At 39.4% G+C, this 72,089-nt stretch overlaps 3 protein-coding genes and 1 pseudogene across 3 annotated transcripts; all 4 read left to right on the forward strand.

Moving 5' to 3' along the window:
- Window positions 1-11,620: 11,620 nt before the first annotated feature.
- LOC119520221 (olfactory receptor 7A10-like) lies at window positions 11,621-12,451 on the forward strand. The gene is made up of 2 exons (XM_037817917.1): window positions 11,621-11,975; window positions 12,261-12,451. Exons 1-2 carry the CDS (start codon window positions 11,621-11,623, stop codon window positions 12,449-12,451), a joined length of 546 nt encoding a protein of 181 aa, XP_037673845.1.
- Window positions 12,452-24,169: 11,718 nt separating this feature from the next.
- LOC119520222 lies at window positions 24,170-26,685 on the forward strand (annotated as a pseudogene).
- Window positions 26,686-36,876: 10,191 nt separating this feature from the next.
- On the forward strand, window positions 36,877-37,806 carry LOC119520386 (olfactory receptor 7A17-like). Its single transcript, XM_037818186.1, has one exon. It carries the CDS (start codon window positions 36,877-36,879, stop codon window positions 37,804-37,806), a length of 930 nt encoding a protein of 309 aa, XP_037674114.1.
- A 6,154-nt stretch (window positions 37,807-43,960) lies between these two features.
- LOC119520223 (olfactory receptor 19-like) lies at window positions 43,961-44,791 on the forward strand. The gene is made up of 2 exons (XM_037817918.1): window positions 43,961-44,315; window positions 44,601-44,791. Exons 1-2 carry the CDS (start codon window positions 43,961-43,963, stop codon window positions 44,789-44,791), a joined length of 546 nt encoding a protein of 181 aa, XP_037673846.1.
- The last annotated feature ends 27,298 nt before the right edge of the window (window positions 44,792-72,089 follow it).

A 72,089-nucleotide genomic window follows, 5' to 3' on the forward strand; every position in this document is an offset into this window, starting at 1 on the left:
CGCCGTGGAGAAGAGGAGTCTGATCAATTCAGGAGAAACATGTAGTACAGAATCAGTGACAATACACACTCAATTTTAGTTCTTAGAGGTTTTTTTTTGCTTTTTTTATTTGACGATTTTAATATTTTAATATTCTGTTAACTGGTTGAGACTCCACTGTGACTCAATTATTTAATTAATCAAATACTTTTCAGGTAAGTCTGTAAATTCAGTGTTTTACATGATGAAAAGCAGTGTTGGTTGATCTAAGGAGGGACCAGAAATAATTTCTACTGTTCAAAATACTGAATGAAAAAAATAATTGATTTATACTGTGTTTTTAAAAGAAGTATTGATATGTCCCCTGGACATTTGATCTTAAAATTATTTTAGTATCTTCTTTTATTATTATAAGGGAAATATAAATGGCTGATAAATATCAGAGAAGATTCAAAACCAGCTTAACTTAAAAAGCACAAAGAGATTCTGGCTTCAAATGCCAAAATCTCTATGTTTTTGTAGTTGGTGAGCTAAATAATGTGATCCTCGAGTTTACAGATTTAAAATTTTTCACTGCAACATTAAAGTATCCACTGTTTTCTGAAGGCAAATTTATGCTGCCTCAGAAATCCCTTGGTACTGAAATGGAATTCTGGAAGTAAAGAGGACATTTGGAAATATCAGTGAGTCACATAAATTAGGTCAGTTTGCAGATAGTCAAAAATGAAAAGGTTATTGAAATAGATACTCAAGAGTGCATTTAATTTCTAAAAAGTAATCACATATGGGTTATATTTTTGAGACTAGATTATCATCATTTTGATGCTTGGTCATAATTTAATGCCTTAGAGCCAGATTTTATGTCATGTGGCTTTACCTTTACTACAGATATACGGTACTGTAACCAAATATATTGTCATCTAAAAAGTTATTTTACTCTTCTTGATGGCAAAATACCATTCTATAAACAAAACTCTAGCTATAAAATGTTAATTTTATTTCAGGAGTTTGGAGATAATAGCATTTAATTTAACATTGGAGTTTATATTGGACAAATAAGCACTATGTTTTTCAAATTATTTGAAAATCACTTTTATTTGACTTTATTTTGATGTTGGTTTGAGGATTTTTTTAAAGAATATCACAAAACTTGTGCAATGGTAGCATGGAAATTATTTGAAGTCTTGTATGATTCTGCTTTAGCTAGGATGAACATAGTTTTAATTATGCAAATTAAAGATTAAAGTCCAGGGAAATGTAAATTCATGCTGCCTAATTCTAAGAGAAACTTTGTTTGATGTAACTACCTCATATTATAATGCCACTGATTCATAAAGGGTTTAAATTAATTTTGTGAGGTAAAGCACCAGAATTATTAGTCTTCCTATTTCTCTAAGATCTTTATTTCTCAAATTCTCTTGGTCCTATTGGAGGTTTTGGTACAAACCAATGCTGTCATGTTAATACTGAAGAGAAAAGCCATCACAAGGCATGTGTTGGTTGTCACCACCAGGATGGAGCAGTTTTAAAAAATAAAAAGTTCATGCCCTTCAAAAAAAAAAGGAAAGCAAATGAAAAACCAGGGAAAACAATTAAAACAGACTGTATAGTAAGAAGTGTATTGATGTAGAAGTGAAAAGTAGCATTAAAACATATTTTAGGGGGAGGGGGAAGATGGCAGCATAGAGAGGAATGGAATTTAGTTAGTCCCCTGGAGCAACTAATAAACAACCAGGAACAGCTAGTAAATAATCTGGAATAACTGCTAGGAGACAACCATGATTGTCCCCACATTGTACACCAACCTGGATTGGGTAGAATGCTGACATCACGGCATAAATCTGTAAGTAAAAACCATGGAACTGTGTCAGGAGCCCACTCCCCCCACAGCAGGCTGAACTGCAGGACCTCACTGTGGGAGAAAGCAGCAGTCCTGGAGCAAGTGAATATAGCTCAGCCCAGCTCCAACTGGGGTTTTAATTAACAAATGTGGACTGCTGGATACAAGCTACAAACCTAGACAAACCCCTAACCAAGAGACAGAAGCTTTTAGAGATGACTGACCTTAAAGAGCCAGAAAACACCTGGGCCCCAGGAAAGGGAGCCCAGAAGACCAGGTGCTGTCTCTGACCAATGGGTGAAACTGGGGGGCTGTGGACAGGCTCTGAAAGGATGCCTTCTTTCCCTTTTTCCCTCTCTCAACCTCAGTGGCTCAGTGGAGAGAGCCTCAGCTATTTTCAGTTTGCAGTGCTTTGACCTAGGGTGGAGATAATACAGTCAGAGAGACAAAGGAACAATTCAAATGCAGAAGATAACACCCTAGGGGGTGTATCTCCCCTAAGAGAAAAGAGGTGGGGCCCAGCTATAGTGCCAGCCTTCCCTTGGGAAGTCAGAACCCAGAACCTGGGGGAAAACAGCCAAAACAGAAACTAAAGGAGCCACAGCTCCTTACGCCAGTCGGGAGTGACAGGCTGACAGGCACCACCTGATGGACAGGTTAGGAAAAGCACAGTGGCTAGAGAACTCACAGGAAAGTCTGTCAATCTTCTAAGATACACCCTTAGGGAAACTTGAAACTAACTATAACCCCATTCTGAGACCTGAACCTGTTCTGGTCTGGGAAAATCTGATTCAGATAACCAAGGAAACCAGATGCCTAGACAACAGAAAAATACAAAATATACTAGGAAAAATGAAGATATGGTCCAGTCAAAGGAACAAATGTACAATTCAATTAAGATACAGTTGAGCTATTGTTTCAGTTTAATGAAACAATCAATTAAAGATTTTCACAGAAATATGCTAAACCAATTTAAAAACCAAATCAATGAGTTCAGGGAAGATATGGCAAAAGAGATGAAGGATATAAAGAAAACACTGGGTGAACATGAGGTAGAAATTGAATGTTTGTAAAAACAACTGGCAGAATTCATGGAAATGAAAGGAACAACAGAAGAGATGAAAAATGCAATGGAGATACATAACAGCAGATTTCAAGAGGTAGAAGATAACACTCAGGAACTGGAGAACAAGACAACTGAAATCCTACACACAAAAGAACAGATAGGGAAAAGAATGGAAAAATATGAGCAACATCTCGGAATTGAATGACAACATGAAGTGCATGACTGTACATTTCATGGGTGTCCCAGAGGGAGAAGAGAAGGGAAAGGGGGCAGAAGCAATAATAGAGGAAATTATCAATGAAATTTTCCATCTCTTATGAAAGACATAAAATTACAGATCCAAGAAGTGCACCATACCCCAAACAGAATAGATCTGAATAGACCTATGCCAAGACACTTAATTATCAGATTATCAAATGTCAAAGAAAAGAGAGAATCCTGAAAGCAGCAAGAGAAAAGCAATCCATCACATACATAGGAAGCTTGAGAAGACTATGTGTGGAATTCTCAGTAGAAACCATGGAGGCAAAAAGGAAATGGTGTGATATATTTAAGACACTGAAAGAGAAAAACCACCAACCAAGAATCCTGTATCTGGCGAAACTGTCCTTCAAATATGAGGGAGAGTTTAAAATATTCTCTGACAAATAGACAATGACAGTTTGTGAACAAGATACCCACTGTACAGGAAATACTAAAGGGAGTCTAGAGACAGATAGGAGAAGACAGGAGTGAGAGGTTTGGAACACAATTTTGGGTGATGGTACACAGCAATGTAAGTACACTGGAAAAGCTGACTGTGAGTATGGTTGAAAGAGGAAGGTTAGGAGTGTGTGGGACACCAGAAGGAAAGAGGAAAGATTAAGACTGGGATGTATAACTCAGTGAAGCCTAGGGTGCTCAACAACTGTGATATAATGTACAATGTTTTTACATGAGGGAGAACAAATGAATGTCAACCTTGCAAGGTGTTAAAAATAGGGTGGTATTGGGGAAAAATACAATCAATGCAAACTAGAGACCATGGTTAACACAAACATTGTATTATGCTTCCTTTAATGTAACAAAGTCAATATACCAAAGCTAAATGCCTTTAAGAGGGGGACATAAGGGAGGGGTAAGGGACTCTTGGCATTGGTGATGTTGTCTGACTCTTTTATTCTACTTTAGGTTAATTCTAACTTTTGTTGCTTTTTAGCGGTCTTTTTTTTCTCTTTCTTTTTCTTTTTCTTCTGTCTCTCCACCTTCTTTGACTCTTCCTCCTTCTTTGTGGAAGAAATGGAGATGTCCTTTATAGATAGTGGTGATGGTGGTGAATACATAAATATGTGACTATACAGGGAACCATCTATTGTTTACTTAGGATGGAAAGTACGGTGGGTGAACAAAACTGTCTTAAAAAAATGGGTTGATGAAGAAACCATGAGGGCACTACACTGAGTGAAATAAGTCAGACACATAAGGACAAATATTGCAGGGTCTCACTGATAGGAAATAATTATAAAATGTAAACTCATAGACATGAAATACAAGTTATTTAGGGAATTCTGCACAGTGAATGTCACAACTGGGCTTCTGTTTCTCCACACTCAGAGGGACTGAGGCAGGCATTGGCTAAGGGTCATTGGGCCCCAGTGTCTTCAGTCAGAGATGTGGAGATGCCACCTGAACACACCCAGCCTCACCTGGAACACCCAGGAGCATCTTGCCACTATCACTAAGACCTCTTGAGTGTGGCACCAAACAAGGGAAAACACTGCAGGTGAGAGAGGTAAAGAGAAAAGCTGAATGGCCAGTTTCAACCCAGACCTCATGGGTCTGTCTCCCACTTCACTTCTGACCCCCTCCAGGACCTGGTCATAATGTACTTAGGTTACAAATTTTATGGAGGGGAGAGTTTTGTTATCCAACACATATATGACTGCTGCTTACAAATCACATTTTGCCCTGGAAATTCACACAGGTAAATGCTTACAACAATTTCATCTTCAAATCGAAGCAGGATCAGATGGTGACTCTACCAGTTTGTATATGTTATGTTCCCCAGACAAAGCCATGTTCTTTGATGCAATCTTGTGGGGCAGACAAGTTAGTGGGGATTAAGTTAGAACGTTTGGATTAGGTTGTTTCCATGGAAATGCACCCCATCCAGCAGTAGGTGATAACTCTGATTAGATAACTTCCATTGAGGTGTGGCCCTGCACATTCAGCATGAGCCTTGATTAGTTTACTGGAGCACTATATAAGCTCAGACAGAAGGAGCGAGCTTGCCACAGCCAAGAGGGACACTTTGAAGAATGTACAAAAGCTGAGAGAGTAGCTGCAGATGAGAGACAGTTTGAAGATGGAAGTTGAAAGCAGACTCTTGCTCTGGAGAAGCTAAGAGAGGACAAACACCCCAAGAGCAACTAAGAGTGACATTTTTGAGGAACTGCAGCCTAGTGAGGAACATCCTGGGAGAAAGCCATTTTGAAACCAGAACTTTGGAGCAGACGCCAGCCCCATGCCTTCCCAGCTAACGCAGGTTTTCTGGATACCATTGGCCCTCCTCCAGTGCAGGTACCCTTTGTTGATGGACACCTTATGGCCTTAAGACTGTAACTTTGCAACCAAATAAACCCCCTTTTATAAAGGCCAATCCATTTCTGGTGTTTTGCATTCTGGCAGCATTAGCAAACTAGAACAGTGACTTCTTAATTGGAGACACCAAAATCAAGTTGATAATAGATGAAACTGTCCCCAAGTTATGGCAGTTCAGTTCTCATGTCTTCACTACCAGGGAGTCAGAAGGCTCTTGTCGCTGTGTTGAATGATGTACTTTTACCCTGGTCATAGTTTCCTGCTGATTTATGCAGAATTCTTGGATGTCACAGCCATGATACAATGTTCTGGGCCCCTGCCCCCTAGAAAGGCAGTTCCTGTGGATGAGGTCTTCAGTGCACAGTTAGAAACAGTTCAGGAACATTGAAATTTGTGATGGGGTTTCATTAAGTTAATGGGCTGAAGACATTGCTCGTTACATCACATCACATCTCTTGAAAAGTGTGCCCTTTCTTATGCATTAACATGTCTTTTTTATGCATTAACATATGGAAGGTTCATGCTTCTATGAATAAAGTGGCTTGTTTTAATGTTTTGGATACTGTGAAAATTGTAATCAATACTTGTGCCAGCAGTGATTACAAATATACCTATTTTACTCTTCCTAATTAACTCTCTCTTCTCCCTCTGTTACCAGGAAGACACTGTTAATGAAAGCTTCCCTTCACACAGGACTTACTGGAAAACCTGGCTTCTCCCAACAGCATCACTGGATGGACTTAGCTCTACTGGAATGTCCTTCTCTGGACAAAGTGGTATGAAAGGCAGGGAGAGAGGTGGTGTGCAGTGCTGGCTCCTGCAGTGGAAGGACAATTTGCAGAGCCTCGGTGAGGATGCTCTTAGCCTGTACCTGGGGCTCTGCAGAGGGGAGAATTTACCATCTCTGGGGATGCAGAGGCTGAATTCTCAGAGCTACTCATTAAAATTATTTTTTTCTGTTTACAATTTTGTTCAGCAATTGTGTTTCCTGAGGACCCAGGGGCCATAAATAAAAGTAAGCACTTATGCCTGCTTTCTCCCCATGGGTTCAGCTTTGGGGCCAGAGGCATATTCCTTCCCTGCCAATGGAGCCATTAATCCTGGGAAAGACTTCCCCTGCTGATGTGCTCTGTCCTGTAGGAGATGCCTCGAGGACCACTCACAATCCTCTAAGCTGTTGTAACAGACACCAAGTCCCCATGGCTGTCTCAGAGATGTGGGGATGTCCTCTGACCACACCCAACCCCCCAAGGATCCTCCCTGAACCTTCAGCCTGTTATCCAGTGTTAACCCTGCAGGCAGACCTAGAGTAAATGGATGGTATTGCATTTGATTTTTGACGGTGTTAAAGCACTCTTATTTTTAGTTAAAATGGATAACTTTCATGGCACACTTTCCCCAGGTCCAGATCTGCACTTTTTGAATCTGGGATCGTCACATACACATTTCAAACTCACATGAATTTTTTTTCAGGTTATAAACCTAGGTAGAATATTCAAAGTATTTTTTTATCTTGTTGGAGAACAGGTCAGCAGCTGTTTTGTGAAAGGGCTAGATAGTAAATATTTCAGGCTTTAGAAACATGTATTCTGGTGTATGTGAACACAGCTATAGACAACAGTAAAGTGTGAGCTGGTTGTGTGGATTAGTGTCCTGTGTCTGCTGTAACAAATAATCACAAATTGGGTGGCTTAGAACAACAGTAATTTATTATTTCATGGTTTTGGAGGCCAAAATTCCAAAATCAAGGTGTCTGCAGGGTCATGTTCCCTCTGAAACCTGATGGACTGAATCCTTCTTCACTTCCTCTGAATTCTGCTGACTGATGGTGTTCTTGGACTTTTCCCTGCATCACTCATTCTCTGCTTCTCTCTTCACCTGGCCTTCTCCTCCTTCTGACTCCACCATGTTTCCTTTAGAAGGGCACCTGATGTTGGATTTAGGACCCACTTGGATAAGGTGGACTGATTGTATCAAGAGATTATGTCAAGATTATATGAAGAGAGCATTCTCTTTGTACATGCAAAGATCCTTTTTACAAATGAGTTCAATTGTTGGTACCCATAAGGGCATTAGATGTGATCTTTGAGGGTCCCTTGAGAAGCACTGCAGTACATTTGAACAAATCTTTGTACAAAAACAGGCAGGGAATAGGAGTCGGGACAGGAAGAAGTCAGTGGACATGGAGAGTTGGGACGTGAGCTCATGGTCAGGGTGATGGGCAAGTTCCCATCATGGTGATCGGGTACATGGACAGGAACAGCCCAAGGAGAATGGATAGGCTCTCTGGCTTCCCAGAAAGTCCCAGTTGGAGAAATATGGAAGCCCTGTTGGTTTCCTGATTCCAAGTTTCAAAGAAGCATATGCCAAGAGAGAAGTAGAAGCAGTACAAAATAAAACACCAATGGCCAAGGTGACCCATGTTGTAGCAAGTATCAGAAATTTATTCCTTTTTTGTTCTATGTAGTAATCTATTGTGTGGATGCACCACATTTCATTAATCCATTCATCATTGGTTAGGCTCTTGACTGGTTTCCATCTCTGGACTTTAAACACATTAATAGAAACAGAAAGTAAATAAGATGATGGGACTGGGGAGACAGAGAATGGGGAGTTGTTGTTTAATAAATAAGAGTTTTGGTTTTAACTGAAGAAGAAGTTATAGTACTGGAAGTTGACAATGGTGGCACAACATTGTAAAAGCAATTGATGACACAGAATTGCACTCTTAAGCTTGGTCAAAAAATTAAATTTATATGATATATATATGATATATATTAAAGTTACTAACTAAATAATTAAATTAATAAACTAAATAAAATAAAACTAACAATCATAGATTTTGCCTGAACCCAATATTTTGTTGAGATAAGTGTAGGCTGTTTAACAGCATCCCTGTTCTCCATCCAATGGATGTTATTGGTATCCTTCTCACCTGTTGATAGAGCTCAAACATCTATGGGAAATATCATATAGCTACAGGGGCCAGATTCCCCATGGTTGAGAACTACTGGCTGAGAGATTGAGAACTGGAAAATCTTTGGTATTTCTAACAATGTTCCAGTCCTTTCTGGGTTTACAAAGTGAAGCAGTTACCTAACCCTTTGAATGCCATCCATTTCTGCAAATGTAGAATTGGCTTTGCAGTAGTACTGCTTTTATAGAATGTATTTTTATAAGAATCAAATGAAACAATCCTTATGAAGGTTCTAAGCACTGGAGTGTCACATAAAGAGATATAAATCGATCTGCTTAATTAACAAACATTTTATAAATGAAGGAATAAATGGCCCCTCTTAACTTGCACTACAGGTAGGATGTTTATAATTGATTTGACAAAAGTGTCATTAAGCAAAGTGGTACAATGATTATGGTTTCCCATCCAAGGATCTCTGTTCTCCACTTTGTTGAAAAGAGAAAAGCAATTTTTCTGTAGAGAGAAACAGGGGCTGTATCCTCACCCCACATCAGTGCATTTGAGATCCAAGGGACTAGTGAGGATGCTTCATCTGTCCTAGACATGGTGAAAATTTTAATTCAAAGGATGGGGAAGGTGCCAGAAGGTGAGACCTAGGGAAAGCAGCAGAATCCCTGAGGAGGAGGACTGATAAAGGCTGGATTCTCTAGATGCAACCTGGACTCTTGGGAACAGAGAGAGAACAGGGACCATTTCCATTCTCTCCTGACCAGTGTCCCAAAGGGAGATGATGGCACAGGGGTGAAGCAATGACGAACACGCTATTGAGGGGCTGAGGGAGATGTGGAGTGAGCAGCTAAAGGACAGCTGTAAATATCTCATTGGCTGCTGTCCCTCATCCTGTGTGGTCTTGAGCTAGATGTTACATGGTTGTTTCTTTGGGGTCCTCAGTCTGGCTTGGGGGACTGACACCTGGCTCCTTCTACTGTCTTCTTGGGGACAGGGCTTCAGTCTCCACTGCCAACCACCCAGGAAGGAATTCTGATTTTCACAGGGAGCCCTTCCTCTCAGAGGTACCATCCAGGTGAGCTGGAGAGCATAGTAGAGGCAGCAGGAAAGTGTCAGGGAGAATGGGTGCCAAGAATTTTATCTGAGGTCATCAGAGGTCAATGCAGCACATCCCAGAGCCGAGAGATCACCCAGCTTGTAGGCTTGTTTTATTAATAAATTAATGTATTTATTTGAGGGTACTTAAATTTCTTTCTATATAAATGCCCAGATACTCATAAACCTCTGTGGAAACACACAGGCAAACAAAGCTGGTAAAGTCTCTGCTTATTTGGATCTTACATTTTACTGGAGATGTGAGTTCACTGAAGGAGGTGCATGTGAGAAAATATACTCAGAAAATATCATCGTAGGAAGAAAGATCGATCCAAGTAATAGATAGCGGTGGCCGGGGAAGGTTTTTTAGAGAATGCTTGGGGAAGTCCTTTGCATATTGTATGAGGTACAGAACTAGGACTTGGTTATATCCATAGGACTGGCAAGAAACAGATCAAAATCCAAAGTCCAGAAATAATGAAGAAAAGAATGGCATGAAAGAAAACTGAAAAAGTACTGCTTCATCCACTATCTGACCATTTAAAACCAGTGTGATTTCATAAATACAGGACTGTCTCAGGAATAACAGGGCATGATTTGGAGCCCATGAAAAGGCAGGGCAGTAAGAACCCCAGCTCCATCTGTGGCCCTTGAGACTGGCCTTCCTTTCAAAATTTTTTTGCCTTATTGAAGAGGTTCCTGAAAATGATTGCCCATTTCCCAGAGTAAGAAAATCATTTATTACATTGTGATCTGCAATGCACTTTTGTGCCTACACAAATACCCACAACACACGTGCACAACACATGCCCACACAGTACATACACACAGTTGAAAAACACATTTCCAGAAATAATTTTGAGTGTCCCCATATTACATGTGTTCCCATTTGGTATACTCTATGGATCTCTATTGTTGTATCCTAGTTAGGATAAATGATAAAGCATCTCAGAACATGAAATTTAGGCTTCTATTCTCTTTTCCACACCACTTTTAACATTACCCCACTTCTCCTTCACTCACCATTGAAATTAGCAGTAAAACCACATTCTTTTATTCATTAATACAGTATAAAATTTTTTTCATCTACTCTTTGAACTCAGGTACCAATTGGACTAAGCATGTAGAACATTGCTGTATTCTCCAAGGTGTTCACAGTGTAGCTGGGCAAAAAGATATGGAAGTCAGTAAAAGCAAAACACATCCAAACTAAAAGCAGGAAAGAAGCTGCTGTCTCCTGTATGGATGATAAAATAAAAAGTTTGAAAAAGATTACTCCAGGAATCCTTGAATGAGGGGTAGGAGTTTTCCTAAGGGGAGAGGGTGAAAAATTCTAATTGCTCTGGTGGGAAAAACCCTGACACAGGGAAGCAGGTGTGTGAAGGTGCTGAGCTTTGAGTCTATGGCATGCTGATGAAGGTGTCAGCCAAGTTGAAGGTCATGAGGCCATAGTCAAGGTCAAGGAGGCCATTGGAAACAAGCCCTCTCCTAGGGTCTTTGCTCTGGGCATTCTCTCATCTGGTCACACAATTCTCCAGATTCCTCCATGTCTCTGGACATTTTCATCAAAGAAGCCTCTGATAAAATGTCACCAGTCTGCTGATCTTGCTTGACCACAAGTAAAATATACCATCCCCACGTCACTGTCTCCTTTTTACCAGTTCCTATTTTCCATTTTAAAAAAGTTATATACTGACCTGTTATAGGGTTATTACTATTCATTTACATTCTTCACCTTCATGAGATTGTGGGGTCATTGGTGTCTCAGTCCTGTGTTTCCACTGTCTCAACCTTGCCTAGTGTACATTTGATTCTCTCTGTAATTCCGTGAAATCAAGGAAAGGCCAGGAATGGACAGGAAATGCTAATCAGAGTTTGCACTGTGAGTCCTCTAACCTAAGCAACCAGATTAAATAACAAAATACAGAAATAAATTTCCTGAACATAAATAGAAATTTCCACTAGATTTGTCATGCGAGTTTGGGATAAAATTAGTCATGTTCTTTTTCTCTTATCTCCTAGTTATATCAGCCACATGGAAACTGGAAATAAGTCTCTAATTTCAGAATTTTTTCTTCTGGGATTTTCAGAGGAACCAGAATTACAACCCTTCTTTTTTGGGCTGTTCCTGACAATGTACCTGGTCACCGTCTGTGGGAACTTGCTCATCATCCTGGCCACCATCACTGACTCCCACCTCCACACTCCCATGTACTTCTTCCTCTCCAACCTGTCCTTTGCTGACATCTGTGTATCCTCTACAACCGTCCCAAAGATGCTGTTGAATATCCTGACACAGAGAACTGTCATTTCCTATGCAGGCTGCCTCACTCAGATGTCCTTTTTCCTGCTCTTTGCAGTGTTTGAGAATTTCCTCCTGACCGTGATGGCCTATGACTGCTTCGTGGCCATCTGTCACCCCCTGCACTACAAGGTCATCATGAACCCCCAGCTCTGTGTCCTTCTGGTTCTGGGGTCCTGGATCATGAGTGCCCTGCATTCCTTGTTACACAGCTTACTGATTTTGCAGCTCTCCTTTTGTACACGCTTGGAAATCCCCCACTTCTTCTGTGAACTTAATGAGATTGTCCAACTCGCGTGTTCAGAAACCTTCATCAATGACATAGTGATTTATATCGCAACTGGGCTGCTGGGTGTGGGTCCCCTTGTTGGGATTGTTTCCTCTTACTGTAAGATTTTTGCCTCCATACATGCAGTCTCATCAGTTCAGGGGAAATATGCAGCATTTTCCACCTGTGTGTCTCACCTCTCAGTGGTCTCCTTATTTTATTGTACAAGCCTAGGAGTGTATTTTAGTTCTGCTGCTTCACACAAAACACATTCAGGTGCTCCAGCCTCAGTGATGTACTCTGTGGTCACACCCATGCTGAACCCATTTATCTACAGTCTGAGGAATAAAGATATAAAACGGGCTCTGAGAAAATTCTTTGTACAGGAGTCTTAAAAGCATCATTAGTTATGGAGATGTGAAAGTGCTTTTGATTTCAGTTCTCAAAAGACAGATCCAGAAATTATGATTCTATGATCAAAACATGGGAGTAGGAAATGTCCCTATTTATTTCATAGAGTTTCAATCTGTTTGATTTTTACCAATTGCCTTTATAAACTTCCTCTGTCTCTTACATAGTGAACATTTTTCCCTTTGTCCACCCTTCCACATTTCTTGTTTTGCACAATCTTAGATGGGAAACAACTTGTAAATTACAGCATATCACAAGAAGAATGGATTTCTTGAGGAATATTTTTTCTCAATTGACATTTAAAATCACAATCAAGTTTTTCCTTTTTTTACTGAAGAAGTGGTGGTGGGTCGTCACATTCTTATGGAAAGAAGCACCCATGTCATCTAAGTCTGTTTGTAAAATTTTAACGTAAAGAGCACTCCAGCATTTCACTCTTGTATCTGTCATGCCATTGTCTATCTTTACCTTAAAAGATCTTTCTAGTAATGCTGACTTTCACATACTGTTGCTTCTTATAGCAGGTCATCTGGTTCTATCCTGATTACTAAGATCCTGTCGTCTTCTTCAGTTCATTGTCTTCAGTGCTTAGCATGGATGGTACTATAGGAAAAACTGTTGTCCGATATATGTCTTTCAGGGGGTGTATAAAAGGAGACAAATTTACAAATATATAATATGACATGGCCATCCATAACAGATATCCTTAAATACTCTGGAGGAAAATTTTCAATTATGCATTGTTTTACTAAAGAAAGACTTCTTTTTCATGACATGGGTGTCCTCATTGAAGCATAGAATCTTGGTGCACATGTGTAAGGGGTTATGTTCATTGGCGTGCAGGACTGTGTTGTGTGTTCTATGCTATTTTTTTTTTTAACATTTTTAAACTGATATTTATTGTGGCATTGTTCACAATAGCCAAGAGATGAAAACAGCCCAAATGTCCATCAACAGAAAGTTGGACAAGCAAACTGTGGTCCACACACATGGTGGATTACTACACAGCTCTAAGACAGAACAAAGACATGGAACATATAATAATGTGGATGAACCCCAAGGATATTATGCTGAGTGAAATTAATTCACTAGTATTTCATAACACTAATGAGCAAACTTTGAGAGTTAAAACTGATAATGTAGGCTATCAGGAGAAAGAAAGAGGGTAGAGATTGGGCATTTGATGCTGAAGGACTACAGAATGTTAACCATGATTGACAGTATAGATCCAGAAATAGCATAATACTGTGTCATAGTAGCATGATATTGTAAGTACACTGAACAAAGATGTCCATGAATAAAACTGAAAGAGGTTGGCTAGGGACATGTATGATACCTGAGGTAAAGATAGAAGATAAAGACTGGGGCTGTACAACTTAGCAAAAACTGGAGTGGTCAATGATTGTGACTAAAATGTACAATTTTAAGAATGTTCTTGCATGTGGAAGAACAAACAAATGTCAACCATGCAGAATGTTGGAAAGGGATGGTATTGTGGAAAAATTTAATTAAAGAAAACTGGAGTCTATGGTCAACAGTAACATTGTAATATGCCTCCATTAAATTTAACAATGGCAATAACCAAAGCTCAATATGTATGAGGGGGATATAAGGGAGGGATATGGGATTCTTGGTAATGGTGGTGTTGTCTGACCCTACTACTATATTGTATTTTATTTTTCTTTTTATTATCTGTTTTATTATTCACTAAAAAAACACTTTTTTGTAGTAATCAATATGTTCAAGTGCTGACTGTGGTGCCTTTATAGACACATCTATATGACAGTACTGTCAACAACTGATTGTACACTGTGAGTAATTTTATTGTATGTGAATATAGCTCTATAAAATTGTAGGAAAATATAAATAGGGATAAAAGTGCGGGAGAAAACATGGAGCTAGGGATGTACATATTTACTGCAGTTATGAGACAGAATGGTGTATACTTTCTGGAAGACAATGTAGTGGTTCCACAAGGTTAGTGTGTGGGTGCCATAAGGTCCTGCCACTTCATTAGGGGCATATACTTGGAAGATCAGAGAGTAGGGGCATAAATGGACATTTGCACACTGGTGTTCATGGAGTCAGTATTCATAATTTTCAATGGGTGCAGGTGGCCTAAGGTTACATCAACTGAGGAACAAAATGGTGAACTGTAGTGTGTGCATACAATGGAATAGTGAGCAACTGGGAGAAGGAGTGAAGCTGTGAGACATTCAATGAAGTGACGGGATCCTGTAGACAGCATTTTAGTGAAGTACACCAGAAACAATATCAAACAATTTAATGCCTCACCAATATGGACTAACTACAATATGTAAACTCAGAATTGAATCTTAGAGCACAGCTTTTCAGGAGTATGCTTATTATAATGGTCCCTAGATTCTAAGCTCTTACAGCAGTCACATCTATTCCTGAATTGTAATGGCTATCTCCAAACTCCAAAATGCTGATCCCTTTGTGTATAACCTGATCAATTCCTGGAACTTTGCATATCTGTGTGACACCTGAAACTCAGAGCTAGAGCTTGACAGATATGAATGCCAACATTAGCACATACAGCAACTGTTGGAAAAGCTGGAAAAGAGTCCAGACTTCAATGAGAGACAGCAATGAAGCGGATCTGGTTATGACTAGGGCAAATTGGGCCAAAGGGTAAAGGACTATACTGACTTTGTTTGACAGCTTCAACTTCCATGTGAGACCAAGGGAAGAGATGTTTATTTAATGCAGGATCTATATTTCCTAAACAATTTAACTCATACAGTTTGCTCAAACACCATAATTACATGTAACTTTGAGTAGAGAATGAGACCCAGTAGATTTGTATAGGTTAGTGTGAAATAGCAACACATTCCAAAGTAATCTGGGCAGAGAATAAAAATATACATGCAGGCCCCCTGAGGAGCTGGGGAAAAATGTTGAAGTGTTGGGCTTCCTCTCCTGGACTGTTGCTGATATTCTCACAAACACTGAGGACTTGTGGTTTGGTGTGCCAAGCCCTCTATCTTGGGGCTTGCTCTTTTTTTTTTTTTTTTTAATCATTTTATTGAGATATATTCACATACCACGCAGTCATACAAAACAAATTGTACTTTCGATTGTTTACAGTACCATTACATAGTTGTACATTCATCACCTAAATCAATCCCTGACACCTTCATTAGCACACACACAAAAATAACAAGAATAATAATTAGAGTGAAAAAGAGCAATTGAAGTAAAAAAGAACACTGGGTACCTTTGTCTGTTTGTTTCCTTCCCCTACTTTTCTACACATCCATCCATAAACTAGACAAAGGGGAGTGTGGTCCTTATGGCTTTCCCAATCCCATTGTCACCCCTCATAAGCTACATTTTTATACAACTGTCTTCGAGATTCATGGGTTCTGGGTTGTAGTTTAATAGTTTCAGGTATCCACCACCAGCTACCCCAATTCTTTAGAACCTAAAAAAGGTTGTCTAAAGTGTGCGTAAGAGTGCCCACCAGAGTGATCTCTCGGCTCGTTTTGGAATCTCTCTGCCACTGAAGCTTATTTCATTTCCTTTCACATCCCCCTTTTGGTCAAGAAGATGTTCTCCATCCCACGATGCCGGGTCTACATTCCTCCCCGGGAGTCATATTCCACGTTGCCAGGGAGATTCACTCCCCTGGGTGTCTGATCCCACATAGGGGGGAGGGCAGTGATTTCACCTTTCAAGTTGTCTTAGCCAGAGAGAGAGGGCAACATCTGAGCAACAAAGAGGCATTCAGGAGGAGACTCTTAGGCACAAATACAGGGAGGCCTAGCCTCTCCTTTGCAGCAACCGTCTTCCCAAGGGTAGAACTTATGGTAGAGGGCTCAACCCATCAAACCACCAGTCCCCTATGTCTGTGGTCATGTTAGCAACCATGCAGGTGGGGAAGGCAAATACCCCTGCATTCTCCACAGGATCCTCAAGGGGGCACTACATCTTTTTTTTTTTTTTCCTTGTTTGTCTTTTTTCTTTCTTTTTTTTTTTTTTTTAACTTTCCCTTCTTTTTTAAATCAACTGTATGAAAAAAAAAAGTTAAAAAGAAAACAAACATACAATAAAAGAACATTTCAAAGAGACCATAACAAGGGAGTAAGAAAAAGACAACTAACCTAAGATAACTGCTTAACTTCCAACATGTTCCTACTTTACCCCAAGAAAGTTACATAATAAAGCAACATTTCAGTGAACTTGTTCCTACTACATCCATCAGAAATTAACAGACCATAGTCATTTCTGGGCATCCCCAGAACGTTAAATAGCTTATCTGTTCTTCTTGGATTATTGTTCCCCCTTTTTTAATTGCTCTCTACTGCTAGTTCCCCTACATTCTACATTATAAACCATTTGTTTTACATTTTTCAAAGTTCACATTAGTGGTAGCATATAATATTTCTCTTTTTGTGCCTGGCTTATTTCGCTCAGCATTATGTCTTCAAGGTTCATCCATGTTGTCATATGCTTCACCAGATCGTTCCTTCTTACTGCCGCGTAGCAATCCATCGTGTGTATACACCACATTTTATCTATCCACTCATCCGTCGAAGGACATTTGGGCTGTTTCCATCTCTTGGCAATTGTGAACAATGCTGCTATGAACATTGGCGTGCAGATATCTGTTCGTGTCACTGCTTTCCGATCTTCCGGGTATATACCGAGAAGTGCAATCGCTGGATCCAATGGTAACTCTATACCTAGTTTTCAAAGGAACTGCCAGACTGACTTCCAGAGTGGCTGAACCATTATACAGTCCCACCAACAATGAATAAGAGTTCCAATTTCTCCACATCCCCTCCAGCATTTGTAGTTTCCTGTTTGTTTAATGGCAGCCATTCTAACCGGTGTTAGATGGTATCTCATTGTGGTCTTAATTTGCATCTCTCTAATAGCTAGTGAAGCTGAACATTTTTTCATGTGTTTCTTGGCCATTTGTATTTCCTCTTCAGAGAACTGTCTTTTCATATCTTTTGCCCATTTTATAATTGGGCTGTCTGTACTATTGTCATTGAGTTGTAGGATTTCTTTGTATATGCAAGATATCAGTCTTTTGTCAGATACATGGTTTCCAAAAATTTTTTCCCAGTGAGTTGGCTGCCTCTTTACCTTTTTGAGAAATTCCTTTGAGGTGCAGAAACTTCTAAGCTTGAGGAGTTCCCATTTATCTATTTTCTCTTTTGTTGCTTGTGCTTTGGGTGTAAAGTCTAGGAAGTGGCCGCCTAATACAAGGTCTTGAAGATGTTTTCCTACATTATCTTCTAGGAGTGTTATGGTACTTTCTTTTATATTGAGATCTTTGGTCCATTTTGAGTTAATTTTTGTGTAGGGGGTGAGGTAGGGGTCCTCTTTCATTCTTTTGGATATGGATATCCAACTCTCCCAGCCCCATTTGTTGAAAAGACCATTATGGCTCAGTTCGGTGACTTTGGGGGCCTTATCAAAGATCAGTCGGCCATAGATCTGAGGGTCTATCTCTGAATTCTCAATTCGATTCCATTGATCTATATGTCTATCTTTGTGCCAGTACCATGCTGTTTTGGCAACTGTGGCTTTATAATAAGCTTCAAAGTCAGGGAGTGTAAGTCCTCCCACTTCGTTTCTCTTTTTTAGAATGTCTTTAGCAATTCAAGGCATCTTCCCTTTCCAAATAAATTTGATAACTAGCTTTTCCAAGTCTGCAAAGTAGGTTGTTGGAATTTTGATTGGGATTGCATTGAATCTGTAGATGAGTTTGGGTAGAATTGACATCTTAATGACATTTAGCCTTCCTATCCATGAACATGGAATATTTTTCCATCTTTTAAGGTCCCCTTCTATTTCTTTAGTAGAGTTATGTAGTTTTCTTTGTATAGGTCTTTTACATCTTTGGTTAAGTTTATTCCTAGGTACTTGATTTTTTTAGTTGCTATTGAAAATGATATCTTTTTCTTGAGTGTCTCTTCAGTTTGTTCATTTCTAGCATATAGAAACATTACTGACTTATGTGCATTAATATTGTATCCCGCTACTTTGCTAAATTTGTTTATTAGCTCTAGTAGGTGTATCGTCGATTTCTCAGGGTTTTCTAGATATAAGATCATATCATCTGCAAACAATGACAGTTTTACTTCTTCTTTTCCAATTTGGATGCCTTTTATTTCTTTGTCTTGCCGGATTGCCCTGGCTAGCACTTCCAGCACAATGTTGAATAACAGTGGTGACAGCGGGCATCCTTGTCTTATTCCTGATCTTAGAGGGAAGGCTTTCAGTCTCTCACCATTGAGTACTATGCTGGCTGTGGGTTTTTCATATATGCTCTTTATCATGTTGAGGAAGTTTCCTTCAATTCCTACCTTTTGAAGTGTTTTTATCAAAAAGGGATGTTGGATTTTGTCAAATGCTTTTTCAGCATCTATTGAGATGATCAATTGATTTTTCCCTTTCGAGTTTTTAATGTGTTGTAATACATTGATTGTTTTTCTTATGTTGAACCATCCTTGCATGCCTGGAATGAACCCCACTTGGTCATGGTGTATGATTTTTTTAATGTGTCTTTGGATTCGATTTGCAAGTATTTTGTTGAGGATTTTTGCATCTACATCCATTAGGGAGATTGGCCGGTAGTTTTCCTTTTTTGTAGCATCTTTGCCTGGTTTTGGTATTAGATTGATGTTAGCTTCATAAAATGAGTTAGGTAGTGTTCCAATTTTTTCAATGTTTTGAAAGAGTTTGAGTAAGATTGGTGTCAGTTCTTTCTGGAAAGTTTGGTAGAATTCCCCTGTGAAGCCATCTGGCCCTGGGCATTTATTTGTGGGAAGATTTTTGATGACTGATTGGATCTCTTTGCTTGTGATGGGTTGGTTGAGGTCTTCTATTTCTTCTCTGGTCAGTCTAGGTTGTTCATATGTTTCCAGGAAATTGTCCATTTCTTCTACATTATCCAGTTTGTTGCCATACAGTTGTTCATAATATCCTCTTATAATTTTTTTAATTTCTTCAGGATCTGCAGTTATGTCACCTTTCTCATTCATTATTTTGTTTCTATGGGTCTTCTCTCTTTTTCATTTTGTCAGTCTAGCTAGGGGCTTGTCAATCTTGTTGATCTTCTCAAAGAACCAACTTTTGGTGATATTTATCCTCTCTATTGTTTTTTTGTTCTCTATGTCATTTATTTCTGCTTTAATCCTTGTTATTTCTTTTCTTGTACTTGGTTTAGGATTGGTTTGTTGTTCATTTTCTAGCTTCTTCAGTTGATCCATTAGTTCTTTGATTTTGGCACTTTCTTCCTTTTTAATATACGCGTTTAGTGCTATAAATTTCCCCCTTAGCACTGCTTTTGCTGCATCCCATAGGTTTTGGTATGTTGTGTTCTCATTTTCATTCGTCTCTATATATTTAGCAATTTCTCTTGCCATTTCTTCTTTAACCCACTGATTGTTTAGGAGTGTGTTGTTTAACATCCAGGTATTTGTGAATTTTCTAAGTCTCTGATGGTTATTGACTTCTAATTGTATTCCATTGTGGTCAGAGAATGTGCTTTGAATAATTTCAATCTTTTTAAATTTACTGAGGCTTGTTTTATGTCCCAGCATATGATCTATTCTGGAGAAAGTTCCGTGAGCACTAGAAAAGTATGTGTATCCTGGTGATTTGGGATGTAATGTCCTGTAGATGTCTGTTAAATCTAATTCATTTATCAGATTGTTTAGGTTTTCAATTTCCTTATTGGTCTTCTGTCTGGTTGATCTATCTATAGGAGAGAGTGATGTGTTGAAGTCTCCCACAATTATTGTGGAAACATCAATTGCTTCCTTTAGTTTTGCCAGTGTTTCTCTCATGTATTTTGTGGCACCTTGATTGGGTGCATAGACATTTACGATTGTTATTTCTTCCTGCTGAATTGCCCCTTTTATTAGTATGTAGTGGCCTTCTTTGTCTCTCAAAACATCCCTGCATTTGAAGTCTATTTTATCTGAGATTAATATTGCTACACCTGCTTTCTTTTGGCTGTAGCTTGCATGAAATATTTTTTTCCATCCTTTCACTTTCAGTTTCTTTGTGTCCCTGTGTCTAAGATGAGTCTCTTGTATGCAACATATTGATGGTTCATTTTTTTTGATCCATTCTGCGAATCTATATCTTTTAATTGGGGAGTTTAATCCATTTACATTCAACGTTAAAACCGTGAAGGCATTTCTTGAATCGGCCATCTTATCCTTTGGTTTATGTTTGCCATATTTTTCCCTCTCTCTATTAATATCCTTTATTGTACCCATACTGAATCTCTTTAGTACTGAACCTTTCTCCAAGTCTCTCTGTCCTGTCTTTGTTTCTCTGTCTGTAGGGCTCCCTTTAGTATCTCCAGTAGGGCAGGTCTCTTGTTAGCAAATTCTCTGAGCATTTGTTTGTCTGTGAAAAATTTAAGCTCTCCCTCAAATTTGAAGGAGAGCTTTGCTGGATAAAGTATTCTTGGCTGGAAATTCCTCTCACTCAGAATTTTAATTATATCGTGCCACTGCCTTCTTGCCTCCATGGTGGCTGCTGAGTAGTCACTACTTAGTCTTATGCTGTTTCCTTTGTATGTGGTGAATTGCTTTTCTCTTGCTGCTTTCAGAGATTTCTCCTTCTCTTCTATGTTTGACAGTGTGATCAGTATATGTCTCGGAGTGGGTTTTTTTGGATTTATTCTATTTGCAGTTCGCTGAGCATTTATTATTTGTGTATTTATGTTGTTTAGAAGATTTGGGAAGTTTTCCCCAACAATTTCTTTGAATACTCTTCCTAGACCTTTACCCTTTTCTTCCCCTTCTGGGACACCAATGAGTCTTATATTCGGACGTTTCATATTATCTATCATATCCCTGAGGTCCATTTCGAGTTTTTTCAATTTTTTTCCCCATTCTTTCTTTTATGCTTTCATTTTCCATTCTGTCATCTTCCAGGTCACTGATTCGTTGTTCAACTTCCTCTAGTCTTGTACTATAAGTGTCCAGAATCTTTTTAATTTGGTCAACAGTTTCTTTAATTTCCATAAGATCATCCATTTTTTTATTTAGTCTTGCAATGTCTTCTTTATGCTCTTCTAGGGTCTTCTTGATTTCCTTCATATCCCGTACTATGGTCTCATTGTTCATCTTTAGTTCTTTGAGTAGCTGCTCTAGGTGCTGTGTCTCTTCTGGTCTTTTGATTTGGGTGCTTGGGCTTGGGTTATCCATAGCGTCTGGTTTTTTCATATGCTTTATAATTTTGTGTTGTTTTTGGCCTCGTGGCATTTGCTGAACTTGATAGGGTTCTTTTAGGGTTTGTAGACCTATTGAAGTCCTTATCTCTAATTTATCAGATCTACAGCTTCGTGGAGTACACTTTCTCTAACTAACCAGCAGGTGGCGTCCACGAGCCACCTGTTCTCCACAAGCCAGATCTCCCCTGCTTAGCCTTTTTGGTGAGTGGGGGAGTGAGTCTTGTGGGGCCCAATTGGTGTACCAAGCTTGCGTGTGTAGTTGGTGTTGCCTGCCCTGTATGTGGGGCGTGTTTCTGGGCAGTCGGGGAGGGGGGGTGGCCCTAACAATCAAATCTCCCTGGTGATCCTAGAGTTTTAAAGCTGCTGCAATAGTCTAATCCTTCAGTTCAGTCATGCCACAGTTTGTCTCTGCCACTGACCCACAAGTCTTTGGTATTGGCGTATGGCTCCTGAGACTTGCAAGTGGGCCCCTCTTCCAGGCCGTGCACCCTGGGTCCTCTGTTGAGGGATGACTGTGCTATGTCACAGGTGAGTGTCGTCCCCCCAGGGCAGTTCTGGGCTGCTGGGCTGTGTAGGGATGCTCCCAGTCTGCTCAAATGATGGCTGAATGGGGCTTTGTTAATTCACACTGCTCCACCTTCCCAGCTCTGGGACATTCAGCTGAGGTTGCAGGGAAGGCTAATGTCCACGCCCAGTTTTGTGGTGTTTGCCTGTTATTTGAAGCACTTCCGTCACACTGGGTTGTCTGGGGCAGCTCTGGGCTATGGGGCTGGCGATGGGCAGGAGTGTTTCCTGTCCACCAGGATGGTGGCTGTGAGCGGACAACCCCCTTTTCTTGGGAAGTTGTGTTGTTTAGTGAATTTTCTCAGCCACTGGATTATTGCCTTTTGTCTCAGAGCTCTCTTAGTTCTGCTCTTGACTTGACGTGCCCAAATTGCAATTCTTTGAAGCTTTCTGTATTGGGCTTCTTAGAGTAATTGTTTTAGAAAAAGAAAAAAGGATTTAAAAAAAAAAAACAAAAAAAAAACGGCCCTCCTCAGAGATCTAATCGGTTATTGAAATGCTAATAGACAAAGCAACCAGGGCCATTAAGGAAAGGTCCACAGGGCAGAGAGATCAGCTTTTCTTCGGGATTTGCATATGCGCCTCAAGGCCTGAGCTCCGCCCTTCCCCTTTCTGTGTTCACCAGAACTCCAAAAATCCTCTGCTTTTATTTTGGAGTTTTTCGTGTTGTTTTTTTTCTATGCTTGTCTCCTCTCTGCTGGGCTGGCTGCTCTCAGAGTCTCTGGTGTCTGGTCTCAGTCTATCTATGGTTGGAGTTTGAATCAGTAGAATGAGTTTCCGATAAGAGCAGCCACTGCAGTTCTCCCTTCTCCTTCCCGGAGCTGACAGCCCCTCCTACCCCGGGACTGAGCCTGTCAGGGAGGGGCGCGGGTCCCCTGGCCGCAAAAACTTACAGATTTCGCTGATCTCAGCAGTTCCACGTTTTCATGAGTGTTGTATGAAGTATGCCCAAAGTCAGATTGCTCTGTGGTGTCCAGTCCACGCAGTTCCTGGCTTTTTACCTACTTTCCTGGAGGAGTAACTAAAACTTACAGCTCACCAGTCTGCCATCTTGCCCCGCCTCCGGGGCTTGCTCTTTTGAAGCTCATTACTGGGCCTAACTTCTGAGGAGCCACAGCCATCGCCAAAGTAAATCCTGGCTGCAACGTCTGCAAGGATTCAACCTCCATTGCCTTGGGCCAGGAACTCCTATGCTATTTTATAGGCTCATCATCCTGCTTCTGCTCTACAACTTCCAGTGGTGCCTACAAATATGATTGCTTCTATTACTCTAAACAATTGTAGGATATTTAGCAGCATCCCTGATCTCTACTCACTGGATGCTATCTGTATCCCTCCCTCCTCCAATGATCAAACATCAATATCTCCAGGCATTGCCATATAGCCTCAGGGGGCAGAAACCCTCAGGGGTGAGAATCACTGGCTGAGAGACTGAGAACCCAAAACATCTTTACAGGGTTCCGAACAATGTCCCAGCCCTTACTTGTTTTATAACTTTAGGCAGGTACTGAAACTTTGATCCCCAGGCATTTCTGCAAATGTAGAATTGGTCCATAATAGTACTGCTCTTATTGAATGGATTTTTATAAGAATTCAATGGGATAATCCATATCAAGTTGCTAAGCTCAGGTGACGTTGCATAAAGAGATAAAACATATCTCTTTTAAACAACAAATATTATTTAAATAGAGGAGTAAATGACACCTCTTAACTTGCCTTAGAAGCAAGACATTCCTAATTGATTGGGCAGAATTTGATCAAGTCAAGGTGTGCACTGCTTTTGGTTCCATATCCTGGTACAGTTCTCCACTTTGTTGAAAAAGAGAAAAGAATGTTCTGGAGAGAACAATAAGGGCTGTATCTTTACCCTGAGCCAAAGCTCTGGAGACTCATTAGACTAGTAAAGATGGCTTTGTCAGTCATGGGCATGCTGAAAACTTTAATTCAAGGGATGGCAAAGGTGCTAGAAGACTAGACCTACAAAATAAGCAGAATCCAGGAGGAGGGGTGATAAATGCTGGATTCACCTGATGCAACCTGGTCACTTAGAGCAAGCAAGAACCACTTCCACTGTCCCTGACCAGTGTCCAAAAGGGACATGATGGCTCAGGGGATGAAGTAGCAAGAAAATATGCTAATGAGGGACACAGAGGGAAATGTGCTAATGAGCAGCTAGAGGAACACTGTAAACATCTCTGCTGCTGACTCTTGTCCTGTGCAATTTGGGTTGAAAAGGGTATGGTTGTTTCTTTGGGGTCCTGACTCTGGCTACCAGATGAAAGCCTGGCTCCTTGCTGCTGTCCTGTCTGGGGACAGAGCTTCAATCTCCACCATCAACCTCACGGGAAGGAATTCAGACATCCACAGGGCGTCCTGACCCACTGAGATGCCTTACAGGTAAGTGAGGGAGCCCAGTAGATAATGCAGGAAAGCGTCCAAAAGAATGGAAGCCAAAAACTTTTATCCGAGTTTATCTTAGAGCCTCTGCAGGCTAGTTTAGAACAGAGATCTCTGTGCTTGTTTTCTTGCTTGACAAATAAATTAACATTTTATCTATTATGTTAAAAATAAAGTGTACACTGGATGGAGAAATGCATGGGTCATTGTTGAAAATCAGTGAAGTGACTGGAAGACTAATTAGAGGAGGCAATGGGAAGGAGAAAGCAGTTCTAGGAAAAGGAAACATGTATTCAAGAAATTTTGCCATTAAGAGATTTAAGGGGTATTATGAGTTGAGGAATGTGCATCAGAGAGAGGGTTTTATTTTACTACTTTAAAAATTGGCTATATTTGAGCACAGTTCTATATTGAAGAGAAAGACCCACAAAATGATGTACATAATACCTTGCACATCGTTTATACACTTTTGGCATGCTGACACGTTCTCTCATGTTGGCTATTCACGTGAAAAAAAATTATATAGTAGGTGAGTAGGGGAATATTAAAGCACAGTAATTCAATACGGGTAAGGCTGAATATATTTTTGACTTTGTTAGCCATTTCCTTGCTCTACATATCTCTCTGAGTAGTTTGCTTTTGTTTACTGGGATCTGAGTGTTTTCATTCTTGTTTTTGCTCATATACATTAAAATAAAAATCAGTTTTTTTCCCTCCAGTTTTGCCATTTAAATTTTTCTGTATGTATAGAGTGTATCTAGGGGAAATGGTTAAAAATTAATTAATTTTCCTTAGTCAAAACTATTGATGCTACATATTGTGATTCTGCCACTATTATTCAAAAATGGAATTTTTTTATGCTTCCCATATGTTATTAAATCACCTTTTTATGCATTGCCATTTTGTGTTCTTGTTCCATTTTGACTTTTGGGGGCAGATTTTTTTTTAAAGTAGCAACACCTCTGTCATCTTTTGGAGTACACTCTTACTTTTCATCCAAGTAAAAAGAGCCTTTTACTTTTCATCAACATATTTGAATCAATATATATATTTATACAGCATAAAAATATAACTTGTCTGTGAAATGTAAATTATAGCTAGGTTAATAATACCTGGTTGTTGAAAATTAGTTATGATCTTTTTCTATTTTTGAGTAGTCACATCAACCACATTGAACCAGGAAATGAAACAGAAATTTCAGAATATCTTCTGCTGGGATTTTCAGGGGAACCAGATTTACAACCCTCCCTCTTTGAGCTGTTTCTGATGATGTACCTAGTCACCATCTTTGGGAACCTGCTCATCATCCTGGCCACCACCACTGACTCCCACCTCCACATACCCATGTACTTCTTCCACTCCAGCCTGCCCTTTATACACATCTGTGTATCCTCCATCAATGTCCCAAAATGCTGGTGAATATCCAGATGCAGAACAGAGTCATAACCTATGGAGGCTGCCTCACTTATATGGACTTTCTTGTACTGTTTTTAGGGTTGGAAGACTTCCTCTTGACAGTCATGGCCTATGACTGCTTCGTGGCCGTCCGTCACCCCCTGCACTACACGGTCATCATGAAACCCCCAGCTCTGTGAACTGCTGGTTCTGGGATCCTGGATCATAATTGTCCTGAATGGTTTGTTACAAAGCTTGCTGATGTTGCCACTATCCTTTTGTGCACCCTTGGAAATCACCTAATTTTTCTGTGAATATAATCAGATGGTCCAACTGGCCTGTACTGACACCTTCCTCAATGACATAGTGATGTGTATAGCAGCTGGGCCTCTGGGTGGAGGGCCATTCACTGGCATCACTTTCTCTTATTCTAAGATTGTTTCCTCCATACTTGCTATCTCATAATCTCTGGGGAAATATAAAGCATTTCCCACCTGTGCATCTCACCTCACAGTTGTCTTCTTATTTTATGATACAAGTGTTGGTTTATATGTCACTTCCATTGCTTTGCATAGTGCCCATGCAAGTGCACCAGCCTTGGGGATGGACACTGTGGTCACACCCATGTGAAACCTGTTCAACTATGTCCAAGGAACAAAGACATAAAGGGGGCTCTGAAAAATTTCCTTTGGGGAAAGTCATAAAATGTTCACTGGACCTGGATTAGAAGAAGTGCAGTGATTACAGATCTCAAAGCTTCAGAGACAGAAATTATGATTCTTTGGAACCAAAACATATCTTAGAGTCAGATATGACCTCAAATATGTTGAAGTAAAACTTCAAATCATGCATGCTATTACTAAAGGAGAGAATTGGTTTGATGATTTTCATCAACTCATGAAGAAAGAAATCTTGTTTTCCATGTGCAAGATATTTTATGCATTGGGATGTAGGACAGTGTTGCATGTTCTGTATTATTAACATAAAATAAATAAGACTCTTTCCATTTCTCTAAACAAAATGTCTGCCCTTTCTCTAAATTTCATCATAAACATTGAAGGTTTCCTCAGGGCAAAATCTATTTGGTGAGACTTTCATCCAAATTTTATACCCTTAGTGTTCAAAACTCTGTTCAATCCTCGTGAGGAAAGGATGACTTATTCAAGAGCTTGAAATCCAGCCCAGTGAGTCCCCTGGGAATGGAGTGTTGTGAATTAGAGCACAAGTTAATCCTGAACATACACCTGCATGTCCATTCAACATCGACCTCTTACCATGAATGGAGTCTCAAAAATATACACTTCTTAATACACTTATCTGAAATCAACTGGAATAACAGGATGATCATGCATGATGTCTTCAAATATTTGTAGGAATCCTCAAAATAAGCAGCAGCTGATTATTCTATCCACAATTCTGTTCAAAGTTGATTATTTTGATGATTTACATTTATTCCTTGAATTAGAAAATGTTGGTGTATATGTGTTTTTATGCATATACATTGAGAAGCAGGTCTAGATATCATGTTCTATATTGAGCCAATGTATAATATAGATGACTCTTTCCATTCCTCTAAACAAATATCTGCCATTTCTCTACATCCATCATAAAGTTTAAAGGGCACTTGGTTGAAAATCTATGTATTTTCTCTATCATCCAACTTTTTACCCAATTTATTTTCAAAACTGCCTTCATTCATCATGAAAGAAGTATGACTTACACAAGAGCATGAAAGAATGCCCAAAATGCTTCCTGGAGACCACAAGTGTTGGAGAGGATGTGGAGAAATATGAACACTTATTCACTGCTGGTAGGAATGTAAAATGGTGCAGCTGCTGTGGAAGACGGTTTGGTGGTTCCTCAGAAAGCTAAGTACAGAGATGCCCTATGACGTGGCAATCCCACTGCTTGATATATACCCAGATATCTGTAAACAGGGATGTGAACAGACATTTGCACACCAATATTCACAGTGGCATTATTCAAAATTGCCAAAAGATGTAAACAATCCAGTTGTCCATCAACAGATACATATGATGGAATACTATTCAGCAGTAAGAAGGAATGAGGTCCTAAAGCATGTGACAACTTGGATGATGCTTGAGGACATTATGCTGAGTGGAATAAGTCAGACACAACAGGACAAATATTGTATGATAGCACTAATATGAACTAATTATAGCATGTGAAGCCATAGACATAAAATCTAGAACGTAGGTTGCCAGGGGATAGAATGAGGCTAGAGAAGGGGGAGTGGTTGCTTATGTGCAGAATGTTTATCTAGGCTGAACTTAAATGTTTGGAAACAGATAGAGGTGATGGCAGCATTTCATTGTGAGTATAATTAATAGTGCTGAATTTTCTGTGAATGTGGTTGAAAAGGGAAGTTTAGAGCCATGCATGCCACCAGAAGGAAAGCTAGAAATGAAAATGTGGGAATGTATAATAATGAATCCTGTGGTGGATGAGAACTGTGATTAACCATAAATACATAAAAAAAGTTCTTTCATGAACAAGAATAAATGTATGACACTATTACAAGGAGCTAGTAATAGAGTGGTATTTGAGAGAAAATATACCTATTGCAAACTTGGATTATAATTAACATTAATATCTTAGTGTTCTTTCATCGTTAACAAATTACCACACCAATTGTAGGGGTCAACAACAGGATGGGATAAGGGTATGGGATGTTTGGAGTTTTTTTTTATGTATTTATTTTATATTATTATTATTGAGTAAAATATTCTAAAATTGATTTTGGTGATGATTACATAAGTATGTGATAATGCTGGTGGCCATTAATTGTATAGATTGTATGGTGTGTGAATATATTTCAATAAAATCTCATTTAAAATCCTTCCTGGGGTGTTTAGATTCAGGGCCATGAGATATTCTGACATAAACATGATTTTCCCTCCAACATCTCCAGGTTTCTTGCAAGAGAACATCAGTGTTAGTTACTTAATACACTTATCTGAAATAAACTTGAATAATTGAGTGATCGTGAAGGCTTTATTCAAGCATCTGAGGGAAGGCCAGATAATAAGAAGCAGCTGACTATTCTTAACACCCTTGGGTCTTTTCACATTGTTTATTGTTTCAGTTAGTAATTGCTGCATAACCAACTGTCTCAGAAGTAAGTGGTTTTTTAAAATGCTTTATTAATTACTGCAGCCGAGTCTTTGGAGTGGAGATATTTTGATCCCTGCCATGCCACTCACTGCAGTGCAGTCAGCTGGGTGTCAGCTATGCAGGCTCTGCTGGTCTGGGGGGCACTCGAGTGAGACAGTGATGTTTTCTCCACATTTCCTCTCACCCCACTGCAGGCTAGCCTGGCGTGGTTCCCAAGGCTGGGGCAGTGTCCTTCAAGGGAAAGCTCAAGGAACACCCTGAGGCCTCTTCAGCAAACTGTCACTTCCACCTTTTCTCTTGGCCAAAGCAAATTAAACATTTTCAATCCAGCCTAGAATCAAAGGTGGATAAACAGACTCCACCTCTTGATAGGGGGGGACTGCAGAGTCAAATTGAAAACACATGGATTTATAGTGAGGTGGAAAAATGGGACATCTCTGCAAACAGTCTACCCCAAGAAATGATTAAATTCAATAAAGTTTTATTGTGATCTTTCAAAACCCAAGCCTTGAATATGACACCCTCCATTTTGTCCTCAGCAGCATTGCAAGAAGAGAGTGAGAGCTGAACTCTACGTTTCATAAGTGGCCATAGAATTTCTACTCCAGACCACCATGGCTTTCTCAAGTATAAATATCCACTCCCTGTGCCTCACATGCAGATCAGCATTTTTATGCTAAGAGGAAATAAAACTTTTTTTCCTCAACACCTCCCCAAATACAGGGATTGCTTGTCTGTCTCATTAATTAACGGAATAGGGAACTCTTGTTTCACTGATGAAATCTAGATGACCCAGAGGTCATCTAGAGGGAATCTAGCAATGCAGAGGGAAGGATGGATTTAGCTGCACTAACTCAAGACACCAAGAAGGGCATGGATGGACAAGGCACCCACATAGAAAATTCTCCAATGATTAACCATGGAGAGTCATTTGGGTTTTTCTTATGCTAATTCTCTCAGTCGCATGCTGCTCTCACTTGCCACATTTACTCTCAATTCCTGGGTGTTCTCTATTTTAATAGTTGAGGCTTTCTTTTCCCAGGTCTGATCTTTTCTCTGCCTCCCTATTCTCACCTTTATGTCATTTATTACTCCCCGCTATTTGCCAGAAGGTAGACACAGACCAATTATCCAGCAACTGGTGGATGGATAAACAAAATGTGGCATACACATACCATGGAATATTATTGACCTTTAAAAACAAGTGAAGTTTTGATATATACTCCAACATAGGTGAACCTTGACAATATCATGAGTGTAATGATCCAGACACAGAATGATAATTATTGAATTATCTGGCTTCTATGAAATACATAGAACAAGCAAATTCATGGAAATAAATTGTAGATTACAGGATACCATGGATCAGGCCTGAGGGGAATGTAGAGATATTGCTTAATGGATGCAGTTTCTGTTCGAGGTGATGATGACTTTAGTTTAAGATGTTGGTGATGTTAGCCCAATATACTGAATATAATTATTACCAGTGAATAGTACATGTGAAAGTGGTAAAAATGTGAAATAGAGTTTTATTAATGTTATTACAATAATTTTTAATACAAAATTTTGATTTTTTATTTCTAATTTAAATGAATAGAAATAATAATATGCCTGTTAACTAAATAAATTGAGCACCACCTAAATATATACAGGAAAAATAAAATGAGATATTCCATGCATATTAGCAGAAACATGACATGGTGCATAAAAGATATAAATATTTTTCTTATAATTAATAAGTGTCTTATAAATAAGGGACTATACAATAGGTCCTAATCTCTGTTACAAGCATTACATTCTTAAGCGTTTTGGCAAAGAATCATCAAGCAAAAGAATGTAGTGTCTACAGTTTTATGTCAAATGAACACAGTTCTCCACTTGGTTGAAAAGGACAACAGGAAATTTCTGCAGGCAACGACAGGGGCTGTATCCTCACGCAAATTCAGAGCTTCAGAAATACAATGAATCTGGGCAATATGGGTTCCCCAGTGTTAGACCTCAGAGAAACTTTATTTCAAGGACTGGATAGTCTTTGGGGTGGTTGTACCTATGGAAGAAAGAAGTAGGAATAATAATGGAGTAGGAATAATAATACTGAATTCATCTGTCTCAGATCCTGGTCTCTTGGGAATAGACAATCAGTAAAAATTTTTTTCTGTTCAGACTAGTTTCCCAAAGGGATGTGATGGATCAGCAGTTGGAGAATAAAGCAGCAAATGTCCCTAAGGAGCAGCTATAAGGAAGCTGTGAATATCTCCTCCGTGGCTGACCCTCAGCTTGTGCAACCTCAGGCTAACTGGGACGTGGCTGTTTCTTTGGGGTTGTAACTCTGGCTGGGGGACTGATGCCTGGCTCCTTCCTGCTGTCTTGTCTGGGGACAGAGTGTCAGTCTCCATCACCAAACACCCAGGGAGGAATTCAGACTTCCACCTGGAGACCTTCCTATCTGAGAAACCTTCCAGGTGAGTTGGAGAGCTAAGTAGATACCTGAAGGAAGGGGAATGGTTGAATGGAAACTGAGAGCTTTCATCTGAGGTTATCTGATTGTTGAGTGTAGCTCAGGACCAAGAGATCTCTTTGCTTGTTTTCCTGCTTGCTTCATTAACTGATGGATGTCATATTTATTATATTTCTTAAAAATGGAAGGCTCCATTGAATTAGCAATGTAGGGGTCAGTGTTAACAACTAAGTAATAGGAATGGAAGCCAAATAGAAAAAGGAATATGACAGATAAATGGAATCTATAATGGTAGAAGATCTGTCCAAGGGGCTTTGTAGTTAAGGTGAGTGGGGAAAATGGGGATATTAGCTGTTGAGCCATGTGAAGTGAGGACATTTCTTTTTTATTTTCAAGGCAAGATACACTGGAGCATGCTTGTGTGTTGTAGGGAAGTTTCCCATCCAATGCAGGTAGACATTATCTTGACATATCAGTACAGGAGACATGCATTTTTACATTGGATATTCACATGAAATGTGATAATTTTTTAAGTGTTGGGAGAGGGTATACTTAAACTTTTACTTACTTGACATTATTCCTTTATTGGTGAGGTTAAATACATGTTGGTTTCTTAGCCATTCACTTTCTCCTTTGCAAATTGTTCAGGTTTAGGTTTTTGTATACTAGTGCCTGAGTATTTTTATTCTTGTTAATTAATCATATTCTTTCAAAAAGAGAACTGCAGGTTTTCCACCAATTTTGTTGTTCTCAAATTATTTCTTTTCTGCCTGTATAGATTTAATTGAGGAGAATCTTTGAAAGGTAATAAACTGTGTGCGGTTCAATCTATCAGTGTTACATGTTGTGTTTCTCCCATTGCTTTTCAAAGTAAGAAAGTTCTGTTTTACTTGAGTTAATAGATCACTCTTTACATGCATTGCCATCTTATTTTCACATCTCTGTTTCCCTTATTCTATCTTTTCTTATTTTGGTTAAATTTATTTCTAAAAGTTGCATCAACCTCTGCTATTATTGGGCGGATTCTTCTTTTCAAATTGACTACCTGTCACCTTCTTCCTATTCACAAGCATATTTTAATTAATATATCCTTATGTGTGATGAAATTATAACTTTTCTTACTGCTTCCTCCCTGTATTTTTTTATTTAAATTTTACTGTTCACAGTACGATCATATAGTTATGCATTCATCACCACAATCTATTTCTGAACATTTTCATTACATCAGAAAGAATCAGAATAAGAATAAAAAATAAAAGTAAAAAAGAACACCCAAATCATTCCCCGATCCCACCCTATTTTTCATTTAGTTTTTGTCCCCATTTTTCTACTCATCCATCCATACACTAGATAAAGAGAGTGTGATCCACAAGGTTTTCACAATCACACTGTCACCCCTTGTAATCTACATTGTTATACAATCATCTTCAGGAGTCCAGACTACGGGGTTGGAGTTTGATAATTTCAGGTATTTACTTCTAGTTACTCCAATACAGTAAAACCTAAGAGGTGTTATCTATATCCTCCATGCATTTTTAAAAGCTGAATTTGTTTATTATTTTATTTCCAGATCCTTTTCTATTTAATTATTAATCCACAGACATTATTAAATTATTCCTATTTTCTATCTTGTTTTTCAGAAGGTAGATTTAGATATTCCATTAAATTTTGACTAATAAATTTGTTTTGAAACAACTATATGTAACCTGATTTCATTCTCTCTGGCACTTTTTTTATTTCATAAATTAATATTTTCTTCAAATTTGTTGTTTGAATAATCCATAATTTTCCACACACCTTCCCCAAAACACAAGAGAACAAAGCAAGTGTAGTCCCTGATCATTTGGATTGTACATTTTACTGGAGAATTAAGTACAATTATAACTTCATATGCATAAAGTCCTTAGAGAAACATATGAATAGAGACAAATCGGTAAGAGCACAGATTGTCGTGGTGTGCCCAGGAAATTAGTGATCATGGTCTGGGAAGGCCTATAATGTTGGACAAGAAACAGATGCAGGACTGGAGTGTGCCCTATGGAATTGTCAAAGAAAGAGGTCAAAATCCAAAGCCCTAGGATAATAAATAAAAGATCATTGCACAAGAGAGTGCATGAGGGATCTGTTTCATGCATTTGGGTCCATAAAAAATAAACAAACAAAAGAAACAGTGAGATCAAATAAATATGGATCAGACACAGGAATAACAGGTAGATCAGGGCAAGATGTGGCTCGCTCCATGACAAGACAGGTGCAGCAAAAACATCTGCTCCATCCATGGTCCTTGAGTCTGCAGGAGCCTCAGCTCCCAGGCTGGCTGCTGGTTTTCTCTCCATCCATCATCTTCTATTTGGCTCTTCATTCATTAACAGGGACTTGCTTTCTTTTCAATCTACTATTGCCTTTAATGTAATGGCTTCTGAAATTACCATTTCTCAGAGTAAGAAATACTTAGCCTTGTAACCAGCAATGCACGCACAGACCTGTATACAGCCACACAGCTGAACAAAGATATCGTGAAGTTATTTTGAATATAGCCTCGCTATTATCAGGCACTCTTATAATTCTTATGGTTTTTTGTTTACTCTCTTCTATAATTCTTACAACACATAGTATTTATCCATTTTGGGGTCTAATCTCAGAATATGGAAAGCATGCCTGTAGCATGCCTGTAGCATGTATTTTAGCACTTCTTTGCTTCACCTCTTTGTGCATCATAGGCATTTCCGTGAAACCACATTCTTTTATTCATTCTTGTAATATATATTTATTAGCTACTGTTATAGCCAGTCACCAAATGGCCAGGTCTGTGCAGAAATGTTTGTAGAATATTGCTACATCACTCAAAGAACTCACATTTGGCAGAGAAAAAACACTTGGATTTAAACAAAAGCAGCACACAACCATATTTCCTACATCTAAATTAAGTGCACACAAGAAGTTATCATCTTCTGTGAGGATGTTGAGAATAAGGATGCTTGAATAAGATTCAAAAGGAGACAACTCTAGGATATCCTGAAGGGTGAAGGATTTTCCATATGGAGCAGGAGTGAAAAAACTTCAAGGTGAAAAGTTGGAGAAACTCCAGGTAGAAGGAAGCATAAATGCAAAATCACTGGATATGGAAACTATGGAGTTCCCGCAAAGGTGCAAGTCAAGGTCAATGTCTTGGAGACCAGTGTGGGTGAGGGCAGACGGCAATGAGAGGGGACACTGGCAGGTTGGCCATGGAGAATTGAGCTTCAGTTTGAAGCTATGAAATGCTGGCTTCATTGTCCAGCAGGACATTGCTAGGGATTATAAGTCATGGAATTTGATGATCATTTTATGATCATCAATGTGAATATCAGCTCATTCTGAGATTGCTAGGAGAGGTGATGAGGAGACAAAATAGAAACAAAATGCACTTGAGGACACAAGGTGTGGAAAGAATGAGACATTTGAGAAGAAGGAGAAAAATCAGCCTCATCTCATTACCGGTGATAACCACCCATATTTTAGCAAGAAGGAACTATGGAAAGCTTTTTGTACATATTCATTGCTGATCAACTTTCTTGGGACTATGAATACCATATTCCCTACTATATCAGTGACAGTATTAAGATTTAGAATGTTTCCATTCCTATCAAATTTTATTAGCAAACTTATGATACATCCTAAATTCAAAACAGGTGTATATGATTCCAAATATTTTGCCCTTAACATTATTTAAAATGTCTTCTTATGCTTTACCTAGTAATTCCCAACATTTGTTTTACTTATTATATTTTTTGTGTGTGAAATAGTCCTATTTTTCTTATGCTCATTTTACTCTAGGTGTGTGCAATCTGCTTGTTGTCTTGGCTTTGTTGGAAGATATCACTACTTTTGTTTGGATAAATGGACTTTTGCTCTTGTATTAATTTTTCTGGGCAACAAGGGGATGTACCATGGTTGGAGTGCCACAAGAACCCAGGTAGGTTTCCTTCAGAACAATCTCTCATGGAAGATCTGAGCTTATAACTTATATTTTCCCTCGATTCCATTTCATCCTCTCTCTCTGCTTACCAAGGACATTTTTGTTCCTTTCAATGCAGGGAAGAAAATGACCATATCAAAATGAAGCTTCTGATTTATGTGTCCATGGGGGTTTGATGGATTCAGTTTCATATTTCCATTTCTAAGTATTTTTGGAATAGATAATCTGACGTTGTTAGCTTGCACTGTATTCTCTCCAGGACAAATCACTGTGGATGGGGGTGAGAAGAGGATGATATTATCAGGACCCCAGGAGGCTGGGATAACTGTGTGTGTGTGTGTGTGTGTGTGTGTGTGTGTGTGTGTGTGTTTCTTGGGGTGTTGCAGTCCAAAAAAGTAGGGGCATCTGAGTTCATAAATTCCAACAGTTGTGTCATATAATACATAGTCCAAATGCAAAATTATATCTGTGAATAGGAGTGACCCATTTAATTTCAGGGAATATATTTGCAATGAAATTAATAAAGTGCAAGAGGTACAACATGTGGTGAAGGAACTCTCTGTGTTTTGAGGTTTCTGCCTCATTGAGGCCACCTCATTCTTCAGCCTTCTTGGACATTGTCTCACATCATTCTCTCTCTTATCAACCCCCTGCCACACTAGTCTTTGCTGACCTTTAACATCCTCAAGCTGCCTTTCCTTAGTGCCTTTGTCCTGGACACTCCTGACAGGCACACACTTCCCCAGGTATCCTAATCGGTCAAACCTTCTCTTCTATGAGGTCTCTGATCAAACATCACTTTGCACTATGGTTTGTGATAAACAGCCTGGCATCTTCACATTCTCTCTCTCTCTCTCTCCCCTCTCTTCTCCTACAGCACTTGTAATAAAATGGAATGTTATGTTTATGTGTTCATTTGCTTATATTCTTTCTCCATGAAGATTGTAGACAATTTTATTTTCACACTGTACACATTTTGCTAGACATTGGCGCACAAAGTAAGAACTCAATGTGCATTCCTCCCATGAATGAAAGAATTTCTCTTAAAAACTGTAGAATGCATGAAGGTTTGGGGCCTTTTTCTGAAAGTGGGACAGGAATCCCTAATAAGAGATTGCTCAAAGATCCCCTGAAAGGGAAAGAAATTCACAACAAAATCGAAGAATTAATTCTTGTCAGCAAAATGTAAACTATAGATATATTAGTAATGACTGGCTGTTTGAAAATTAGTCATGTCCTTTCTGTATTTCTGGGTAGTCACACCAACCACATGGAAACAGGAAATGAAACACGAATTCTAGAATTACTTCTTCTGGGGTTTTCTGAGGAACCAGAATTGCAGCCCCTCCTTTTTGTTCTGTTCCTGATGATGTACCTGGTCACCATCTCTGGGAACCTGCTCATCATCCTGGCCACCATCACTGACTCCCACCTCCACACGCCCATGTACTTCTTCCTCTCCAACCTGTCCTTTGCTGACATTTCTTTTATCTCCACGACTGTCCCAAAGATGCTGGTGAATCTTCAGACACAGAGTAAAGTCATTTCCTACTCAGGCTGCCTCACTCAGATGTCCATTTTCTTACTCTTTGCGATGTTGGAGGACTTCCTCCTGACCACGATGGCCTATGACCGCTTCGTGGCCATCTGTCACCCCCTGCACTACAGCGTCATCATGAACCCCCGGCTCTGTGTCCTGCTGGTTCTGGGGTCCTGGATCATAAGTGTTCTGTATGCTTTGTTACAAAGCTTACTGGTGTTGCGGCTGTCCTTTTGTGCACCCTTGGCCATCCCCCACTTTTTCTGTGAATATAATCAGATGGTCCTACTTGCTTGTTCTGACACCTTCCTCAATGACATAGTGATGTATTTTTTAGCTGGGCTGTTGGGTGGAGGGCCATTTATTGGCATCACTGTCTCTTATTCTAAGATCGTTTCTTCCATTCGTGAAATCTCATCAGCTCTGGGGAAATATAAAGCATTTTCCACTTGTGCGTCTCACCTCATAGTTGTCTCCTTATTTTACTGTACGGGTCTAGGTGTGTATGTCAGTTCTTTTGTGATGCATAATGCACATGCAAGTGCTCCAGCTTCGATGATGTACGCTGTGTTGACACCCATGTTGAACCCTTTCATCTACAGTTTGAGGAATAATGACATAAAGGGGGCTCTGAAAAGATTTCTGTGTGGAAAGCTATAAAATATTATTGGTTGTGGAGCCAGAGACAGAAATTATATTTCTTTGAAATTTCTGGGATCGGAATATATCTTAGGGTCAGAAACAGCATTAAATATGTTAAAGCAAAACTTTAAACCATGCAAGCAACTACTAAAGAAAAAATTCAGATGATTTCTATCTACAAATTAATTAAGAATACTTGGTTTCCTTATGCAAGATGTTTTACGCCTATGGGTGCAAGACCAGGATACATGTTCTGTGTTATTGGTGGAAAATAAAGAAGATTCTTTGCATTCCTCTCACCAAATATATGCCCTTTCTCTAAATTTTGTCACAAATATTGGAAGCTTTGTCAGTGCACAATCTATATATTGAAACTATCATTGAATTTTTATAGCTTTAATATTTGAAACTCCAAGTAAGTCTCTTGATGAAAGGATGACTTGCTCAAGAGCTTGAAATCATGCCCCAATATTCTCCTCAGAAAGAAGTGTTCTGAATCAGGGCACATGTGATTACTGAACAAAAATGCAAGTCCATTCAACCTCTGCTGTTTAGCACAAATGGGATCTTAAAAGCAGTCTCTTTTTAATATACTTATCTGAAAACAACTGTAATTATACTGTGGTCATGAATGCAGTCTTCAAATATCTGAAGGAGTCCTAAAATAGGGAGAAGCTGATTGTTCTAGTTTGCTAATGCTGCCAGAATGCAAAACACCAGAAATGGATTGGCTTTTATAAAGGGGGTTTATTTGGTTACACAGTTACAGTCTTAAGGCCATAAAGTGTCCATCAACAAAGGGTATCTTTACTGGAGAAAGGCCATTGGCATCAGGAAAGCCTCTATTATCTGGGAAGGCACGTGGCTGGTGTCTGCTTGCTCCTAGGTTGCATTTCAAAATGGTGTTCTCCAAAATGTCTGCATCAGCTTCCAACGGACATCCTCAAAATGTCTCTGTAAGCTGCAGCTAGCTATGAGCTCCTTCTATCTGAGCTTATATAGAGCTCTAGTAAACTAAACAAGGCCCCTGCTGAATGGGTGGGGCCACACTTCCATGGAAACTATCCAAGCAGAGTTATCACCTACAGTTGGGTGGGTCACATCTCCATGGACACTGAACCAATAGGTTCCAACCCAATCCACACTAATACATCTGCCCCCACAAGAAAGCATTAAAGAATATGGCTTTTTCTGGGGGACATAAATATACAAACTGGCACACTGATTATTCTGGCTGTCTTCACTTCTGTTCACATGGATTATTATATCAATTACCTGTGGCTGTGTAACAGACCACCCCCAAAATAAACAGTTAGGTTGATGCTTTTCTTAATGCCTCCATGAATGGTTTGGATTTGTGTTGATCTCTGCAGATTTCCTCATGGGGCTATATTCCACTGTGAATCAGCAGGTAAGCCTCTGCTGATTCAGGCTGGATCCTCTTACATACTTGGGCATTTCTGGATAGAGGCTGGTTTAGAGTAGCATTTCCTGAGACAACTAGTTTCTGGGGTACAAGCCCCCTCATCTTCCAGCAGGTAGCCTGGAATTGTTGAAATGGCAGACTCAAGGTTCCATGAAAGAGCAGCTAAAAACTCCAAGACCTCTTAAGAGACACTGTTATTTCCACCATATTCTCTGAGCTAAAATATTTAAGGCACTTGAATCAAGCCCCAAATCTAAAGTGGTTTAAGATCTCCACCTCTTGAGAGGAGAACATGCAGTGGCCCATTGAATGAAATATGGATTCAGAAAAGGTTGAAAATTAGGGTTATCTTTGCAAAATGTCTACCACAAGTATAAACTACAATTCAGTAAGTTTTACTGGGACCCTTCAAAACCCAAGTCATCAAATTCCACTCCCAGCAGCTGATTGAATTTCTTGGTGAAGAAGGTGAGAGACAAACTATATATTTAATAAGCAGCCATGGACATTCTCTTTCAGAATGTCATGACTCCCATGAATGTAAGTATTACAGCCCTTCCCCTTAGCTCCAGCTCACCATTCTCACTTCAGAAGAAATAACTGTTTTTCTTCCCAGAAATGCAGTAAGTCCATGGACTTCATGTCTGGGTCATTGATTAACAGAACAGAGCTCTTGCTTCATGTATTCTGTATTGATGAAACTAGGTGGGGGGTGGGGGCAGAAGCGCTCTGGAAAGTGGTGTAGAGGGGAGCATGGGTTTACCGATAGTAAATCCAGGAACATTGACATTGGCATGTGATGGGAAGGCTCCCAAATAGAACATTCTACACTTTTATACTTTAGAAGGTTGAGGTTGCTTGAATTATGTACCCCAATTTAATAAGTTCTTAATCTTTTTTCTACGTTCTGGCAGGTGTGAACCCATTTCAAATAGCATCTCTTGAAGAAACTATTTTTAGTTAAGTTGTAACCCAACTGTATTAGACTGGGCCTTCATTTTAGGATTACTGGAATCTTATATAAATTCAGATATAAAGAAAAAGAAACTAGATCCTGGAGTAAGAGAAGCCACAGGGATGAGCCTAAAGCTGAAGCCAGAGTCAATGGAACCCAGAAGAGAAAGGGGAAGGTACCACCATGTTATGTGAAGCAGGTGTATAAGCTAGGGAACCCCAAGATTGCTGGTAGCCAGTACCAGAATTTTTGCAGACTTTGGGAGGATAGTGTTGCCTTACTGATGCCAGATTTTGTACTTCTTCTGGCTTCAAAATCATGAGCCACAAAATTGATGTTTTTAAGTCAAACCATTGTGTGGTTAATCATCATAGCAGGCTGGCAATCTGAGACAGAACCAGGTAGTCTAAAAAGTTCCTGTATTGGACTGTAACCTATATATATATGGGAATGTGTCCTATCATATGCTCAATGAATTTTCAGAAATGAAATAAGCCCTGTAACCAGAAGCCAGGAAAAATGCAGATCATGGCCAGGTTCCAAGAGGATTCTTGGTGCCCAGTTACTGTCCCAACCACAGGGTAATCACTTTGAAGAATTTGTTCCCTCTTTGAAATGTACATGAATGCAATCCTATAATGTATATTCTTATGTGTCCTACTTCCCTTCAACATGTTTGTGAATCTTGTCTTTTTATTTTCTATTATAAATTATGAGCATATGTGATTTTCTAATAACTTATATAACTGACTTCAGATGACATTCCTTTGGCTAAAATATTGCACATGATATATTAAGCAGAATTATGGCTTTCCAATGATGTTTATGTACTAATGTCTGAGCATTAAGTATGTTATTTTACAAGACAAGTGGGAACTAAACAGATGCCATTAATGTTGCTAATCAGCTGACTTTAGATAGGGGGATTAGATTGTACTAATGGGTTGTTTACTCCAAAAATTAAATGTAGAACTACTATATGACTCAGCGATCCCACTTCTAAGTATATACCCATAGAGTTAAAAGCAGGGACTCAAAGATATATTTGCACACTGAAAGTCATAGCAGCATTGTTCACAATTGGCAAAAGATGAAAACAACTCAAGTGTCCAACAACCACAAATGGATAAACAGAATGTGGTGTATACAGACAATGGAATATCATTCAGCCATATAAAGGAAGGAAGTTCTGAAGATGAGCAACAACTTGGATGAACCTCAAGGACATCATGTTGAGAGAAATATACCAGACATAGAAGGATAAATATTGTATGAACTTACTGGTATGAAATAATGGGAATAGGCAAAATGATAAAGTCACAATCTGATATATGGTTTTCCAGAGGATGGGGTATTGTGAGGGAAGAAAAGGGAGTAAAGGCAAAAATGCACAGACATCCTTTGGGGTGATAGGAAATTTTGGCATTGGATGGTAGTGATGGTAGCACAACATTGTGAACATAATTGACAGCCCTGAAATATATAACTGAATGTGGTTAAAATGGGAAATGTTAGTTTGTATGTATGGTACAGGAATATCACTATAAAATAAATTAATAGAACTGAACAATACAAACAGTGAACCCTATGTTAAATCATAGAGTATAGTTAATAGTTCAATTGTAAAAATGTACCTTCATCCATTGTAACAAATGTACCAAACCAATGAAAAATATTAATAATAGGATGGTATATGTGAGTCCAGTCTTTTGGGGATGATTGTATTCTACCCACAAGTTCTCTAATGAATAAAAAGGAATAAATTAATAGAAGAAGAAAAGAAATATCAGTAGAAATTAAGGCTTTTAAAGAATTCTAAAAGAGCTTTTGTGGTTCATTTAATTTTAATATCAGGAACTATGTAGATGAGAAGATTCATTGTAATCTGCCATGTTGCAAAAATTCATCTAGCTCAGTATGCTGGAAGGTCTTCAGTATTTTATAATACCAAAACAAAAAATATCAGTTAGAAAATGGTTTCCATTATGAAACAGAACTGATTCAATATGAGCACTTCCAAGATTATATCTCCAGTCATTTCTATATACCCACAGGGGCTAGAATCTCCCCTAGTTGAGATCCATTGCACTGAGAGATTGAGAACTGGAAACATCTTTAGAATTCCCAACAATGTCCCAGCCCTTACTTGGGTCATAATTTTAATCAGATTCTTACCCATTTGAACCCCAGACATTTCTGCCAATGTACAATTGGGTCCATAATAGTACTGCTCTTATAAAATGGACATTTGTAAGAATTCAATGAGAAAATCCTTATAAATGTGCTAAGCTCAAGTAATGTTGCATAAAGAGATCAAATATGTCTCTTAATTAGCTAATTCCTTTTTCAAAAAGGATCAATGTTACCTCCTAACATTATGGGGAGGACATTTCTAGTTGAATTGGAAAAGACTGTAATTTGGCCAAGGGTTGCACTGCTTATGGTTTCATATCCAAGGAGCATAGTTCCCCATTTTGTTGGAAAGGTGAAAAGAAATGTTCTGCAGAGAACAACAGGGCACATATTCTCAGCTCAAGTCAATGCTTGGAGATCCAAGGGACTAGTGAGGATGGAATCATAATCATATATATGGTGAAAATTTTAGCTCAAAGGATGGGAAAGTACTAGAAAGTTAGAGCTATGAAAGCCAATAGAATCCATGAGAAGAAGGAGTGATAAAGCTGGATTCGTCTGGTGCAACCTGGTCTCTTGGGGATGGAGGGTGAGCAGGAACAATTTCCATTGTCTCCCGACCAGTGTCCCAAAGGAACAGATGGCTCAGGGGTGCAGCAACAAGGAAATGGGCTCATGAGAGACACAGAGAGAAATGTGCTAATGAGGGGCAGAGGGAAATGTGGAAATCAGCAGCTAAAGGAAAGCTGTAAATACCTCTCTGTTGCTGTCCCTCATACTATGCAATGGGACATGGTTTTATCTTTGGGTTCCTATGTCGGGTTGGGGGACTGATATCTTACTCCTTCCTGCTGTCTGGTCTGGAGACAGTGCTTCAGTCTTCATTGCCAACCACCTAGGAGGAATTTGGACTTTCACAAGGAGACCTTCTTTTCAGAGATGCCATCCAGGTGAGCTGGACACACCATAGAGGCTGCAGGAAAGTGTCAGGGAGCACAGACACCAAGAATTTTTTCTGATGCAGTCTGAGGTCAGTGTAGCACAGACCAGAGTCCAGAGATCACCCAGCTCATTTGCTTTCTAGAGTTAATAAAACAGTATATTTAGTTACAATGTACTTAAAATTTGTTTCCACATAATGCACAGATATTTAGTAACCTCTGTGAAACACAGAAGTTAATGAAGCCTGGGTAGGATCTGCTCCTTGCATTTTACAATCTATTGGAGAAGTCAGAGTTCAATGAAATAAGTGCATGTGATGTAATGTTCTCAGATATACATCAGAAAAAGAAAGATATATCAGAGTAATAGATAGTCATGGCATGTGCAAGTATTTACAGAGAATGGTCTGGGACATCCTTTGAATATTACATGAGGTGCAGAACCGGAACTGAGGTGTCTCCATTGGATTGTCGAAACACAGATCAAAACACTATATATAGAAATTAATTTCCTGAATGAAACATGGAAATTATAGCATGCACACTAGACTACCAATGCCTGTGTAGTGTATAAATGAGTCATTTTTTTTATGCCTTTCTGCTTAGCCACATCATCCACATGGAACTGGAGAACAACACTCTAGTTTCAGAATTTCTTCTTTTGGGATTTTCAGAAGCACCAGAATTACAACCCTTCTTCTTTGGCTGTTCCTGATGATGCACCTGGTCACCATCTGTGGGAACCTGTTCATAATCCTGGCCACCATCACTGACTCCCACCTCCACACACCCATGTACTTCCTCCTCTCCAATCTCTCCTTTATAGACATCTGTTTCACATCCACCACCATCCCAAAGTTGCTACTGAACATCCAGATGCAGAGCAAAGTCATTTCCTATGCAGGCTGCCTCAGTCAAATGTCCTTTTTCATACACTTTGCAGCACTGGAGAACTTCCTCCTGACCGTGATGGCCTATGACAGCTTTGTGGCCATCTGTCACCCCCTGCACTACATGGTCATCATGAATCCCCAGCTCTGTGTCCTGTTGGTTTTGGGATCCTGGATTATAAGTGTCTCGTATGCATTTTTACAAATCTCACTTGTGTTGTGGCTGTCCTTGTGTGCACCTTTGGAAATCCCTCACTTTTTCTGTGAGTATAATCAGATGATCCAACTGGCCTGTTCTGACACCTTCCTCAATGACATAGTGATTTATTTTGTAGCTGGGCTGCTGGGTGGAGGGCCATTCACTGGCATCATTTTCTCCTATTCTAAGATTGTTTCCTCCATACAGGAAATCTCATCATCTCTGGGGAAATATAAAGCATTTTCCACCTGTGCATCTCACCTCACAGTTGTCTCTTTATTTTACTGTACCAGCATTGGTGTGTATGTCAGTTCTTTTGTGATGCATAATGCACATGCAAGTGCACCAGCCTCAGTGATGTATGCTGTGTTGACACCCATGTTGAACCCTTTCATCTACAGTTTGAGGAATAAAGACATAAAGGGGGCTCTGAAACACTTCCTTAGTGGAGACTCATAAAATATTATTGGCTGTGGAGCCAAAGAAGTGTGATGACAGGGCTCAGAGCCTCAGAGAGAGAAAGTATGATTCTTTGAAATTTCTGGAACCAGAACATATTGTAAAGTCAGATATGATTTTAAATATGTTAAAGCAAAACTTTGAGTCATGCATGCTAGTACTTAAGAAAGGAATTTAGATGATTCATATCAACAAATTAATTAATAATACTTAGTTTCCACATGCAAGATATTTTACACATATGCATGAAAGACAGGTTCCATGTTCTCTATTATTAATGGAAAATAAATAAGACTCTGTCCATTCCTCTAACCAAAATATATACCCTTTCTCTAAATTTTGACATAAACATTGAAGGTTTTGTTAATAAACCATCTATGGATTGACCCTATCATCTAGTTTTCATAGCCTTAAAGATCAAAACTCTGTATAATCCTCATGATGAAAGGATGACTTATATATGAGCTTGAAATCCTGCCCAATGATTCTCCAGGGAATGGAGTGTTCTGAGATGGGGCAGAGGTGATTCCTGGACAGACATGCATGTCCATTCAACATCTGCTGTTTGCCCCAAATGGAATCTTCAATGCAGTCTCTTTTTCAAAATACATTTTTAAATTGTGAAATTTAACATATATACAGAACAGTGATAACTTTCAAAGTATGATTTAACAAGTAGTTTGAGAGCAAATTTCAAAGTGCTAAGGGTTACAGTTCCACAGTTTCAGTTATTTCCTTATTGAGAAATATAAGCTATATACAGTGCAGACTTTTTAAAATATACTTATCTGAAAACAACTGGAATAACAGTGTGGTCATGAATGCAGTCTACCATGAGTATAAACTACAATTCAGTAAATTTTATTAGGACCCTCAAAACCCAAGACATCCGATTCTACCCCCAGCAGCTGAATGAATTTCTTGGTGTAAGACAAACAATATATTTAATAAGCAGCATGGAAATTCTATTTTGGAATGTCATGACTCCCTTGAATATAAATATTACATCCTTTCCCCTCACCTCCAGCTCAGTTTTTCCTGCCTAAGAAGAAATAACCTTTTTTTTCTTCCCAGATACACAGTGAGTTCAGGGACTTCAGCTCTGGGTCATTGAGTAACAAAACAGTAGAGCTCTTGCTTGGATGTATTTATCTAAAGTAAATCCAGCAGCACAGAGGGTGGTATGTGTTGGGCAAGGCTCCCAAGTAGAAGATTCTACACTTTTTTCTATGGAAGGTTGAGGTTGATTGAATTATGTGCCCCAGGTTAGGCAAGTTATACTGTAATCCACATTCTTGTGGGTGTGAACCCATTGTAAATAGGATCTCTTAAAGATGAAATTTTTAGTTAAGTGGGGACCCAACTGAATGAGATTGAGCCTTAATCCTGATTAGTGGAATCCTATGTAAGCAGAATAAATTCAGTTATAAAGAAAAAGAAACTAGATCCTAGAGTAAGAAAAATCCATGGGGCTGAGCCCAAAACCCAAAGCCCAAAGTCAATGGAACCCAGAAGAGAAAGTGGAAGACACCATCATGATTTGGAAGACAGGTGAAAAAGCCAGGAACCGCCACAAGATCACTGGTAGCCAGTACCAGAATGATAGAGGCTTTTGGGAAACAGTTTTGCCTTGCTGATGCCATAATTTTATACTTTTCCTAGCTTCAAAACCATGAGCCATAATATTTACATTTTTTAGCCAATGCATTGGATGGTTAATTGTCATAGCAGCCTGGTAAACTGAGACAGGGCAGGTAGACTGAAAATATTTCTTTCATTGAACTGCAACTTATATATGAGCAAGTGTCCTATTGTATTCTCAGTAAATTTTCAGAAATGACATAAGCCCTGTAACTAGAAGCCAGGAAAATCATAGAACATGACAAGGTTCCAAAAGGATTCTTGGTGCCCAGTTATGTCCCATCCACAGAGTAACCATCTTGAAGAATTCAAACAACAGAGGTTATTTATGCAGTCTTTGAACTTTATATGAATGCAATCCTATAATATACATTCTTATGTGCCCAACATTTCTGTGAACTGTCCATTTGTGATATGGTCTTTTAAGTTTTCTATTTTAAATTATGAACGTATGTATTTTCCTAATAACTTATATAACCAACTTCTGACTACATTTCTTTGATTACAATAGTGATATGATAGGCAGAATTATGGCCTTTCAACTATGTCTATATACTAATCCTTGGAACATTAAATATGTTTTGTTACATGACAGTGAGGAACTATGCAATAGCACTAATTTTCCTAATCAGCTGACTTTTAGATGGGGGATTATAATGGACTTATAGGCTGTGCAGAAAATTAAGTATAGAGTTACTATAAGTCTCAGCCATCCCACCACTATTCATATACCCACAGAATTGAAAGCAGGGTCTTGAAGAGATATTTGCACACTGATGTTCATAGTGGCATTACTCACAACTTCCAAAAGATGGAAGCCACCCAACTGTCCATTAGCTAATGAATAGTTAAACAAATTGAGATATATGCACATATGTACATATGATGGAATATTATTCAGCCGTACAAAGGAAAGAAGCTCTGAAAATGGATGATGACTTAGATGAAACTTGAGGACTTCATGTGAGGGAAATAAACCAGACATAAAAGGATAAATATAGTTTGAACTTACTGATATGAAATAATTAGAATAAGCCAAATCAGAAATTCAGAATCTGATATATAGAAAACCAGAGGATAGTGTGGGGTTAAGAAACAGGGAGTTAAAGCTAAAATGCATGAATTCCTTGGGAGTGAATGGAAATTTTGATATTGGTTATTGATGATGGAAGCACAACATTGTAAATGTAATTGACAGCATTGAAATATATATCTGAATGTTCTCGAATGGGAAATGCTAGGTTGTAAGTATAGTACAAGAATATAAGTTTATAAATTCAGAGAGCCTGTTGTGGCTCTTTCTCTTGCACGTATGTCAGGGCCAGCATTCCTGTTTAGGTCTGGCCTTGCTGAGGGGCCTGCTCAAGGCTGGTTGTAGGAGCTCCAAACCCTAGGAAGCCACCATCAGCGAAGCTGCCCCTGCAGAGCCGGAACCAAAGCCTGGGTGTCTGCCCCTCACCAGATGCAGAGTGCACCACCCAGTGACAGGTGGGGGGCTTCCATGAGCATGCTTATTGGCATTTGAGAATGGGCAGCAGTCCTGAAGGCGGCACCCACATTCCCAGTGTGGATTCCTGGTGCAGATGGAGCAGAGCAGACTTCTCAAGGAATTATGGTTGGTTGTTTTAACCTGTGTTGTGGCACCTTAGAGGAGTCATGCAAAGAAGCTGTCTTTATTTCACTTGATTGGGAACTCTCCCAAGATAGAGGTGACTGCCTGAGAGGCATTTTTCAAAAATATTTAAAAGCAAATGTATTAGCCACTTCCACCCAAGGCAAGGAATAACAGTTGAGGCAAATTGTAGACACCAAAAAGTCTGGGAAGAAAGTTTAGGTATTTTTAAACTTTGAAGAATAAGAGCTTTTAAAAGCTCCCCACTTAACTACTGTGAGTCTGAAAGGCCGTATGCATGCCCAGAGTGGAGCAATGCTTAGAAAAGACCTGAGAAGGCCCTAAGTCCTCACCTTTGACTGACCATCATCTCTGTGCAAGCAGCAAGTGAAGGCTAAGGTGGGGCTGTAAATTGCCCAGCTAGTATTGAAGGAGTGCCCCAAAACACACAGACCACCCTGGCAAAGACTGGGGTCTTTTATTGTTGTGTGTTGCTGTTTTTTAGTTCCAGAAAATTGCCAAATTTAAGGAAATTGTCAAATCATTAGCTGACCATTAAGCTAACCAAAGACTTTAGTGGCCACACAAATCAAAGAATAGAGACTTTACAATATTAGTTCAGGAAAGTCACTAAACAAACAACAGCCATCACAATGGGTAGCAGCAGCAAACTGAGGAGTGGGAAGACTCTGATTCCAGACTGAATACATTTGTATTATTTGGAAGGTCCAGTTTTCAACAAAGAATTAGAAGGCAGGCAAATGGTCAAGTATGGGCTATGCACTGGAAAAAAATAAAATGGAAACTCAAACTGTGAAATCCCAGGCATCAGAATATGGTATCTCTAGTAGTGAATACTCTACTATTGTAAATCAGTGGAAAGCCAGATAGGGAAATCAGAGAAGTGCTAAGAGAGTGCTCCAGGGAGTTGAAATCACACACCATAGAACTGGTGAAGATGAACAAAGCAATAACAAAAATCATTAATTCACCAAATAAGATCAACAAATTTGAACCAACCAAATGAACAAATCTGAATTTAGAACCAGTGAGGTACCCAATCTGAGAATAAAAAAAGAATGGAGGAAAATGAACAGAGCTTAAGAAACTTGTGGGACACCATCAAGCGTACCAACATATGTACAATAGGGTTACCAGAAGAAGAAGAGAGAAGGAGCAGAGCTGAAAGATTATTTGAAGAAATAATGGTTGAAAATATCCCAAATTTGATGAAAGACGTGAATCTACATATCAAGAAGCTCAATGAGCACCAAATAAGGTAACTCAAAGAGATCCACTCCAAGACATATTATAATCAAACTGCCAAAAGTCAAAGATAAAGAGAGAATTCTGACAGCAGCAAGAGAGAAGCATCTTGTTATGTACAAGGGATCCTCAATAAGATTAACTACTAGTTTCTCACCAGAAACTATGAAGACCAGAAGGCAGTGGAGTGGCATATTCAAAATTTTGAAAGAAAACAACTGTCAACCAAGAATACTACATCCAGCAAAACTCTCCTTCAAAAATGAAGAAGAATTTGACATGTTCCCAGATCAACAAAAATTGAGAGTTTGTTGCTAGTAAACCTGCCCTCCAAAAAATGCTAAAAGAAGTCCTTCAGCCTGAAGTGAGAGGACACTACAGAGTAATTTGAGTCCAAAGAAATAAAATACACTGGTAAAGTTAGCAACATATGTAAATAAAAAAGGTATAAATATATTTCTGGTCAGTACTTCTTTTTTCCTGTATTATTTAAAACATAACTACATAAAATAATAAATCAATGTCAGCAGATATACATCATATAAAGCTGTAATTTGTAACAATAACTGGTGGGTATAGGATTGGATCTATATAGAAGCAGTTTTTACATAAACCGGGAAGGCAGCAGTGGAGGAACTGAGCAATGAAATTATGACCTACAAAGCAGATAACAAATGGCAACATAACTTCTTCCTTGTCAGTAATTATATTAGATGTAAAGTGGTTAGAAGGCAGAGATTGGCAGAACAGATTAAGGAAACCATTGGTCAACTATTGCTGTGTACAAGAGACTCACTTCAGAACCAAAAAGACACAACTGTGATGAAAGTGAAAGAATGAAAAATGATATTCCATGCAAACACTACCAAAAGAGACCTGGAGTGGCCATACTAATATCAAACAAGATAGACCTTAAGGCAAAAATTGCTATCAGAGATAAAGAAAAAAATTATGTATTGATAAAAGTGTCAATCCATCAAGAAGATACAGCAATTATAAAAATGTACCTGCCAGCAGATTCTCAACATATATAAGGCAAAAATGACAAGGTGAGGTGGAAAATAACAGCTGTATTTGGAGACTTCAGCACCCAACTTTCTGTTGGCTAGAACTGGACAAAAGATAAACCAAGTGCATGTGGAACATTCTAGATAGACCATGTTGGGCCACAAAATGTGTCAATACATTTTAAAAGATTGTAGTCATGCAAAATATTATATGTGACCACAATGGAATGAATTTATAAATCAATAGAATGAATATTGACAAATATGTGGAAGTTAAAAAATATATACACTTATGCAGTGCATCAAAGAAGTTAGTAAATGCTTGTAGGTTAATGGAAATGAAAACAAAACATGCAAAAACTAATGGAATGAAGTGAAAATAAGGCTCAAGGAAATGTGTAGCTATGCATACATTAAAGAAGAATGATCTCAAATCAATAACCTGAACTTCCACCATAATGAGCTAGAAGAAGAAGAGCAAATCCAAAGCTAGCCAAAGGAAGGAAATAAAGTTTAGAGTGGAGAAAAGTGAAATGAGAAAACAGAATCAATGAAACCAAAAATTGGTTCTTTGAAAAGATCAACAAAATTGGCAAACTTTTAGCTGGGCTGACCAAGAACAAAAGAACACCAAAATTTCTAAAGTCGGCAATAAACTAGGAACATTACTACCGATATTGGCAGGAATAAAAAAAGAATATAAGAGAATACTATGAACAATTGTAGGCCATCAAATTAGATAAACTAGATGAAATGGGTAAAGTCCTGGAAACAAACTGCTAAACTGACTCAAGAATAATTAGAAAATTTAAATAGGTCTGTAACAGATAATCAAATCCTTCCAACAACAAAAAGGTCCAGGACCAGATGGCTTCTTTGATGAATTTATCATAAAAATCATCAGTTTTCCTCAAACTCTGCAAAAAAAACCAGAAGGCTATGCTTCCTAATTTGTTCTGTAAGGCCCATATTACCCTAATACAAACAACAGCACCAGAAAGGACAAATAGATACCAGTGTCCCTAACAAGTACACATTCGAACATCCTCAACAAAATGCCAGGAAACTAATCCAGCAGCATATTAAAAGGATTATTATACACCATGACTAAATAATTGCAATCTGAAATATATGCCCAGGAGAATTGAAAAAAAAGTTGTGCACAAATGTTTATAGAAGCAATTTTCACAGTAGCCATAAAGTGGAAAAAATATCCATTAACTAATGAAGGGATAAAAAAATATGGCATATATGTACAAAGGGATATTATTCTGTCATAAATAGGAATGATTAACTGATGCTTGCTACAACTTGGTACCTTGGAGACATCATGTTTTGTGAAAGAAACTAGCTACAAGGGTCCACACATTGTAGGATTCCATTTAAATGACCTGCCCAGATAAGGCAAATCCGTAGTCACTTAAAGCAGATTAGTATGTGTCACGGTCTGGGAAAGGGGTAATGGGGCGTGAATGTTGATGGGTATGGGATTCCTTTATGGAGTAATGAAAATGTTCTGTAATTAGATGGTGATGGTTGCACAACATTGAGAATGTGCTGGAAGTCACTGAATTGTACACTTCAAAATAGTTAAAATGGTGAATTTTATGTTAAGTGAATTTTACCTCAATAAAAAGAAATTATTTTTTTCTCAAAAAAATTCATAGAACCACATAACGCAAACAGTGAATTCTAAGTTGAATCGTGGACTATAATTAATAGTACAATCATAAACATGTGCTTTCATCTATTGTAACAAATGTACTGCACTGATGAAAAGTTTTAATAATAGGATGTTATATCGGAATCCATCTTTTAGGAATGATTTCTCTGTAACCCCACAAGTCCTCTAATGAATAAAAAAGAATAAAAGAAATATCAGTAGTGACTAGGGCTTTTAAAGAATTATGAGAACATTTATGGTTTGTATAATTTTAAAATTAGGAAATGTGTAGATTAGAAAATTCATTGTGTTCTGCTATGTTGGAAAAATTCACATACCTCCATATACTGGAAGCTCTTTAGCATTTTATAACACCAAAGTAAAAAAATCAATTAGAAAATGATTTCTGTATTGAAACACAACAGATTGGAGTTGAGCACTTCCCAAAACAATATCCCCAGGCATTGCCATATGGCCCCAGGGGGCTAGAATCATCCCTGATTGAGATCCACTGGCTGAGAGAGAGAACTGGAAACATCTTTAGAGTTTCCAACAATGTTCCAGCCCTTACTTGGGTCATAACTTTACTTAGATAATTAAACCTTTGAACCCCAGCTATTTCTGTAAATGTAGAAATGGACCCATAATAGTACAGTCTTTTAGAATGATTTTTATAAGAATTCAATGAAAAAATCCCTATAAATATACTAAACCAAGGTGTGGGAAACTGAGTCTTCCATGTTGCCTGAGGCATATCTAGCGTGGTGGCTTAGAACGCTGAGCCACAGGCATGCATAGAATGCCATGCAGGGGGAGAGGCGGGGCAAGATGGCAGACTGGTGAGCTGTAAGTTTTAGTTACTCCTCCAGGAAAGTAGGTAAAAAGCCAGGAACTGCGTGGACTGGACACCACAGAGCAATCTGTCTTTGGGCATACTTCATACAACACTCATGAAAACGTGGAACTGCTGAGATCGGTGAAATCTGTAAGTTTTTGCGGCCAGGGGACCCGCACCCCTCCCTGCCAGGCTCAGTCCCGGGGGAGGAGGGGCTGTCAGCTCCGGGAAGGAGAAGGGAGAACTGCAGTGGCTACTCTTATCGGAAACTCATTCTACTGATTCAAACTCCAACCATAGATAGACTGAGACCAGACACCAGAGACTCTGAGAGCAGCCAGCCCAGCAGAGAGGAGACAGGCATAGAAAAAAAACAAGACGAAAAACTCCAAAATAAAAGCAGAGGATTTTTGGAGTTCTGGTGAACACAGAAAGGGGAAGGGCGGAGCTCAGACCTTGAGGTGCATATGCAAATCCCAAAGCAAAGCTGATCTCTCTGCCCTGTGGACCTTTCCTTAATGGCCCTGGTTGCTTTGTCTATTAGCATTTCAATAACCCATTAGATCCCGGAGGAGGGCCGTTTTTTTTGTTTTTGTTTTTTTTTTTAAATCCTTTTTTCTTTTTCTAAAACAATTACTCTAAGAAGCCCAATACAGAAAGCTTCAAAGACTTGCAATTTGGGCACGTCAAGTCAAGAGCAGAACTAAGAGAGCTCTGAGACAAAAGGCAATAATCCAGTGGCTGAGAAAATTCACTAAACAACACAACTTCCCAAGAAAAGGGGGGTGTCCGCTCACAGCCACCATCCTGGTGGACAGGAAACACTCCTGCCCATCGCCAGCCCCATAGCCCAGAGCTGCCCCAGACAACCCAGTGTGACGGAAGTGCTTCAAATAACAGGCACACACCACAAAACTGGGCGTGGACATTAGCCTTCCCTGCAACCTCAGCTGATTGTCCCAGAGTTGGGAAGGTAGAGCAGTGTGAATTAATAAAGCCCCATTCAGCCATCATTTCAGCAGACTGGGAGCCTCCCTATGCAGCCCAGCAGCCCAGAACTGCCCTGGGGGGACGGCACTCACCTGTGACATAGCACAGTCATCCCTCAACAGAGGACCCGGGGTACACAGCCTGGAAGAGCGGCCCACTTGCAAGTCTCAGGAGCCATATGCCAATACCAAAGACTTGTGGGTCAGTGGCAGAGACAAACTGTGGCAGGACTGAACTGAAGGATTAGACTATTGCAGCAGCTTTAAAACTCTAGGATCATCAGGGAGATTTGATTGTTAGGGCCACCCCCCCTCCCCGACTGCCCAGAAACACGCCCCACATACAGGGCAGGCAACTCCAACTACACACGCAAGCTTGGTACACCAATTGGGCCCCACAAGACTCACTCCCCCACTCACCAAAAAGGCTAAGCAGGGGAGAACTGGCTTGTGGAGAACAGGTGGCTCGTGGACGCCACCTACTGGTTAGTTAGAGAAAGTGTACTCCACGAAGCTGTAGATCGGATAAATTAGAGATAAGGACTTCAATAGGTCTACAAACCCTAAAAGAACCCTATCAAGTTCAGCAAATGCCACGAGGCCAAAAACAACAGAAAATTATAAAGCATATGAAAAAACCAGACGATATGGATAACCCAAGCCCAAGCACCCAAATCAAAAGACCAGAAGAGACACAGCACCTAGAGCAGCTACTCAAAGAACTAAAGATGAACAATGAGACCATAGTACGGGATATGAAGGAAATCAAGAAGACCCTAGAAGAGCATAAAGAAGACATTGCAAGACTAAATAAAAAAATGGATGATCTTATGGAAATTAAAGAAACTGTTGGCCAAATTAAAAAGATTCTGGACACTCATAGTACAAGACTAGAGGAAGTTGAACAACGAATCAGTGACCTGGAAGATGACAGAATGGAAAATGAAAGCATAAAAGAAAGAATGGGGAAAAAATTGAAAAACTCGAAATGGACCTCAGGGATATGATAGATAATATGAAACGTCCGAATATAAGACTCATTGGTGTCCCAGAAGGGGAAGAAAAGGGTAAAGGTCTAGGAAGAGTATTCAAAGAAATTGTTGGGGAAAACTTCCCAAATCTTCTAAACAACATAAATACACAAATCATAAATGCTCAGCGAACTCCAAATAGAATAAATCCAAAAAAACCCACTCCAAGACATATACTGATCACACTGTCAAACATAGAAGAGAAGGAGCAAGTTCTGAAAGCAGCAAGAGAAAAGCAATTCACCACATACAAAGGAAACAGCATAAGACTAAGTAGTGACTACTCAGCAGCCACCATGGAGGCAAGAAGGCAGTGGCACGATATATTTAAAATTCTGAGTGAGAGGAATTTCCAGCCAAGAATACTTTATTCAGCAAAGCTCTCCTTCAAATTTGAGGGAGAGCTTAAATTTTTCACAGACAAAGAAATGCTGAGAGAATTTGCTAACAAGAGACCTGCCCTACTGGAGATACTAAAGGGAGCCCTACAGACAGAGAAACAAAGACAGGACAGAGAGACTTGGAGAAAGGTTCAGTACTAAAGAGATTCGGTATGGGTACAATAAAGGATATTAATAGAGAGAGGGAAAAATATGGCAAACATAAACCAAAGGATAAGATGGCTGATTCAAGAAATGCCATCACGGTTATAACGTTGAATGTAAATGGATTAAACTCCCCAATTAAAAGATATAGATTCGCAGAATGGATCAAAAAAAATGAACCATCAATATGTTGCATACAAGAGACTCATCTTAGACACAGGGACACAAAGAAACTGAAAGTGAAAGGATGGAAAAAAATATTTCATGCAAGCTACAGCCAAAAGAAAGCAGGTGTAGCAATATTAATCTCAGATAAAATAGACTTCAAATGCAGGGATGTTTTGAGAGACAAAGAAGGCCACTACATACTAATAAAAGGGGCAATTCAGCAAGAAGAAATAACAATTGTAAATGTCTATGCACCCAATCAAGGTGCCACAAAATACATGAGAGAAACACTGGCAAAACTAAAGGAAGCAATTGATGTTTCCACAATAATTGTGGGAGACTTCAACACATCACTCTCTCCTATAGATAGATCAACCAGACAGAAGACCAATAAGGAAATTGAAAACCTAAACAATCTGATAAATGAATTAGATTTAACAGACATATACAGGACATTACATTCCAAATCACCAGGATACACATACTTTTCTAGTGCTCATGGAACTTTCTCCAGAATAGATCATATGCTGGGACATAAAACAAGCCTCAATAAATTTAAAAAGATTGAAATTATTCAAACCACATTCTCTGACCACAATGGAATACAATTAGAAGTGAATAACCATCAGAGACTTAGAAAATTCAGAAATACCTGGAGGTTAAACAACACACTCCTACACAATCAGTGGGTTAAAGAAGAAATAGCAAGAGAAATTGCTAAATATATAGAGACGAATGAAAATGAGAACACAACATACCAAAACCTATGGGATGCAGCAAAAGCAGTGCTAAGGGGGAAATTTATAGCACTAAATGCATATATTAAAAAGGAAGAAAGAGCCAAAATCAAAGAACTAATGGATCAACTGAAGAAGCTAGAAAATGAACAGCAAACCAATCCTAAACCAAGTAGAAGAAAAGAAATAACAAGGATTAAAGCAGAAATAAATGACATAGAGAACAAAAAAACAATAGAGAGGATAAATATCACCAAAAGTTGGTTCTTTGAGAAGATCAACAAGATTGACAAGCCCCTAGCTAGACTGACAAAATCAGAAAGAGAGAAGACCCATATAAACAAAATAATGAATGAAAAAGGTGACATAACTGCAGATCCTGAAGAAATTATTAAAATTATAAGAGGATATTATGAACAACTGTATGGCAACAAACTGGATAATGTAGAAGAAATGGACAATTTCCTGGAAACATATGAACAACCTAGACTGACCAGAGAAGAAATAGAAGACCTCAACCAACCCATCACAAGCAAAGAGATCCAATCAGTCATCAAAAATCTTCCCACAAATAAATGCCCAGGGCCGGATGGCTTCAAAGGGGAATTCTACCAAACTTTCCAGAAAGAACTGACACCAATCTTACTCAAACTCTTTCAAAACATTGAAAAAAATGGAACACTACCTAACTCATTTTATGAAGCTAACATCAATCTAATACCAAAACCAGGCAAAGATGCTACAAAAAAGGAAAACTACCGGCCAATCTCCCTAATGAATATAGATGCAAAAATCCTCAACAAAATACTTGCAAATCGAATCCAAAGACACATTAAAAAAATCATACACCATGACCAAGTGGGGTTCATTCCAGGCATGCAAGGATGGTTCAACATAAGAAAAACAATCAATGTATTACAACACATTAAAAACTCGAAAGGGAAAAATCAATTGATCATCTCAATAGATGCTGAAAAAGCATTTGACAAAATCCAACATCCCTTTCTGATAAAAACACTTCAAAAGGTAGGAATTGAAGGAAACTTCCTCAACATGATAAAGAGCATATATGAAAAACCCACAGCCAGCATAGTACTCAATGGTGAGAGACTGAAAGCCTTCCCTCTAAGATCAGGAACAAGACAAGGATGCCCGCTGTCACCACTGTTATTCAACATTGTGCTGGAAGTGCTAGCCAGGGCAATCCGGCAAGACAAAGAAATAAAAGGCATCCAAATTGGAAAAGAAGAAGTAAAACTGTCATTGTTTGCAGATGATATGATCTTATATCTAGAAAACCCTGAGAAATCAACGATACACCTACTAGAGCTAATAAACAAATTTAGCAAAGTAGCGGGATACAAGATTAATGCACATAAGTCAGTAATGTTTCTATATGCTAGAAATGAACAAACTGAAGAGACACTCAAGAAAAAGATACCATTTTCAATAGCAACTAAAAAAATCAAGTACCTAGGAATAAACTTAACCAAAGATGTAAAAGACCTATACAAAGAAAACTACATAACTCCACTAAAAGAAATAGAAGGGGACCTTAAAAGGTGGAAAAATATTCCATGTTCATGGATAGGAAGGCTAAATGTCATTAAGATGTCAATTCTACCCAAACTCATCTACAGATTCAATGCAATCCCAATCAAAATTCCAACAACCTACTTTGCAGACTTGGAAAAGCTAGTTATCAAATTTATTTGGAAAGGGAAGAGGCCTCGAATTGCTAAAGACACTCTAAAAAAGAAAAACGAAGTGGGAGGACTTACACTCCCTGACTTTGAAGCTTATTATAAAGCCACAGTTGCCAAAACAGCATGGTACTGGCACAAAGATAGACATATAGATCAATGGAATCGAATTGAGAATTCAGAGATAGACCCTCAGATCTATGGCCGACTGATCTTTGATAAGGCCCCCAAAGTCACCGAACTGAGCCATAATGGTCTTTTCAACAAATGGGGCTGGGAGAGTTGGATATCCATATCCAAAAGAATGAAAGAGGACCCCTACCTCACCCCCTACACAAAAATTAACTCAAAATGGACCAAAGATCTCAATATAAAAGAAAGTACCATAAAATTCCTAGAAGATAATGTAGGAAAACATCTTCAAGACCTTGTATTAGGCGGCCACTTCCTAGACTTTACACCCAAAGCACAAGCAACAAAAGAGAAAATAGATAAATGGGAACTCCTCAAGCTTAGAAGTTTCTGCACCTCAACGGAATTTCTCAAAAAGGTAAAGAGGCAGCCAACTCAATGGGAAAAAAATTTTGGAAACCATGTATCTGACAAAAGACTGATATCTTGCATATACAAAGAAATCCTACAAATCAATAACAATAGTACAGACAGCCCAATTATAAAATGGGCAAAAGATATGAAAAGACAGTTCTCTGAAGAGGAAATACAAATGGCCAAGAAACACATGAAAAAATGTTCAGCTTCACTAGCTATTAGAGAGATGCAAATTAAGACCACAATGAGATACCATCTAACACCGGTTAGAATGGCTGCCATTAAACAAACAGGAAACTACAAATGCTGGAGGGGATGTGGAGAAATTGGAACTCTTATTCATTGTTGGTGGGACTGTATAATGGTTCAGCCACTCTGGAAGTCAGTCTGGCAGTTCCTTAGAAAACTAGATATAGAGCTACCATTCGATCCAGCGATTGCCCTTCTCGGTATATACCCGGAAGGTCGGAAAGCAGTGACACGAACAGATATCTGCACGCCAATGTTCATAGCAGCATTATTCACAATTGCCAAGAGATGGAAACAACCCAAATGTCCTTCAACAGATGAGTGGATAAATAAAATGTGGTATATACACACGATGGAATACTACGCGGCAGTAAGAAGGAACGATCTGGTGAAACATATGACAACATGGATGAACCTTGAAGACATAATGCTGAGCGAAATAAGCCAGGCACAAAAAGAGAAATATTATATGCTACCACTAATGTGAACTTTGAAAAATGTAAAACAAATGGTTTATAATGTAGAATGTAGGGGAACTAGCAGTAGAGAGCACTTAAGGAAGGGGGAACAATAATCCAAGAAGAACAGATAAGCTATTTAACGTTCTGGGGATGCCCAGAAATGACTATGGTCTGTTAATTTCTGATGGATGTAGTAGGAACAAGTTCACTGAAATGTTGCTATATTATGTAACTTTCTTGGGGTAAAGTAGGAACATGTTGGAAGTTAAGCAGTTATCTTAGGTTAGTTGTCTTTTTCTTACTCCCTTGCTATGGTCTCTTTGAAATGTTCTTTTATTGTATGTTTGTTTTCTTTTTAACTTTTTTTTTTCAGACAGTTGATTTGAAAAAAGAAGGGAAAGTTAAAAAAAAAAAAAAAGAAAAAAGACAAACAAGGAAAAAAAAAAAAAAAAAAAACAATGTAGTGCCCCCTTGAGGAGCCTGTGGAGAATGCAGGGGTATTCGCCTACCCCACCTCCATGGTTGCTAACATGACCACAGACATAGGGGACTGGTGGTTTGATGGGTTGAGCCCTCTACCATAAGTTTTACCCTTGGGAAGACGGTTGCTGCAAAGGAGAGGCTAGGCCTCCCTGTATTTGTGCCTAAGAGTCTCCTCCTGAATGCCTCTTTGTTGCTCAGATGTGGCCCTCTCTCTCTGGCTAAGCCAACTTGAAAGGTGAAATCAGTGCCCTCCCCCCTACGTGGGATCAGACACCCAGGGAAGTGAATCTCCCTGGCAACGTGGAATATGACTCCCGGGGAGGAATGTAGACCCGGCATCGTGGGATGGAGAACATCTTCTTGACCAAAAGGGGGATGTGAAAGGAAATGAAATAAGCTTCAGTGGCAGAGAGATTCCAAAACGAGCCGAGAGATCACTCTGGTGGGCACTCTTACGCACACTTTAGACAACCTTTTTTAGGTTCTAAAGAATTGGGGTAGCTGGTGGTGGATACCTGAAACTATTAAACTACAACCCAGAACCCATGAATCTCGAAGACAGTTGTATAAAAATGTAGCTTATGAGGGGTGACAGTGGGATTGGGAATGCCATAAGGACCAAACTCCACTTTGTCTAGTTTATGGATCGATGTGTAGAAAAGTAGGGGAAGCAAACAAACAGACAAAGGTACCTAGTGTTCTTTTTTACTTCAATTGCTCTTTTTCACTCTAATTATTATTCTTGTTATTTTTGTGTGTGTGCTAATGAAGGTGTCAGGGATTGATTTAGGTGATGAATGTACAACTATGTAATGGTACTGTAAACAATCGAAAGTACAATTTGTTTTGTATGACTGCATGGTATGTGAATATATCTCAATAAAATGATGATTAAAAAAAAAAAAAAAAAAGAAGGGAAAGTTAAAAAAAAAAAAAAGAAAAGAAAAAAGACAAACAAGGAAAAAAAAAAAAAAGATGTAGTGCCCCCTTGAGGAGCCTGTGGAGAATGCAGGTGTATTCGCCTACCCCACCTCCATGGTTGCTAACATGACCACAGACATAGGGGACTGGTGGTTTGATGGGTTGAGCCCTCTACCATAAGTTTTACCCTTGGGAAGATGGTTGCTGCAAAGGAGAGGCTAGGCCTCCCTGTATTTGTGCCTAAGAGTCTCCTCCTGAATGCCTCTTTGTTGCTCAGATGTGGCCCTGTCTCTCTAGCTAAGCCAACTTGAAAGGTGAAATCACTGCCCTCTCCGCTACGTGGGATCAGACACCCAGGGAAGTGAATCTCCCTGGCAACGTGGAATATGACTCCCGGGGAGGAATGTAGACCTGGCATCGTGGGATGGAGAACATCTTCTTGACCAAAAGGGGGATGTGAAAGGAAATGAAATAAGCTTCAGTGGCAGAGAGATTCCAAAACGAGCCGAGAGATCACTCTGGTGGGCACTCTTACGCACACTTTAGACAACCCTTTTTTGGTTCTAAAGAATTGGGGTAGCTGGTGGTGGATACCTGAAACTATCAAACTACAACCCAGAACCCATGAATCTCAAAGACAATTGTATAAAAATGTAGCCTATGAGGGGTGACAATGGGATTGGGAAAGCCATAAGGACCACACTCCACTTTGTCTAGTTTATGGATGGATGTGTAGAAAAATAGGAGAAGGAAACAAACAGACAAAGGTACCCAGTGTTCTTTTTTACTTCAATTGCTCTTTTTCACTCTAATTATTATTCTTGTTATTTTTGTGTGTGTGCTAATGAAGGTGTCAGGGATTGATTTAGGTGATGAATGTACAACTATGTAATGGTACTGTAAACAATCGAAAGTACAATTTGTTTTGTATGACTGCGTGGTATGTGAATATATCTCAATAAAATGATGATAAAAAAAAAGTATTTGGACATTACCCAATGATTAAAAAGAGAAAGTCTTTTTTGTTGTATGACAAAAAGGATAAACTGCTTCGATAGTAAAAGTTTGTTTTTCAAAAAAAAAAAAAAAAAAAGAATGCCATGCCGGCCCGCCCTGTAAAGATGTGTGTCTTGTGACTATGATGACGGTGTTTCTGATACACACCTGATGTAAATATACCTGATGTAAACATAGGTATCTGGTGGGCTCTCCCCCACTTGAGCACCTTTGGCATCTACACCTGATCTTCTGAAATAAATAGCTGGAGCAAGGCTGCATTGTCGTCCACTTAGCATGAGATGCAGTGGGCTCCCTGCTCCCTTAACTCTTAGCTTTGTGTCCGTGTCTCATTCCTGCATCGCCCTGTCAGCAATAAGTGGCACCCGAACAGGGACTTAAGAACTGGACCTGGTTCCTGACAGAAGAATCGCTTGAACGAAGGAGGTACAGCGGCACTGGAACTCGGGTGGAGGTAACGGCCGTCTTTTGTATGCGTTCCTTGTAGAACGACCCTGAGCATTATAAGCAGGGTAATGGGTAATGTTGAAGGACACAATAAATATGTTTCCTATATTTCCCTCTTACGGCAGCTGCTGTGGGCCAGCGGTGTCAAGGTGGGGGAGTCACAAATCTTAGAATTGCTGCAGATTATTGAAAAATACTGCTCTTGGTTCCCTACCCTTGGCTCCCTTGAACTGCATGACTGGGAGCAGGTAGGTAAGGAATTGAAACAAAAACATATGCAAGGAGTTGATTTACCTGTCACTATTTGGTCTACATGGACTTTAATTAAGTCTGTTCTTGAGACTTTAAAAACTGATGATGATGAGGAAGAATATGAGTCTGATGACAATACTGGTCCCAATCCTCTTTCTGATGATGATAAAGGTAAAAAAGATCCAGTAAAATCTCAAGTTTTTTATTCCTGTCAATGCCCCAAACCTCCTTCTGTGCCTTGCTGGGATGAATGGCCCCCGCCTCCTCTGCTGCCTCTTCCTGCACATAGCTGTACCCCGGTAGTTAAACCTGCCCGCCTCTCTGGCATACAGCAGGGTCTGGCAGAAGCCAGGCGGCAAGGAGATTTAGAGGCCATATGTTGTCCTGTTGCCTTCCCTGTTACGGTTCGTGAGGAAGTGCCTCCTGGCCAAGATGCTAATTATTCTGATGGGGTTTACACTTACTTCCATGAGCATGTCCCATTTGCAGTTCTTAAAGAATTGAAAAAAGCTGTACAAACATCTGGGGATCATTCCTGTTTCTCAGTTGGCATATTGCAAAGTTTAGCTGAAGTTTCTCATCTAATTCCCATAGATTGGACCACATTAGCCCATACAGTCCTTAGCCCAGGAGAATATCTACAATTTAGGACTTGGAGGACTGAGCATGCAGAATGATAGGCTGCACATAATCGGCAACAGAAAGTAAATATAAATCTAGATCAATTACTGGGCCAAGGAGCTTATTCCACTGTTGAAAATCAGTCTGTTTATAATGATCAGGCAATTGAGCAGATTTGCCGTTGTTGTTTGCAAGCTTGGAACAAAATTGAAGCTAAGGGTAAAGCTGCACAATCTTTGCAAAAGGTTTTACAAGGGCTGAAAGAATCGTATCCAGATTTCATTGCCCGGCTCCAAGAAGCAATACACCGGCAGATGACTAGTTCAGAGGCTGCCGATACTATTTTGCAGCTGCTAGCATATGAAAATGCTAATAAAGATTGTCAATGAGCCATTGCCCCATTTAAAGGTAAAGCTGATCTTACTGGCTATATTCGTTAATGCCAAGATATTGGGACTGAAGGTTATGAAGCAGAAATGATGGCTCAAGCCATGGCTAATTTAAGAGTTGGCTCTCGTTTCCCAGGAAAATGCTTTTCCTGTGGAAAAGTGGGTCATACCAGAAAAGAATGCAGTCACTTTAAAAATAAGTCTCCGCAAAAGCAGCCTGGTATGTGCCCAAAATGCCAAAAAGGTCGACACTGGGCTAACCAGTGCCGATCTGCTTTTCATAAGAACGGCACCTCCCTTTCGGGAAACGGCAATGGGGCAGGCTCCCAGCCCCTCACAGAAAGGGAGCATTCCCAATCCAACATCAAAATCTGCAGGCTGTCCCTCCGCCAACTCCAAGCTCTCCGTCTTGGAGCTTTCCCCAGCTACAGCAGGGAGCGCAGCAGTAGACCTCGCTGCCAATGCTGAGGTATGTCTTCTCCCCAATAATCCTGTTAAGGTCCCCACTGGCTGTTACGGCCCCTTACCTAAAGGGACAGTGGGTCTTTTGCTTGCATGCAGTTCTCTCAATCTTAAGGGTGTTCGTGTACACACTGGAGTCATTGACTCTAACTATACTGGGGAAATTCAGGTGGTCATGTCTTCTTCTATTCCATGGACTGCCCATAAAGGCAAAAGAATTGCTCAACTCTTATTATTACCTTATGTACCTGTTGGTTCCTCCTCTACAAATTGGGAAAATGGAAGTTTTGGTAGCACAGGAAAGGCAGGAATTTTTCTCAAAGAGGCTCTGCAGGAGCCGTGCCCTATGTGTACTCTTAAAATTCATGGGCATAGCTTTACTGGTCTTATAGATACAGGTGCAGATGTCTCTATTATTAGTCAACAACATTGGCCTCGACATTGGCCTTTGCAAAAGGCATGAATTACTGCTGTGGGCCTAGGCTCCCCTCAGGGACTTATGCAAAGTGTTCGGATTTTGCCTTGCCTTGGCCCTGAGGGACAGAAGGCCACTTTACAACCTTATGTGGCTTCTCTGCCTCTTAATCTTTGAGGCAGAGACCTACTTGAACCATGGGGTGCTACTGTACATATCCCTCCTCCTAGTGGAGTGTACAGTGTTCAAAGCCACAAAATGATGGCAAATATGGGGTATAACCCTAGCTGTGGGCTTGGCATATGTTTGCAAGGTACCCCTTCACCCACACAAGTCTCACCAAAATGTGATCAATTTGGTTTAGGATATAAACCTTTTTAGTGGTGGCCACTGTTCATTCACCTCCCCAACCTGTCCCATTAGTATGGGCTACAACAAAACCAGTACGGTTAGAGCAGTGGCCGCTTACAAAAGAAAAATTAGAGGCTTTACATGAATTGGTTCAAGAACAATTGTCCTTGCAGCATATTGAAGAGTCTTTTAGTCCTTGGAATTCTCCTGTGTTCCCAGTAAAGAAAAAATCAGGAAAATGGAGAATGTTAACCGACCTAAGAGGTGTTAATGCTGTCATTCAGCCCATGGGACCTTTACAACCTGGGCTCCCCAATCCTAGCATGATTCCTGAAAACTGGGCTTTAGTGGTCATGGATATTAAAGACTGTTTCTTTTCCATACCTTTAGCTGATCAAGACAAGGAAAAATTTGCTTTTACTATTTTGTCCCTTAACAATAAAACCCCTTCTAAACGATATCAGTGGAAGGTTTTACCACAAGGTATGCTAAATAGTCCTACAATATGTCAATATTATGTCAACCGTGCTTTACAGCCTGTCTATTTAAATTTTCCTAAAGCTTATATAATCCATTATATGGATGATATTTTGTGCTCTGCACCTCAGGAGAAGCTTTGTTCTATGCTGTTCAAAAAGCTTTACAGGATGTAGGATTGCATATTGCTACTGACAAAGGGCAACGTACTTTGCCTGTACAGTATTTGGGTTCTAGTATCAATAGACTTACAATTCAACCCCAAAAAGTACAACTCCACAGAGATGCTGTTACCACCTTAAATGATTTACAAAAACTACTAAGGGATATTAATTGGCTTTGCCCCAAAGTAGGTATAGCTAACTATGAGCTCTCCAACCTATTTTCTCTCCTTTGTGGGGATTCAAAATTAAACAGCCCTAGATCTTTAACTTCAGCTGCAGAGAAGGAATTACAATTAGTGGAAGCTAAAGTTCAACAAGCTCAGATATCCCCTGTTGATCCTACACAACCTTTATTTCTACTTATCTTTTCCACTCCCAAACCCCCACAGGCTTGCTTTTGCAAGATGATAAGCTTGTAGAATGGATCTTCTTGCCCAATTCTTCCATAAAATCCATTTCCCCTTATCTAGATCTCTTAGCTACTTTAGTTGCTCAAGACAGAAAAAAGGCAAAACAACTCAATGGTTTTGACCTTTGTTTAATTGTGCTCCCTATAACTGCTAAAGAACTCTCAGTTATTTTGCAACAACATCTAGCTTGGCAAATTGTTCTAGCTGACTATGTTGGCCAGCTGGGTAATCATTACCCAAAAAATGATCTTTTCCAGTTCATTTGATGTCTTCTTGTCCTAATTGTCAACTCCTTACTGCTCCACCTTTGCAGGATCCTGGTGTTAACCCTCGTGGTCTAGCCCCTAATGATTTATGGCAAATGGATGTTACTCATATCCCTTCCTTTGGCCACTTAGCCACTGTTCATGTCATCAGTGACACGTACTCTGGCTTTCTTTGGGCCACAGCACAAACCGGTGAAACATTTTGACATGTTTGTGCTCATCTTTTTGCCTGTTTTGCATCTACGGGCTTACACCATGCTTTAAAAACTGATAATGGCCCAGCCTATACATCTGCAAAATTTGCTACTTTTACTACAACTTGGGGCATTCGTCATACCACTGGTATTCCTTATAATCCCCGAGGACAAGCTATTGTTGAGTGTGCCCATCATACTTTAAAAACTATGTTAACAAAACAAAAAGTGGGAGGTGATGGAACTCCCCATGAATGATTATCAAAAGCTTTATCTACTTTAAATTTTCTAAATTCTTATGAAAAACTGGGTGGCACTGCTGCAGAATGACATTTTCCAGTTGAAAAGACAACACTGAAACATTATTTCCAGAAAGCACCTCCTATATGGTGGAAGGACATGCTAACTAATGAATGGACAATGGGTACTTCATTAACATGGGGAAGAGGTTATGCTTGTGTTTCCCCAGGTGACGGATGAGCACCACTTTGGATACTGGCCCGATGACCGAAGCCGTACCATGAACCCAGCAAAGAAAAGAAAATTCCTATGGGACGTCGAGCCACCAGTGATGCAGTTCCAGGGTCTGACGCTGAAGACAACAGTGATCCGGCCAACACCCTGAACTAGGGAAGCCCAACATCCAACTTGCGGTCAGATAAAAAAGCTGTGTCAGGATGCAGAAAAAAAGTCCAGCAAGCCATGCTGCCAGTAACAGGTTCTAACCTGACTGCAGCAATGTTGGCTCTTATTGCTGTTGCTGTGAGTATATCTCCGGCATGTGCTCATTCTGGAAATTATACCTATTGAGCTTACATTCCTAAACCCCCATTGCTGCAACAAGATATAAACATTAGCAATGCAAAAGAAAACAGTTTGTTCAGCTTTCCCTCCTTCTTATTTTGGCTGCCTGGGTCCAAACCATTGTTGGGCATGGAGGCCACGGGACATAGGCTGCCAAGGAGACAAAACTAACCCTCTTGGGGGGCATTGCCCCTCCCTTACATCACCCTGTATGGCTCCAGAGGGTGGCTGGTTAGCCAGAGATGGGTAAGTGTGATGGTTGGGTTCATGTGTCAACTTGGCTAGGTGGCCTAGCTGTCTGGTCAAGCAGGCACTGGCCTGACGATTACTGTGAGGATATTTGAGGCTGGTTAATAAACCAGTGGGCTGGTTTGTCGGATCATCAGTCAATTGACTGCAGCTGACTGATGACTCATCAAGGGGCGTGCTTCCACAGTGAGAGAATGCAATTGGCTGGATTTAGTCCGGGTGATCAGTTGGAGGCTTATAAGCTGGATGGTTAGAGAACCTTCACTTCTTCTTCAGCTGCTCAGTGAAGCATTTCCTGGGGAGCTCATCGAAGTTGCCAGTTCGTTTCCTGAGATCGTCAAAGTTGTCGGTTCATTTCCCGAGGAGTTCGTCGGACATCTTCCTTGGAGTTGACAGTTTGTTGACGGCTCTGCAGAATTTGGACTCTTGCATGCCCACAGTTGCATGAGTCACTTTTACAATTTGATAATCAGAGACATCTCTCATTGACTCTGTTTCCAAGGAGAACCCTAACTAATACAGTAAGATTCCTCAGGGAAGAAACAACCTAAGACAGGCACAGTCACAGAGCGGCCATCAGGAGAAAACTTGGGGGCCAACAGAGGTGGGGCACAGAACCTCATCCCCCCAGCTTTGCAAGGGTCTGAACCCTCACCCCTTTTAAGGGAAGTCTCCTGCCCCTGTGGCTCCTTTGTTTCCCATGCCCGGCTCAGATCGGAGCCCAAGTGGCAGACAGAGATCTGGCCAGTGGCTAAAATAAAAAGGGGGACATGTGGGAAACTGAGTCTTCCATGTTGCCTGAGGCATATCTAGGGTGGTGGCTTAGAACGCTGAGCCGCAGGCCTGCATGGAATGCCATGCAGGCACGCCCTGTAAAGATATGTGTCTTGTGACTATGACGACAACATTTACCATTGTCCTAAACCTAGATTGTTCCTTCTGATATGCAACAGAATGTAAACATAGGTATCTGGTGGGCTCTCACAAGCCTGAGGACATTTAGCATATACTCCCTGATCTTCTGAAATAAATAACTGGAGCAAAGGTGCATTATTGTCCATTTAGCATGAGATGCAGTGGGCCCCCTGCTCCCTTAATTCTTAATTTTGTGTCTGTGTCTCATTCCTGCGCCACCCTGTCAGCAACAATTATAGCTTCCAAAAATAAGAAGAATGAACAAAACAGCATCAATCCCAATTTTTGGTATATACCCAAAAGAATTAAAAGCAAGTACTTGAAGAAATATTTGTACACTAATCTTTATAGCAACATTATTCATAATAGCCAAAAAGTGGAAGCAACTCAAGTGTCCACCAACAGATGAATGGATAAACTATACGTGGTACATAAACACAATGGAATATTATTAAGCCATATGAAGGAAAGAAGTTCTCATGCAAGTTACAACATGGATGAACCTTGAAGACATGTTGAGTGAAATAAGCCAGACACAAGACACATACTATATGATCTTGTTTATGTGAAATGCCTTGAAAAAGCAAACATCAGAGAGTCAGATAGTGGATTTTGTTTTGCCATGCTCTAGGAGGGAGGCAAAAAGGATGTCATTGCTTAATATGTGCAATTTCTATTTAACGTGATGAAAAAGTTGGAGTAATGGATACTGGTGATGGTAGAACAATATTGCAAATTTAATTAATGCTACTGATTTTGTCAAAGACAGAATTATACATCCCAGTAAAAAATTCTTCTTAAACTTAATCTATTCATGTAGGTGTGATCCCATTGTAAATAAGACCTTTGGATGAGGTTATTTTTAGTCAGCTTCTGGCCAACTGAATATTATTAGAGGTCTAGTTACAGAAAGCCATGAGGAGAGCCAGAAGTCAATGGAACCCAGAGGAGAAAGGAGAAGACATTGCCAGGTGGTTTGCATGTGACAGAGAAGTGAAGGAATAAAGATATCCAGCAGCCAGCTCCCAAATATCACACACATTAGGGAAAAAGTATTGACATGCTGAGACCTTGATTTTGAACTTCTCTTAGCCTCAAAAGTGAGAGCTGATAAATTCCTGATGTTTAAGTGAAACCATATTATGATATTTGTTTTTGCAGTTTGGAAAGTAAGACAGAATTGTACACTGAAGAGTGGTTAAAGTAGGAGATTTTCAGTTGTATACATATTTCTAAAATAAAAAGTTGAATAAATAAATAGCATATGGGGAAGGGGAGGAATCTCATTTCCAGAATTAACACACTGGAATATTCAAATGTGATGGTTTCATCAAAAAATTACATGACAAGGAAGGAGGCAGGATAAGCTGGCACTTTCAAAAGAACAAAATAAAGTGACAGTGATGATTGGTGAGGAAGATGATTGTTTCCCTTCATTTGACATATAAGGCAAAGTATTTTAAAACCATTGTCCTAAATATGGTCAAGGAGCTAATGAAAACCACTGATCAAGAACTAAAGAAAATCATGAAAATCATATATGAGTAAAATAAGAATCATAGTCAGATAATATTTTTTGAATGGAGTAACAAATAAGTGAGTAGAAGGTTACATGTGCAGTGGAGTCTGGACCTGAAAAATACAATTACACTGAATTAAAGGAAGACTTTCAACTGGAAAAGAACTTCAATATCATTGAATAAAAATAACAACACTCCCTATGGTTAACACCATTTAAGTTTTTAATACAAATTGTCACATTTAATCTTTTTGTAACTCTTTGATGTGATTAGTATCATTTTTTCCTTTGTTACAGATGAGGAAGGCAGATCTTATAGAAATTAGGCAATGAGCTCAAAGTTACAGAGGCAGAAACAGGGTTCCAACCCAGGCTATCCAAAGTGAAGACACTGCCTTAGGCATCACATTATATTCACCTGCTTTGAACATGATCACAATAATATTCAATTCTGAAGGACTCAGGGGTGCTTTCAGACTCAACTCCTACATCTTGAAGAATGTTCCACAAACAGGGAATGTTCTGTCTTTGGTGGATGCAGCCCTAAAACAACCAACACAAAAGAGTAAGACCCTCAATGGACAAGTCACTTTCCATTGGCAATTCACCACATCTTAGCATTTGTAATTTATTTTTCATATTAAACACTGGGAATTTAGGTTTCCTGGATACTTTACTCAGGTCTCCCAGAGCTTACAATCTTGTGGGAACAACAAGGTACAAGCAAATAAGCAAATCACCATATAATTATTTGTTGCCATAAGGCTCTGAAGAAAGCAAAGTCGGGATGCTGGGTGGAGAATAAGGGTGTGGGGAGGGGACAGTCCTCTTCAGATTGAGTGACCCTGCTCACACTCTTGGAGAAGATATTTGTGCTGAGACAATCACCAGGAATTATCAGGGACATGCAGAGAGACAAAAATTCAGGCAAAAAGGGGTAGTGTGTGTAGAATTCCCCAAATGTGAAAGTCCTTGGTATGTTTGAATAGCCTCAGACTTGGTTCTATGGCTAGATGGTGTTGCTGACAGGGCAGTGGAGGAATGAGACACAGACAAAAAATTAAGAATTAAGAGAGCAGGGGATCCATCACATCTCATGCTAAGTGGATCCTAATGCACTTGTGCTCCAGCTATTTATTTGTTTCAGACGACAAGAGAGTATATGCTAAGTGTCCTTAAAGCATGCAGAGCCCACCAGATACCTATGTTTACATCCTGTTGCATATCAGAAGGAACAATCTAGGTTCAGGACAATGGCAAACATTGTCATCATAGTCACAAGACACATATCTTTACAAGGTGTGCCTGCAAAGCATTCCATGCAGGTCTGCAGCCCAGCATTCCAGGCTGCCACCCCAGATATGGTCTAAGTAACATGAAAGACTTGGTTCCCCTAAACTGGTTTGGCTTAGGATATAAACCTTTTAAGTGGTGGCCACTGTTCATTCACCTCCCCAATCTGTCCCATTAGTATGGACTACAACAAAACCAGTATGGGTAGAGCAGTGGCCACTTACAAAAGAAAAATTAGGGGCTTTACCTGAATTGGTTCAAGAACAATTGTCCTTGCAGCATATCCAAGAGTCTTTTAGTCCTTGGAATTCTCCTGTGTTCCCAATAAAGAAAAAATCAGGAAAATGGAGAATGTTAACTGACCTAAGAGGTGTTAATGCTGTCATTCAGCCCATGGGACCTTTACAACCTGGGCTCCCCAATCCTAGCATGATTCCTGAAAACTGGGCTTTAGTGGTCATGGATATTAAAGACTGTTTCTTTTTCATCCCTTTAGCTGATCAAGACAAGGAAAAATTTGCTTTTACTATTTTGTCCCTTAACAATAAAACCCCTTCTAAACGTTATCAGTGGAAGGTTTTACCACAAGTTATGCTAAATAGTCCTACAATATGTCAACATTATGTCTACTGTGCTTTACAGCCTATTTAAACTTTCCTAAAGCTTATATAATCCATTTTATGGATGATATTTTGTGCTCTGCACCTCAGGAGACTGAAGTAGAAGCTTTGTTCTATGCTGTTCAGAAGGCTTTACAGGCTGTGGGTTTGCATATTGCTACTGATAAAGTGTGACACAATTTGCCTGTGCAGTATTTGGGTTCTAGTATCAATAGACTTACAATTCAACCCCAAAAGGTGTAACTCTGCAGAGATGCTGTCACTACCTTAAATGATTTACAAAAATTACTAGGAGATATTAATTGGCTTTGCCCCAAAGTAGGTATAACTAACTATGAGCTTTCCAAACTGTTTTCTCTCCTTTGTGGGGATTCTAAATTAAACAGCCCTAGATCTTTAACTTCAGCTGCAGAAAAGGAATTACAACTAGTGGAAGCTAAAATTCAACAAGCTCAAGTGTCCCGTGTTGATCCTACACAACCTTTGTCTCTACTTATCTTTTCCACTCCCAAATCCCCCACAGGTTTTCTTTTTCAAAATGATAAGCTTGTAGAATGGTTATTCTTACCCATT

The sequence above is a fragment of the Choloepus didactylus genome, chromosome 25 (assembly GCF_015220235.1).
Source record: "Choloepus didactylus isolate mChoDid1 chromosome 25, mChoDid1.pri, whole genome shotgun sequence".
Lineage (NCBI taxonomy): Eukaryota > Metazoa > Chordata > Mammalia > Pilosa > Megalonychidae > Choloepus > Choloepus didactylus.

Coding starts and splice junctions, on each gene's coding strand:
- LOC119520221 (XM_037817917.1), top strand. CDS start 11,621: ATGTACCTGGTCACCGTCTGTGGGAACTTGCTCATCATCCTGGCCACC. Junction 11,976..12,260: donor TCTGGGGTCCTGGATCATGA/GTGCCCTGCATT, acceptor CTCACCTCTCAG/TGGTCTCCTTATTTTATTGT.
- LOC119520386 (XM_037818186.1), top strand. CDS start 36,877: ATGGAAACAGGAAATGAAACACGAATTCTAGAATTACTTCTTCTGGGG.
- LOC119520223 (XM_037817918.1), top strand. CDS start 43,961: ATGCACCTGGTCACCATCTGTGGGAACCTGTTCATAATCCTGGCCACC. Junction 44,316..44,600: donor TTTGGGATCCTGGATTATAA/GTGTCTCGTATG, acceptor CTCACCTCACAG/TTGTCTCTTTATTTTACTGT.